The following is a 72089-nucleotide window of genomic DNA, read 5'->3' as shown; positions in this document are numbered from 1 at the left end:
TTGGTGGTGGCTTTAGTGCTGTGACACTCACTTCCCAGATGCATCAGTAGGTAGGCTGGCAGGCTGCTTTGTGCAGCACTTCCTGGGCAAGCTTTTCAGTCTTTGCTCTTTCTCGGGTACCCTCTTTCTTTGCTTGGAGCTTTGTTTCTGAGGTGCCTTTTCCCTCGCTCCTGTAACAGTGACTCCCTGAGCAAGAGCTTCTTCCTGTGCACACATCTCTTAGATTTTATTCTATCTGTTGTGCCTCATTTAATTTCTGTGATAATTACTAGAAAATTTCCTCTATCCTGTTGTCTAATTTACCAATTCTACCATTTATTCTACTTGCAGAGTTTTACTGTTTCTCATTATCTTTTAACTTCCTAAATATCACTACATTTTTTCATTTCTAGCATTTACATGATGTTTTATCATTGATTTTTGAAATATTCATTTATTTTCTAAACAGTGTTTCTTTGTGAATTTTCTTAAAATCTATATCAAATTAGAAATATAACAGATACATTATTAATACCTAAAAACTAAGCATCTTGCCCCTCTGTTACTGTTAGAGCCTCCATCATCACCGTTTTAAGGTAGAAAGGCCTCTGTGTTAGAATGTCTTATGTTTATTACGAATGATAAAAGTTCTAAAGGAATATCCATAAATACATGTTAAATACTGTGCTCTTCAACCCTACCATCCAGAAATAGTTGTATCACTGACTCCCAGCGAACATTCCCATGTAGGTTTCCTCACACATACACCGAAGGGAAAGTAAATTAAAGTTCTTAAGGGAGAAAGAATGGCAGCATTCTGTAAAACTTCACTTTTAAAGGTTGATTTAAAAAATGTCAGGCTCAATATCATGTGGAGACACTAGAATGGAATGTTCCAAGGTCTCTCAATGTTATGTATATTGTCTGGCTGTGGGTCTCTGTGTTTGTTCCCATCTGCTGCGGGAGGAAGCTTCTCTGATGGTGGCTGAGCTTAAGGCAGGATCTGAGTACAGCAGAACATCATTAGGAGTCATTTCGTTGCTACATTCCTTTAGCAGAATAGTAGCATTTGCTTTCCACAAGGTCCCTGGCCTATGTAGCCTCAGGTTTTTGACCATCTAAGTAACACTGAGTATGGGTCCATCTCATGGAGTAGGCCTTGACTCAAGTAAGCTCTGCACCAGAATATCTTGCAGACTGGTCACTCTGACAGATTGAAGGGTTTGTGGCTGGGTTGGTGTTTCCATTTCCACTTTTGTGGTCTGCAGAGTGCAAATACTATTCCATAGGGGCGAAGGCTCTAGGTAGGCACCAGCTCAACTTCTCTGCCCTCAGCCGTTGTGTAGCTGTTGTGTTCAGTGATCAGACCTTGCTGTGAACTTGTGGAGAGCCTGAGATGTACAGAACAGGCTGCAGGGCTATTGCTTTAGCAATGGCTGCATATACAGGACTGATTGCTGGCCATCCCCTGGTGTCTGGCCTTAGTGTGTGGGTATCTCTGGAGGGTGCTTTCATCCCTCTGTCAGTCTGGCTGATCCAGTCAGGTGTGCTTAAGACTCTGAAATGGAAATCATGATTACTGGCTTTGTTGGTCTTGGGACAAAAGAGTCTCCCACAATTCTTAGGGCAGGAAAGATAAAGTGAAGGAGAAGGCAGAAAAGAGGGGGCCTCCATCAAATCCTTCCCTCAGGGAACTCTGGGGAAAAGGAGGCAGAAAGTGTAGGAGCCAGAGAGGATGGCGGACACCAAGGACTCATGGCTGACACAACAGGGTTAGCACCCAGTCGCAGACACTGTGGCAGCATGCACAGATGCTGCCTAGATGGTGTCCTAGAACCGAGAGGAGAAATGGGCACACACACCTCTCCCTTACCCAGAATCTATCTGCAATTGACAGCCATTTGCAAATGAAAAATTAGTTTTCCCCAAGGAGTTTCACTGGGGAAACAACCACACTTAAGAGGTACACATTAGAGCTTCTAGTTTGGGTTTTTTATGGGATTCCTGTGTGTGTGAACATGTGTTTCTGCGTCTATAATGCATTCTTTGTCTTTTTTTCTTTGACTCTTTCCTTGTTTGGTTGTTTTATTATATTGTAATTTGTTTACTTTTGCTTTATTTTATTTTATTTTATTACTATTCCTTACATGCCTGCTGTTTTCTAATGAGTGACAGAAAGGGTGTGGATCCAGATGAGAGGGTGCTGGGGAGGAGATGGGAGAAGTAGAGGGAGGGGAATTGATATCAGGGTATACAGTATGAAAAAAAGTATTCTCAATAAAGGAAAAAAATAACAAACAACAAACAAACAAAGAAAACCCTAGAAAGGAGAGAAATCAAAGTGTAAACACATGAACTATTTGTGCACAAGAGCCATGTCAAGAAGGGCCCCTCTATAGTTAAAAGAAGTTAGTGATAAAAATATTAGTAGTAGTTTTTAATTTTTCTCTGACAAAAGCGACTTAAGAAGTCTGATTTTGACTCAGAGTTTGACTCATGGCAGTAGGAGCATGAGGTGGCTGTCACATGTCACCTCTTTCCACAGAGCTTCCCAGAGCACCTTCGAGAGGGCAGCCTGTCACCCTTTCTTCCTCCCATTGAAATGGTGACAGAAATGCTGTCTTGGGAAGGAAAGAACTGCTGGAGAACTGGGTTTCTTTGTGTGAACCCTTAACCCCGCCTTTGTTCTGAGGCAGAGTTGAGTGTACACAGCACGGTGGAACTCGTGAACTCATGTTGTTTAAAAGTGTTTATCAGAAAAGAGACTCAGAGCAATTCCTCTGTAGCTTCTCTCCCTTTAGATTCTCGAAAACTGTAAACATTATCCTTTTCTTCTGATTTATTAATATGACTTCTTGTGAGGAGAGGGAAAGGAAAGCAGGCTATGTGGTTAGTTGCCAAATTCTGCTACTTTGTTCTCAAATTGCATATTTCTTTGCTTACTTGTGGGACTCTGCAGTTCAGCGATGAAGTTGCTCTTTGTGTGAGTTTCTCTTGTTGTAAGAACACAGACAGTGAGATCTTCACAGATTCTACACTGAGTTTATTCCCTGAGCGTGCACACACACACACACACACACACACACACACACACACACACACACACAACCATGAGATTCACACACTGGCTCCTCTGGACACACTGAGCCACACTGCCCAGGGCTTTGAGCTGTTAATAGGATTGCACCGTAGGTCTTTAGAGCTTGTTCATTTTGTAAATTTCACACCAGCTCCTTGCCCCACCCCATTCCACCCCACAACACCAACAGCCGTCAGCCTACGTCCTGCTTCTTAACTTTGGGCATTCGGGGAACCTTACACATTGAAGTTACTCAGTATTTGTCTTTCTGAGATTGGCTGGTTTTGTTTAGTACAATGTCTTGGAGGTTCTTCTCTGCTTTATAGCAGGGCCTCTTTATTATAGATTTATTTATTTTTTGAATAAGAATCTTACTATGTTGCCAAGGCTACCCTCAAACTCCTGGGATGAAAAGCAGCTCCTCTCTCATCTATCCAGGAAAACAGGTGTGTCCCACCATGCCTGGCTCCCTTCTTTTTCATGGCTGACTCATATTCCATGATTATATATACATATACTCGGTGTTTTTATTGTTTAGGTTATGTCAAGACTGGAACGGAGAGATCTTGCAATGTATTCTCAGTACATTAACTTATGTGGAAAACCTGCCTATCAATGCAATGGGTAAAGGCACAATTGCCATCATTCATAGACAGAGGCCTTTGAATCCTTCTTCTCAGATAGATGCTATGACATTTTCTTGCAGGCATGTGTATGTCGATTCTTGTTTGGAATACACTACCTTCTGTCATTTGATTAATACCAGTGATGCCTGTATTTGGTGGAGTCACGAGGCTTCAGAGTCTTCTTCCTGCTGTGTGTTTCTGCTTTCTTTCCTGCTTTGGAGATTAGATATGAATATCTTTATATTTTGCCTGGCGTTTACAACTGTTGGGAACATGAAGGAAGATTTAATATGCAGTTTAAGTGTTCCTTGGACATCCTCAGACAGCTCCCTAGACACAAAGAAAGTCTGGGGATCCAAGACAACAGCCAAACAAAATCTGGCTAAAGCATGAGAGATGCCAGTTGACAAATTATATATTTTACTTCTTTATACCTAAGATACCCACAGAGAAAAGAAAAGTGGTTGAAATAAGGTTTGTGAGAAAGAGTACAATAATCTTCCTATCTTGAGCATGGCTATCAAATCCAGACCAGAACTGGAGGGTTTACAAGATGAACAAGTCAAAAGTGTTTCAGAGTAAAAGGGAAAGTTGCCGTGTAGCCTTGAGGGCATTAGTGTGATTCAGAGCACAGAGCATCTCAGGGCAATGGAATAGCCATCAACCAAACCATTCACATATTTGCCCAAAAGCCAGATGTTCTTCATGGAAATACTTGCTTACAGTAATTGGGCCTTTTGGATACATTCCTGCTATTTGTAGGGCTGAAATGGTACCTAAATGTGGTAAGTAAATGTCACACCACACCCATCTTTGCAAAAATAGTTCTGTGATTTTGGAACGAGGCTTTTAAAAGACATTCGCGAGCATCTCTCAGTTTTTAAAAGCTCACATGTATCTTATTATGGGTTTTAAACTTAAGCTTTGGTTTGTGCATTGCTTGAGAGCTAGGAATTTTCATAAGAAAATTAATGATTGATAAAAAAATTCTTCTCTGGCTTTACAGAGTAAAGAATGATGGATTTAGACTGGATGGTCAGACTCAGTAACATCGTGATTTAATCAGTTTAAAGGCTGTGAGTGTAGCGCAATGGTAAAGCACTTGCCAAGCTCCTAAGAGGCCCTGTCTGGGTTTGATCCCCACAAAAACACGTATAGCTTTATCTTGCAGGATGAACCTAGCCTTTGAGAGCAGGAGGTGATGGTCACTGACAGCTCAAAATAGTTCATTTGTGCGGAAACACCAGACTCTAGAGGGGATTGATGATATGCATAGGCATGGGTTAGTCAGGCTGAGGACTGTGGCAGGAAGCTGTGGTCTCTGCCCATATAAACTTTTGCTAGTGTGGCTCTTATAGGAATCTGGTTTGGTGCACATTAACGAACTTTCTGACGCTCAGGATAGAGTCTAGAGGCCTTGCTTGGACATGCCAACTCTGTATCCTATAATTTTAAAGTTTATTTATGTCTGAGACTTTCTTGGTTCAATGTTGATGGCTTGTTTTTGTTTCGTTTTGTTTTGTTTTTTCCTTGCAGTGTCTGACAGTCCACTCTTCCTTTCCTAAACTTGCTTGCCCTCAGTCTCCCAAGTCTTCTGTTTTTGATCGTGCTCCCTTGGGGTTTCTGTGGCTGGCCCTTTCAGACATTCTGCAATACAAGCCTCCTCCAGATTGCGTCTTTGGCTGTGTTCTCTTGTGCTTCCTACAGTTTGTCCTTGTTCCTAATGCCCTGACCGTCACTTTTCTGCAGGTGACTCGAAGATTAGCATTTCTTCTTCCAGCACTGTTTAGAGCCAACATGTTTCTGGGTGGCACCTTGCAAAACTATTTCTGGCCTCAGTGTCCTCATGGAGAAGTTCCTTCTTCTGTCCCCTGGCCACCAACAGCTGGACCAGGAATCCTCGAACCTTCTCCAACTCTTCTTTTTTCTGTCAGATAGTTCTACTTCCTTAGTTTCATCTTGTATTTCTCTGTCTACATTTCTAATCTTTGTTCCTACCACAGTTCGGGTGATTGATATCACACCTGTTAGAATCACAGTATTCAGAGATTTTTCATTCCTTTCCTTTCAATTTTCATTACTGGTCCTTAAAATGCAACTGGAAACATGGTTTTCTATGGTTACAGTCCTATAGCAGTCCTTGTCCACAGAGGAAAACCATATTTCCACTTATTGTCTGTCATCAGCTCACAAATTCCAGTTTATTCCCCACATCTGACCTGTCCGGTAGCCTCTCATACCAGAAGTACATCCTTCCTATTTTCCTTTATTAATTCATGCATTTAAGATGAATACTTATTGTTATCATATCATTTCTTGCCAATTTAGGGAGTGCTATAATACAAAGCTTATTCTTTTTTGACTAATCAAATTTTCTTGGAACAAAACTCAGAACTTTGATAGTCACGGAGCGGGGAAAGCTTCCACAGGATGGGGAACACAGGTAAGAAGCCAGCTAATTAGCCTAACACATTAGGTGTTAAGTGGAGCACGGTATACTGGATGGGATGGTGGGTAAGGAACTAATCAAGACTGACATCCGAGTTACATGGCACCAATCATACCTAAATGCAACTGGAAGTTACAAATACAGGGAGACTTAGTGCTTGAGATGGAGAAGCAGCCCTGGGAACACAGAGGTGAGATGCAGGTCTCCCTACCAGAGACACAATGAGGATAGAAAGGGTGGATATCATCCCAGTAGGAGAGCTGTCTGCTCTATTAACTAAGCCGCAACTGTGTTGACATCCACTAGACACATAGTCCATTTCCCAAGAGTAGACAGGTAGTTCAGGGGTTGACAGAGAAGCTAAGTAATGGCACAAAACTCTACATTCCTATGCTCCAGCATCTGTCCTTATTGTAAGTGCCACTCTTCTTTACTTAGTCTCACTGCTTGGCAGTTTTCAACTTTTAAGTTCATGCTTCAGCTACCAGTAATATGGCGGTTCCAGTGTCTCTTAAAGAGGTTTGATTGCTCCACCAGGAGCAGCTTCATGTGCACACAGTAACCTCATAAGGGGAAGAAAGAGAGACAGAATAGGTAATCAAATTTTTATTAAGTTAGAATCCAGCTATGTTACCCAAGATGGCCTTGAACTCTTCAACCCCTACAGCCTTCTTCCTAGGTGTGATTTTGAGTGCAAAGCATCACACATTATAGACTAGTTGTTGTCCAAGTACCTCTCCCTCTTCTGGAGAGGCACTGAAAATTGCATGACAATATCTAGGGGTATGTGATCCCTCTATAGGGTGATTGTGAACAATTGTGTGCAATAGTATACTAAGCCACAGCTTTCAGGGTTGAAAAACCACTGTGCAAATTGCTTTTCACAGCTGGGATCAGAATTGGAAAGAGGATTATAATTTCTTTTCATAGTCTATATGTCAAGGAGAAATGCATGTTTGTCACGGATATTCTTATAGTTTGATACTATTTTCATTAGCCAATCAGGAGAGATTTCTCCAAAAAAGGGTGCTAGGAAACAATATAATTTTTATAGGTCAAATTTGCAAGATAAAAAATATAAACATTTCATCATCTCATAATAGTTATTGCCTGATTCCTTCTGAATTTATATGTACCAATTCCCAAAGCAGAGAAATCATTGCATTCTTCCAGAGCTTAGTCAGCTTTAGCAAGCCTTTTTCCTCACAGCCAATCAGTGTAGATGTGTCTGGAAAAAGCAACCCATTATGATGGTTTTTCAGTATGAGGTAACTCTGATATAGTGAGCACTGGCTGTTATAGGCTGAATATAAAATATCTGTGCCACAAAAGACCCATGTATTAAAGGCCTATTCCCTACCTGGTAGTACTTGGATGGTGAGGGATTTGACCTAATCAATGAATTAATCTCCTACTGGAGTTATGATTAAATGGCATTGTTGGGAGTAGGAAGTGGTTGAGGAAGTAGGGGTCTTAAGAGCATGCCTTGGAAAGATATCGCTTGTCTCATCCCTTTCTTATTCTCTTTGTGTTCCTGGGTACCACGAATTACCAGCTTTTCTATTCATGCTTCTTTCCAGGACAGTCCATTTTTCAACAAGCATAGAAACAATATAGCACTGAGACCATGAACAATTCATATTTAAGGCATTAACTTAGCCAGGAAAGCTTTTAATCAATGCATCAGGTGAAGGTGCAGTTTCCATGGTTTATAGACAGATACCTTCAGATCCCTATTCACAGATAGATAATATATTTTCTTACAAGCATGTATTTTGACTCTTTTTTGGAATATACTCCTTCCTGTTATTTGCTTAAGTAATAACAGTGATTTCTATATTTGTAGGAGTTCTGAGGCTTCTGCTTTCTCTCCTACTTTGGAGACTAGATACAAATATCTTTATATTCTACCTGTCATTCCCAACTATTGGGAACACAAAGGAGGACTTGATATGCAATTCATATGTCCCTTTGATATCCAAAGCCCACTCCCTAGACACAAAGTCTAGAGACCTAAGACAATAGACATGTCTGAAAACACAAGGCAAAATGAACCTACACTTCTGTTAAGACTTCAATTTTAATTTAAAAAATATGCATATGTGTGTCCATGCTCTGTGTGTGTGTGTGTGTGTGTGTGTGTGTGTGTGTGTGTGTGTGTGTATGCCTGTGGAAGCCAGAAAAGGGTGTTAATCCTTTGGGCTGGAGCTACAGGTGGTTGTGAGCTCCTCTGATTTGGGTGTCTAGGTCCAATGGAAGAACAAAGCCTCTTAACTGCTTAGCTATCAATCCAGCCAACCTCTTTGGGGTATCTATTACAGACACACACCTTGACTTGTGAGTTTGTTGTGTGAATGCATGCGAGTAACACAAGCCACACACCATCCATTTACATTGAGCACATTTTTGCCCACTCATCTGTGACATAGAACAAACAGAACAGAAAAATGTGCTTTAAAATAAATCGAGTAAAATAATGGCTTGTACCGAAATCCTGTTTGTTCTAACTACTTCATCTTGCTCAATATTCATGATTAAATGGCAAAATCAATTTCAGTTCTATTCCTTCAGGTTTCTAGACTATTTAACATGACCTCGAGTGTGCTCTGCTACTTTTAAAGTATTTGATTCAGAATAGTTAAAAATTTCTTCCAGGAATGAATGCCAAGAGTTTCAGGCAAAGCATTATTAGTAATATTTTTTAAAAGATTGTTGTGAAGTATTTCCAAGTGGGGAAGATTTGAACACTCGTAACCAAACCCAGGTGCGTGCTTACACAACCAATTTTATTTTTATTATAAGGAAGGGAAATAAGAATCATTGAAATTCATACTTGACCACGAAATCCCTAATTTTAGTCTTTAATTATCTTGCCTTCCAATACTTTGCAAGAAATGCTTCAAACTAGTGCACCAGAATTAAATAGACTTTATTTCTTTTTTAAAAACATGTCTTTGGTAAAGTGCACCATGGGTTCATAGTCTGATGAAATGAGCAACTTTGCAAGTGTGGAGAGTCTTCCAGGTTATTCAATTGCTCCGTGGTACTAAAGGGTTTGTCTGTGAGGTTGTCATTGATTTGTTTAGGAAAATTTGGTTTAGCTGGGGCCCTAAACTACACACAATCTATCTCAACGCTGGCCCCAGCCTTTGAACACTAGATGGTAAGAATCCATGCGGAGTCATTTCTGACATTCTACCCTTTGGGCACCGCTCTTCTGTGTGATCAGCAATATATGACTCTTCACAGCTAATAGGCTTGACAATATCCACACAAAAACGATGCAAGCAAGAGCCAGAGCTATAGCTCAAAGCCAAGCATGCATGTGCTTAACCTGTGTAAGGCACCGGGTTTAATGCCCAGCACTTAACTTAAACCCAAGACAAAACTAACAATGAAACAATAGTAGTCAGAATCACATGTTTGTTGTAATGTCTAAATGTGTTGAGGATGACAAGGGAACTTGGTCCCAGTCATGTTTTTACATGCTTTCTATGACAAACTTAAAGAAAACACTAAAGTATAGCTGTGTTTTGATAATTGGCAAAGTGAGACACTTGAACAATCAGTGCTATGTGCTTAGAATAGTTAGACCTTTTGGCAATTTTATGCAAATGTAACACATTGGTTATTTTCCTATTGTGCTAAAATACCATACCCAAAACAACTCACAGAAGATAATTTGGCTTATAATTCTAAAGGGTCTGAGCCCATTATGGTAGGGAGCCCTAGAAGGGAGTAGAAGTATGGGTAGGATCAGGAAGCTGAGTGATTGCTTTCTTAACCTCAAGCACAAAACAGGAAGAGGGAGATAGAGATAGGTAAGGCCATGTCATCTCAGAGTACACCCCCAGTGATACACTTTCTCCAGCAAAGCTGCATCATAGAAATTTCTCTAAATAGTACCATCAAATGAGGACCAAATGTTCAACTAATAAAGCATATGAAATAAATTTCTCATATAAAACAGCAGTATTTGTCAATATGAAAACTGCCATGTTACCCCTGTCCCTCTCTCTCTCTTTCTGATTGTTTCTGATGATGAATATGCATTGAGACTTTTTAAAGTATAGCGAAGGCTTACAGGGCAATTGTATTTATTGGGTCCCTTTGGTAAAGAAAATCCATGAATTCTGAAGGCTAAGGGCTCTGTGAAGTTCTTAATTTCCATTTCCATATTTCATATTATGTAGATTTGCATTTATAAATAAAAACATGGAGTAGCCATTTCTTGCATGCATTTGATACAAAGCCAAAGGTCTTCCCACAAAATTTGTCAAGGGCTCCCTTAAGCACACTGGACTCATGGGTGACTTGAGTCTAGATTTCTAATGAATTAAAAGGAAAATTAAGCACAGGAATTTGAAGTGTCTTAGTATTACATGAAAAGCATCCCAAGAGTCTGGAAGAGGAAAGTTTTTGTACACATCTGACTTGACAAAAAATTTGTCCCTTCCAAATTCATAGGATTAAGGCATCAGCATACCCTCTGAGGACATCTGGTCAACCTGCTAATTCTGATCTGGTAGCTGTAGGAGCTGAGGATTCCAGAACAGGTTTCAGTGGAAGATAATTAGTCATTATAACCTAGTTTGTTTCATGCAGTTTAAAATAATCTAACATATTTTGTGTAATAGTGATACTTTAAAGAATTTCTTTAAAATTAATTGTGTGATTCTAGTTGTCCTTATTTCAAAATGGTGGGGAGAACTGGGAAGTTTTAAAATTAAATATTTATTTAAATCAGAGCCTAAGATTTTTATTTCAAAGTATTTTAAGATAATGTAGCTTACTATAGTTATTCAGTTTTGTGAAGGTAAATGCAAAGGGTAAGAGGAAACTGGATTTTTGTTTGTTTGATTTAAAAAACAAGTGAGGTTACTAGGCAAGAAAAACTAAGCTCACCGACTTCTAAAATTAAAACCAAGTGAAAAATAAGAGACACACAGGTGTCTGTTAAGTGGTCAGATGTTACCGAAGGAGCAGAACGAATTGGACTGGAGCCAGATGGACTTGATCAAGAATGCACCCAATGTGGAAACAAAAAAACTATACAAAGAATCAACAAAACCAGGAGCTAGTTCTTTGATAAAATCAATAAGATAGATAAACCCTTAGTCAGATTAACCAGAGGGCAGAGAGAGAGAGAGAGAGAGAGAGAGAGAGAGAGAGAGAATTCAAATAAACAAAATCAGAAATGAAAAGGGAGACATAACAACAGAATCTGAGGAAATTCAAAGAATCATCAGATCCTACTACAAAAGCATATATTCAACAAAACTGGAAAATCAGGATGAAATGGACAATTTTCTAGACAAATACCAGGAACTAAAGTTACATCAGGATCAGATAAACTATCTAAACAGTCCCATAACTCCTAAAGAAGTAGAAGCAGTTATTAAAAGTCTCCCAACCAAATAAGTAAATAAATAAAGACATAAATACATAAATAAATATATAAAAAGTCCAGGACTAGATGGATTTAGTGCAGAAATCTATCAGACATTCATAGAAGACCTAATACCAATAGTGTCCAAACTATTCCACAAAATAGAAACAGAAGGAGCAGTACCCAATTCCTTCTATGAAGCCACAATTACACTTATATCTAAACCACACAAAGACCCAACAAAGAAAGTGAACTTCAGACCAATTTCCCTTATGAATATCGATGCAAAAATACTCTATAAAATTCTTGCAAACCAAATCTTAGAACTCATCAAAACAATCATCCATCATATTCAAGTAGGCTTCATCCCAGGGATGCAGGGATGGTTCAATATATGGAAATCCATAAATGTAATCCACTATATAAACAAACTCAAAGGAAAAAAAAAACTACATGATCATTCCATTAGATGCTGAGAAAGCATTTGACAAAATTCAACATCCCTTCATGATAAAAGTCTTGGAAAGATCATGAATTCAAGGCCCATACCTAAACATAGTTAAAGCCATATACAGCAAACCAGTAGCTAACATCAAAGTAAATGGAGAGAAACTTGAAGCAATCCCACTAAAATCAGGGACTAGACAAGGTTGCCCACTCTCCCCTTACTTATTCAATATAGTACTCAAAGTCCTAGCCAGAGCAATCAGACAACAAAAGGAAGTCAAAGGAATACAATTTGGAAAAGAAGTCAAAATATCACTATTTGCAGATGATATGATAGTATATTTAAGTGACCCCAAAAGCTCCACCAGAGAACTACTAAAGCTGATAAACACCTTCAGCAAAGTGGCTGAGTATAAAATTAACTCAAATAAATCAGTAGCTTTCCTCTACTCAAAGAATAAACAGGCTGAGAAAGAAATTAGGGAAATGACACCCTTCACAATAGTCACAAATAACATAAAATGTCTCAGTGTGCCTTTAACCAAGTAAGTAAAAGATCAGTATGACAAGAACTTTAAGTCTCTGAAGAAAGAAATTGAAGATCTCAGAATATGGAAAGATCTCCCATGCTCATGGATTGGCAGGATTAATACTATAAAAATGGGCATTTTGCCAAAAGCAATCTACAGATTCAATGCAATCCCCATCAAAATCCCAACTCAATTCTTCATAGAGTTAGAAAGAGAAATTTACAAATTCATTTTGAATAACAAAAAATCCAGGATAGTGAAAACTATCCTCAATAATAAAAGAACTTTTGGAGGAATCACCCTCCCTGACCTTGAGTTGTATTGCAGAGCAATAGTGATTAAAAAAAAGACTGTATGATATTGGCACAGAGACAGGCATATAGATCAATGGAATAGAATTGAAGACCCAGAAATGAACCCACACACCTATGGTCACTTGATCTTCGACAAAGGAGCTAAAACCAACCAAATGAAAAAAGATAGCATTTTTAACAAATGGTGCTGGTTCAATTGGTGATCAGCATGTAGAAGAATGCAAATCGATCCATTCTTATTGCCCAGTACAAAGTTCAAGTCCAACTGGACAAGGACCGCCATATCAAACCAGATACACTCAAACTAATAGAAGAAAAAGTGGGTATGAGCCTCAAAAACATAGGCATTGGGGAAAATTTCCTAAACAGAACACCAATGGCTTATGCTGTAAGATCAAGAATCAACAAATGGGACCTCATAAAACTGCAAAGCTTCTATAAGGCAAAGGACACTGTCATTAGGACAAAACAGCAACTAACAGATTGGGAAAAGACCTTTACCAATCTTACAACTGATAGAGGGCTTATATCCAAAATATACAAAGAACTCAAGAAGTTAGACTCCAGAAAATCAAATAACCCTGTCAAATAATGGAGTACAGAGCTAAACAAGAATTCTCAGCAGAGGAATTTTTAATGACTGAGAAGCACCTAAAGAAATGTTCAACATCCTTAGTCATCAGGGAAATGCAAGTCAAAACAACCCTGAGATTTCACCTCACACCAGTGAGAATGGCTAAGATCAAAAACTCAGGTGACAACAGATGCTGGCAAGGATGTGGAGAAAGAGGAGCACTCCTCCACTGTTGGTGGGATTGCAAGCTGGTACAACAACTCTGGAAATCAGTCTGGAGGTTCCTCAGACAATTGTACTATCTGAGGACCCAGCTATAACTCTCCTAGCCATGTACCTGAAAGATGCTCTAACATACAACAAAGACACATGCTCCACTATGTTAATAGCAGCCTTATCTATAATAGCCAGAAGCTGGAAAGACCTTCAATAGAGGAATGGATACAGAAAATGTAGATACAGAAAATTTATACAATGGACTACTACTCAGCTATCAAAACAATGACTTCATGAAATTCATAGTCAAATGGATGGAACTAGAAGATACCATCCTGAGTGAGGTAACCCAATCGTTAAAAAAAGAAAAAAAGGAAAACAAAACAAAACAACAACAACAAAACCACATGGTTTGCACTCACTGATAAATGGATATTAGTCCAAAGGCTTGAATTACCCAAGATACAATCCACAGAACACATGAAGCTCAAGATGAAGGGTGACTAAAGTGTGGATGCTTCAGTTCTTCTTAAAAGGGGGAACAAAAATATTCATAGGAGAAGATATAGAGACAAAGTTTTGAACAGAGACTGAAGGAATGGCCATTCAGAGCCTGCCCCACCTGGAGATCCATCCCATGCACATACAGCCACCAAACCCAGACAATATTGCGGATGCCAAGAAATGCATGCTGAGAGAAGCCTGATATAACTGTCTCCTGAGAGGCTCTGCCAGAGCATGACAAATACAGAGGCGAATGCTTGCAGCCAACCATTGAACTGAGAATGGGGTCCCCATTGGAGGAGTTAGAGAAAGGATTGAAGGAGCTAAAGGGGCTTGCAACCCCATAAGAACAACAATACCAAGCAACCAGAGCTCCCAGGGACTCAACCACCATCCAAAGAGTACACATGGACAGACCCATGGCTCCAGTTGCATGTGTAGCACAAGATGGCCTTGTTGGGCACCAATGGGAGAAGTCCTTGGTCCTGCCAAGGCTGGACCCCCAGTGTAGGGGAATGTCAGGGCAGGGAGGCAGGAAGGGGTGGGTGTTTGTGTGTGGGAATAACCTCATAGAAGGGGGAGAGGGATTCGAAAAGGGGTTTATGGCTGGGAAACCCAGAAAGGGATTAACATTTGAAATGTAAATTTAAAAAAAATCCAATAAATGGAAAAACAAAACAAAACAAAACAAAAAGTCATGAGGAGCAAGCCATGGAGAGCAAGCCAGTTTAAAAAAAAACAAACAAACAAACAAAAAAAAAAAAACGCACCCAATGACTCACAGCACATCTGTCTGGAGCCTTGGCTAACCATGTGACCTTGTCTATCCTTGTCTATACAAAGAAAGGTCTGAATATTCAGAGCTATGCTGAGAAGAGCTTATTCAGTCCTTTCCCTTCAAATGTTCTCATCTGCTAACTCAGTGTCCTTCTCAAGGGGGAGAGTATGTGTAGCTAAATCACCAGCATCTTAGATATCCTGGTGCTAGTCCCACCCCCTGGTATTAGAGAGACTTCCAAGGACAAGAAACAGACATCAGTGAAGCACTGTGCCCACCCAAGGCAAGCCAAGAGCTAACCAAGCCCAGGGAAACTTAAGGCTGTTTCCTATTCTTAGCCACATGAAAATCTGACCTAACCTTACAGGTGCTATCTTAGTTAGGATAGAGGAAAAGTGTGGTAATTCTTTAATGTTTTGAAGCTGTGATAATTTGTTGGTTAGAGTTGGGAGGTAAATATTCCTGTGGAGTATTTTACAGGTGAAGGAGTAGAATCCAGTAAGGATGTCAGAAGACACTGTGTATATATTGTTCAAACCAAGGTAGGTGAGATTGCCTACAGGGTTGAGACAGTACTTAAGACATGTTAAGACTATATTCCCAGGCAAATAATTTTTTGAGGATATTTATAGCCTTGGGCCACACAGGCTCTGAAACTTGGCTCTGGATGTCTAAAACTTGGGAGGGGTTTGTTCAGCAGTGATTTCAATAGTCTGCCCTTGTCATTTTGGGGACTTGGGGGATAATCTTGTGGTGGTTCAAATAAGAATGGATTCCATAGCTCATATATTGAATGCATAGTCATCAGGGAGTGGCACTACTTGAGAGGGATTAGGGGGTATGGCCTTGTTGGTATGAATGTGTCACTGTGGGTGGGCTTTGAGGTTTCAAATGTCCAACCCAGGCCCAGTGTTACTTTCTTTTCCTTCTGCCTGTGGATCTGGATAAAGACCTCTCTGTTACTTCTCCAACACCATGGCTGCCTGCCAATTTAAATGGTTTCTAATATAAGAGTTGCAGTGGTCATAGTGTCTCTTTACAGCAACAGAACAGTGATCAATATTCCTTCCGAAAAGGGCAGTGTGAAAATGGGACAATATTGCTTTTATGTGGCAACAGTTTATCTAAATAATAGCAAGACTGCCCTCACCTTGATGTCTCCCTTTGAGGCCTTTACATCTGGCCACAAGTAAATCACTAGTGACTGTCTGTTCCAAGTTGCCAAAGAGAATGGATTACTGTTTGTTATGGAGTTGAGAATTGCCCATTGAAATCTACTGCCACCTCTGAGGAGAGGAAAAGTCTTTTCAGGGATCTTTTCTGCTGGCTGAGAACATTTGATAGTCTTCCAGTTAGAGACTGAGACACATTAGGAAGGCCAGTGTATTTGAAAGCAGTCTAGATGCAAATGACAGTGTGGTCTTGTCTGTGAAACTTCTCGTGGTCAGGAAGATGCCATACTCGTATGAAGACTTACATGTCTGGGATTACATTGTAGGGATGAAGACCATGCTCCAAGTTCAATACTATAGGAGACACTCTAAGGAAGACTTCTCAGTCAAATGCTGTTTCCTGCCTTGGCAATCCCTGATAGCTGAGGGTTAGAGGTCTGCCCATACCAATGATGGTTAACACCTCTGTGTTAAGCATGTCCTCCTACTTGCATGCTTTGGGTAATGCTTCCTCATTGACTCTGGAGGACTGTTCTTTCCAGAGCTAGCCAAATCCTAGGGGCAGTGAGGGCCTACAAGTGAATATATCTAAGTTAACTAGGCCAGAGGTCATTCCCTAGAGATTTTCTTTCTCCTTTAACTCCAGGACTCGAGCCACTCACCTGAGTTACCTCAGGACCAGGTACACATATCTAGAATGAGTCTCTCCCTCTGTGCTCTGTAGGATTGCAAGAGCAGCTATTCCAAAGCTAATTATCCTGCCTCACTTATTTTTTCCCACAGAAAACACAATGCTCCCTCTCCTCTCACCCCATCTGCCTCATGAAGATGCCATGCTGACTCTGTCCTTTGGCCTAGGGGCATGCCCTCATCCTGGGGCCTGTACCACAGAAAAGCCATCCATATCCTGCTCTGTTGGTGGCACCACCATAACTCAACAACAATAAAATTTAATGACACAATAATAAATAATAAGACATCAGTAAAACTTCACTTCAAATACACCTTTCTCACCCGCACAGTGCACATCAATTTTTAAATGCATTTTTATCATTAGCAAGATTTCCAAAGCATTGAGTGTAAGGGTTTGGGTGGTTTAGAGTAGTATTTCCACATAAACTTGATATTTATTTGCCTCTGCTCGTCTCCTATAGATTTTCTTTCTAACTATATCCAGTAGTTTATAAAACATTAAGTTTACGCTATTGTAAAGAATGTGGAGTTTTAAGAAATAAAGCAATATCTCCCACATATCCTTCATCTGCTTTTTGCTATGGCAATATTGATGCACCCCACTGTTCAGTGTGATGAAGTGATATGTTGTGAACCACTGATTTTACTCAGATTTCACCAAAGCAGACAGGACATCCTGACAAGAGTCCTTGGACCCACCATTCTATAGGCAGAATTTACTCCTGCCCCAGCCCCAGCTGCTGCAAACTGCTAGCTTGTTAAATATTCCTGTTTTTTCTCATTTCAAATGCTATAAGGTGGAGTCCTCTAGTACTTGGCCTTTTGAGGTTATTTTTACCACTCAGCATCTTCCCTTAGATTTATCCAAGCAACTGTGTGAGTGGATGCATTATTCCTTTGAATTGTGGAGTTAACACTGTGATGGGATTACCTCAGTTCTGTCCCTAGAGAAGGACAAGGACATCAAAGTTTTTGCTCATTTAAAAAACCACATATTTAATCATCAAGTGTTCATATTTATTGACTCAAACTTGTCCATCATTAGTGTTTTATTCTTATTAGCAATGCTGACCATGTGTCATCTTGCTGCTCCTGTCAGCCCTGCTGGTCACTGGGAAGAAAGTCACCTTCTGCTGAAATAAGAGGACACGGTTCTCTTTAATCCCAGCAGTGACTCATCTTCTGATCTTCTTTCTGAATACAAGGAGCCATTTCTCCATGGCTCGTTTCCCCCTCTGCATTTTGGAGGTGACACTTTTATTTCTAATGTCGAAAGAGCCAGAGTGATCTCCTTTATTTTACACGGCTGGGAAGAACTGGGTTACAGGCGTCACTCAGTAACGCATGAGTGAGCCAACACCTTTGCCAACCAATCTTAAGCCCTGAGAGTCCCTTATGTGTCTTGGGGCTCAGGCTCCATCGAGAAAGGCCAGGCAGGCACTGTCCCCTGAAACCACAGCTCCTGGAATCCTACCTTTTTAGGGTTCTAGGACTTTGACTTTGTCAAGGAGCAAACCACTTCCGGTTGTTAGCTACACCAGATTATTCATTATCAGCCACTTAAGGAATGAGCTGGATCTGCACTGAGTTGGACTGACAGCCCAATTGAGAAGTTAATTTGAAATGTGCAGGCTGGCAAAGTTCAGGTAGAAGGCACATGTATTCTCTCTTCAATCTAAACTTAAAATTTCCCTTTTCTCTGGGGATGTAACTCATTGGTAGAGTTACTGCTTAGCATGCATGAGAACCTGGATTAGATCAACTGACAAAGAAAATTGCCTGTTTTGTGAACTGTGTGCCTACCTTCTCTCACTACTACTAATTTAAGCAGCAAAATGAATGTAGTGGTGCCTAGAAATCGAAAACAACCACGTTGGACTCAGAAGCTCAAGGCCACTGGAGTTTGGACCTGTGCATACTGTCATTATCTTAACAGCTACAGTTCCCTAGGGACTGAAGCCTTCTTGTTCCCTGAGCTTAGCCCATATTTCCTGGAACAATCTTTCCTGCTACTGAGGTTAGAACAGAAATCTTATTTCTGGTTTGATTTTGATGTCAGGTTTGAAGAAGAAGTTCATCCTAGGGGACTCTGCAGAATATCTCCTTCAAAGTCTGTCTGTTTCCTTGAAATATCCAGGATCAAGAAACTATGCAGTGATCAAGATTGACTTGCTCTGAGGAGCCTGCAGGGAAGCTAGAGCTAGGGGACACTGACTCCAGGGAAGCTGCTGGGCACTTGTGGACCAACAGTGGGTGCCTGACTTGAGTAGAACAAGTAAGAACCTCAGTGGTGAGACCCTCAATTGTTTTGTTCATTGGGTAGGTTCCGCTTTCTTCGGCAAATATATAGATCAAAAGAGTTTTCAGTCTGCTTGAGAAGCCATATAAGATCCGTCGTGACCTGAGGTAAGGCAGTTTAACTCTGGGACCTTGAGAAGCAGAGGGGGTTGTGAAAAATAGATGATCATTCCCAAGGAGGGGTCAACCAACTAGGGCTCAAAAATATTTGGGGGAGAAAACACATCAAACATATAAGATGTTTATTGCTTCTCAAATAAGACAGGATAATAATTGTATATGTACCCTAGAGAAACAACCTAAGGAAGGAGAGATTTCTGCTGGCTCAGTCTGAGGGTCCAGCACATTTGGCATAGATGGCACTGCAAGTGCATGAATTAGCTGATCACATGACACCCACAGTCAGGATACAGAGTGTTGTGGTTTGCCCTGAAGTTATCTGTATTTTGATGCTAATTCCACTACCCCAAAGACAGCAGCCTAGTCAAGGACTCAGAACTCAGGTGACTTCACCAGAACCACCTCCCCATTGAATTTGTAAAGTACAGGTGAGGGGCAGGTACAGGATAGAAGGAGGCCTGTCATTGGAGGAGAAGGAAGGTGGGGTGGAGAGAAGTTTGAAGGAAGAGGAGGAGACTAGGAGAGAGAAAGGAGAGGCGGGAGGGAGAGAGAGGCGGAGAAGCCGTGGCAGGACAAGATGGCAGGTGATGTCAAGATTCTACTCTGTGTATTTACAGGTTGTTATTAATGTTCTCAAGGGATGGATGGTACCGGGCTTTGTATGTTTAAGTGGGCAATTATATCTTATCAATTGGGTCAAAGATTATTGTGTTGTGTGTTCTTTTATGTGAGCTTTGAGTGTAGGAAAATGCGCGGCTGGGATGTGTTTCCGCCGAGATATCTAGCAGATATCTTGGGTCACCGCGGTACTGGACCTAATGGGGAAATAGACAACTCTTCTTTTAATTTTTATATTTTTACAACAACAGAGAGATTAATGCTGGTGTTTATTTCATTATCACCTTTTTTTCAATCTGGGACCTCAACTGAACAGGCGGTGAAACTCACAGCCAGGCAAGCAATCCACTCTTCAGTTGAACCTTCCTGGAAAAGCCAGCATGATAACATCTGTGATGGATATGGATCTATGATATATCCATGCTGATCCTAAACCTGTCAAGCTGGCCATAAAGATTAACCATCTCAGTCAGTGTAAGTCATTGAGAGATGACGCAAGCATTTGAAAGAATGGGCATAGTTTGTGTGCAAACAGGAGACTATTTTATGGCTTGGAATACCCATTGTATGAGTGTTGTCAGGAGGTCCTAGAATCCATCCATTCTGGACACGGAGGAATGGCTCAAATTACCCATGTTCAGTGAGTCGATGCATTGATGGCTGGAATTTGTCACCTTGGTGTCTTCAGTGGCATCTTTGCAGAGGGCAATTGTCAGGGAGGAGTTGTTCTCCACATAGCCTACTTTACATTTCCTGGTCTATGAGCTTCTTGACTCTAGACCAAGGGAGTATAGCCAGAGCAGGTTGTTTCTGACAGGCTTGGAGACAGACTTTTGTGTCAGTCTTTGCTGTGACAGGAGACACTTTTCTGTGGCATTGAACCACATGGGTAGCTTGATCTGCCATACAGTTCAACTCAGAGCCCTTGACCTGTACACGCTAAACATACAGCTCTGAACAGGTACATAAATGACAACCTGCTGGGCATAGAAGCATTACCTAGTGTCCAATAGTGCCTGACAAAAAGAAGCATTTACTAGTCCTAAGTATCTGATCAGACTCTCTTGTGTGGACCACTCAGAGTCAACAGCACTCTGAACCTTTGGTCTTAGAGTCCTACAATTGAAACTTGTGGGGATGGAGCAGCGCAGAGCAACCAAGGCCATCCTGAAGTAAATTTCAGCAAGAAACACAGCGTTTTATTTTTCACCAGAGTTCTTTGTCTCCATGTATGGGATATTTTTCTGTGGGAAAATGGATCCTTAGGATAGTACCACAGGGATATGTTCTGTGGGTTTTAATCACTATTCCCTCTTAAAAACCCACACCTTTCTTCTTTTCTTTTTCTTTTAAAAAAGATTTATTTATTTTCTTTATGTATATGAGAACACTATAGCTACCTTCAGACACATTAGAATGTGTCTGTGGAGTGTTTCTTTTGTAGTTTGCAAGGCCTGATGGATTTATCTGGAGATTGTAATGTGAGGACTCAATACATGTGTATGCTATGTAAAGGTCAGGTAAAATTATGCTTTTATCATTTCTTCATAGTGAGTACATTCAGGATCCTCTCTCCTAGCTGTTTTGAGATACACAATCATTACTGTTAACTGCTTCATGATGTGTGATTTTGATCACCAGAACCTGTGACTTTCATCTGTTGACCAACCTTTCATCTGTTGTCCCCCTTCCTTCCCTGGGAGCCAGCCCCTGGTGACTAGTATGCTGGTTTTGATTTTTGTTCTAGTCTATTCTGTGATATCAACCACATTAGCTCCCACAGGAGCTAATGTCCTGCTTGTTTATCTGAACAGAGTCTGTTTTAGTTAATGGACTGTCCTCCAATGACTTCCATTTGTCACAAGTACAAGTATTATGTCATTGTCGTGGTTGTTTTGGAATGGATAAAATTATATACATGCAAGCATTCTCTGATACTAGAGAACTAGCATTAGTATCAAACACAGTACTAGTTGGCGCCAGCTTGCAAACATGAAACTTGGGCTCTGTAGTCCTGTCTCAGTGAGTGTGTGATTCCAGAGCTGCTCTGCATCCCGCAGAAGCCAAGTCTGAACCTCGGGGAGTTTGGGGGGTGTGGGGGTGTGGGGGTGTGGACTAGGACAAGAAGCAGAGGAAGGGCTGAGAATGTAGCTCAGTGGAAGAGTGTTTGCCTACTGTACATGAAGCCTTGGGTTCAATCTCCAGTTCTGAAAAACATCAGCAGCAACAGCAGAGCAGCAGCAGCAGCTGCAGCAACAACAACAACAACAATCAGAATCAAGTGTTCTCTTTGGAATCAGCAGACTTTCCCTAGAAAACTGAGACTGAGAAACCCCTTGGTAGATGTTGCCTTCACTGGCTGTATGACAATGGCGTATGATGACTCTCCTGATGTTCCTTCAAGTACAAAGCAGGGCAGCCAGAAAACAAAACAAAAACATGTGTCATCACAGAAATCCAAGATAGCAAAGGCCCAAGCCTCAAAATAATGTAAATAAACTGGGGGGAGGGAACAATAAAAAAAAAAACCAAAAACCTGTCACCAAACGGAACAGATTGGGGTAAAATATCACTGAATTCCAGTGGTTCCCCATAAACTCTTGCTTCAAGGAAGAGAGGAGTTTCTTTGGAGGCAGGCGGAAGGGTGTACATGTATGAAAATTCCTCCAGAATAGTTACCACATGAGTGAGTTCCGTCAGGTTGAATTTAGGACCTCCCACTTGCTAGGGAGACCTTCCCCAGCCCTACAGCTAAACTTTAATCTAAAATGTCAGAACATTGGAGTGTAGGAGGAATGGCAGCGGCCACCTTTACATAAATGCTGCTGCAAAGGCATCTCCTGCAGGAGGACCTAATTGAAGACTTCCAGAGAGACCAAGGATTACTGACACAGACAATGCCAGCCAATCAGGAACTGCTTCTTAGAAGAGATGTTTCTTGGGACCAATGGGGTATTAAAGGAGCTTGCAGCACCTTTCAGAGGAGTTTGCTGGGTGTTTCTCACCTGCTCCGTGAGTCTCTGACCTTGACCCCACACCACCTCACCTCCAACCCCCAAGAGCAGATAGAGTCGGGCAGCGAGTAGTCCAGTGCACAGGCAGCAATGGCCAGCCTTTTCCTTACCACCTTTACTTTTCCTTGCTCCTGCCCCATTCTGTCTGTTTCCTTCCTTCTCTTGGACAGTGTGCTTCTACTTTTATTTAATAGATGCACACAGGATTTAAATAACTACACAAATTATGGAACACACACACACACACACACACACACACACACACACACACACACATATATATATATATATATATATATATATATATATATATATATATATGCCTTTCTGAGGCTGACCTAGTCTTCTTAACAGTACCTGCTCCTTTTCTACCCATTCTTCCTGCACAAAATGTCCATAACGTCTTTATTATTTTTCCTTTTTATTTTTTATGTGCACTGGTGTTTTGCTTGCATGTCTGTCTGTCTGAGGGCATCAGATCACCTGGGACTAGAATTACAGACAGCTGTGAGCTATAATGTGGGTGTTGGGAATTGAACCCCTGGTCCTTTGGTAGAGTAGCCAGTGCTCTTAACCTCTGAGCCATCTCTCCAGCCCCAACTTTTTTTCTTCTTTATGTCTGATAAAAGATCCATTGTATGTGTACCCAACCTGTTCCTTACCCAGTCCCTTGTTGCTGGATACCTAGATAGCAACTATGAGTTAACTATTATGGATCGTGCTGCAACCTTGATGGGCATATCCCTGTGATGTTCCAACTGAATCAACATTTGAGAGAGATCTCTGGGTTGTACGGTCGATTTTTGGAGAAAACTCCACATTGGTTTCTGAAAAGATTAGATGAGTTTATACTGCTGAGTGTGTACAAGGGTTCCCTTTTGTCCTCGGCCCATCTGGTGTTTGTTGTTGTGTGTTTTCTTAGTGACTGTCTTTCCAGCTGGAATGCACTTTTCCATTTGTATTTCTGACCGCTCGTGAGACTGAACATTTTTCATATGTCTATTGACCAATTGTACACCCCCTTTTGATCATTTAACTAGCCTGTATAGTGACTGACTGGGGGTGTTCTTGTTCTCTTTTTCTTTTCTGAACTTTTGAGTTCTTTGTTTATTTTAGAATTTATTCCTTTGTCATATGTACAGCTGTCAAAGATTTTCTCCCATTCTCCTGTTCTGTCTTTCTGGCATGATCAACTGTTGTCTTTGAGGCAGCCCTTCTTGCTTTTTGATCTCGCAGGGGAGTCTGCAAGGGAGGCCTTGGTGAAGTGACAGTGGCATGGAGCCGCACACCTGCTTTGGAAAGCTGTCATAGAAAGGGCTGACACTGTCCAGCTTTGAGAGTGGAAGGCGATCTCCACAGTTCCTTTCATTTTCAGATGAATTAGCTTAAAGTTCACTTATGAGACAGTGTTTTTGAATCAGGATTTACATGGAATTTCTTCTGCTTTTCCAACCCCTTCCATACCTTCGCTGAAAGACATTTGTGCTCTGAGAGTCTGAATAAGACCCTTATCAAAGAGGCTCAGCTTTACCCACTACTGCCCTGAAAGGCAGAAATAATCTCCATCTATTAATTGCCTCAAGCCCCTTTGGCATACGGTTTCATTTGGAGGATTTCGCAGGGACATTTTATATGGGATGAATGTTCCAAAGCCCAATCGTGCCTAATTTGAGGTTTAACTGTTGCCTTTGGTTTTGCATGTTGCTAAATTTGTAAATTCTTCCATCTATCCCAGAATTCCAGGATGTTTGACACACAGAAGGGACCTTTGATAAGTAAACATTCAAGTGGGTATCTCATTGCTAAGACAAGGCTTCAAAAGAATTCACTTCTCTCTCTCTCTCTCTCTCTCTCTCTCTCTCTCTCTCTCCTCCCTCCCCCTCTCTCTTCCTCTTTCCCTCTCCCTCCCTCTCTCACTTTCTTTCATTCTCTCTCCTATTCACCCCCCCCCCCATTTCTCTCTTTATTTCTCTCCCTTTCTTGATACTGAAGATAGAACCCAGAGTTTAGGGTAAATATTCTATGCTTCTATCACTGAGCTATAGAGAACTCCACATTTTATTAAATAGTAAATCAGAAACTTGTGTGGATGGGTAGATGGAAGGAAACAAAAAAGAAGGGAAGGGAATGTGGACCAAGAAACAGACCTTCCTTCTAGGCTTCTCTTTGTGTAAGAAGCCTAGATTGGGCCTGAGCCAGCCACCAAAGCTCTACAGTAACTTCCTTAATCCACATTTCTGTGTTCTGTGGTTGCAATTGCCTGTGGTTGACAGCAGCATGAAATGTTACATGAAAATTCCAGAGAAGCCTTCATATGACTTACTGCAGCATGCTGTTACCATTTTGTTTTATTATTAATTCTTGTACCTAACCTGTAAATTAAAATTCATCATGGCCGTATTGCAAAGAATACAGCATATGTGGGTTGGGACTTACTTATCCATAGTTTCATGGAACATATTCTCAAGAATAAAGAAGAGATGCTCATACTTAGACCAAGTTTAATAGGTATCAAGTAAAATTGCAGGAGCAATAGAATTTATGTCACATATCATAGTTATTGTGAGTGGAATCAACAGAAATAATGAACAGGAGATAAAAATATAGTAGCATGTAGATCTAACTACCCAGAACCTCATGAACATTTCCTAGAGAGAAAATGCAGTTCCATATTGCAAAGGACTATCTGAGAGGCAGAGTGGAAAGGGAGAAATAAAATCCTGGTGGGAACAAAAGAGTGAGAGGCACAGGCAAGACCAGAGGCACATGCAAGACCAGATGACCAGAACTTGGATGGGCATTCTAGGAGCCCCTAGCTTTGGTGTAAGGTTATGAGACATACACAGACACAAGTCTAAGTATTGTCCTGAAAGCCTGGGGTCTGCATTCAGGTATCTGATCTGGGCTTATATGCCTTAAAATAGTGGCCTTTCTGCTTCCCTGTTTAAGACAAACTGGACTGTACAACTTTGGTTCAAAGGTCCCTGGCAGTTGGGTAGATTCTTTAAAAATGCCATTCCCTTTGAAGATCCCTGACTGTTCCTGAGCCTCTGGTTTTGCCTCAGTTTCCCAAGTACAGTAATGACAGTCATGGCTGACCTGAACTATTTTGAATGGTGACTCATTTGGTTTACTTTGCCCAATGTCTCAGCCAGCTTTTTGTATGTGGCTATGTCCCTGTTACTGGAAGTACATAAAGATCACTGAATGTTTTCTCTAAAACATTTTACAATTTTGAGATGTTTCTCTCCAAGTCTCTGCACTGACAAAGTGAAGGTATTGATAACTTTACAGGGGGTGACACTGTTTTCATTCTGTGGCAATGCCGATTGTCCAAACATGGGATGGCTGGCTTTGGGAATATGATTTTCTTGTGGAGATATAAAACACTGAAGAATATTCATGGAACTTTGCTTTGTGGAAGTTTTGTGTGCCTCGCTTGAACTCTTCAGTTAGTTCACATCATGCCTCTCTCATCCCTTCCGCCTTCACTCTGTTCTTCCCTGCCCCTCACCTTCCATTATTCCCTCCATGTGTCACCCCTTGGCTCTTTACTTATGCCAGATGCTCTAACAGGTTCTGGGAGGATAAATAAAAGAGGGAAGATATTGTATCTGTCTCTAAAGAGCCATGAAAGCAGAAATAGGCATGACACATCGGAGAATGCTAGACATAGTAGAACCCATAGGATGAAGAAGGTCGAGGAGGGCTTCCTGGATGATGGAGCACCTGAGTGACTTGGAAGGGGACATTAATTCTATGATAGTAGTGAGGACACTTTTTCCACATGACTAACAAGAAGACATGAGATGTTCAGGTCGTGACTTTCTACTGCATTGTTTTACTTTTGGCTACTTGTCTGGTGCGCATCTATCTACTGTTTGGGACTTGGGTTTATGTAGTGACATACATCACTTAGGTAAGTGGTACTTAGGTAGGGTGACCTGCCGTGTACCATGACCACCTTCAATCTGTAGAATCCCTTGGGCAGCAATCACCTTATTTTTCTATCTTGGAATCATCCTGGGGTAGAGGACCCCAGCCACCTGGGTTATAGCATCTAAATTGGACCAACTGGTGCTACTGGGGTCAAAGAGATCTGAACATCAGAAAATCATTGTTTTAGAGTGATGTGGTATTCATATATACATTAGAGCATCACTGTTATATTCTACATATAAATTTAGAATTTTATCTATACGATTTTACTCATTTTTGTCTATCTTTTTGAGCCACTATTTACTCCTTGATGATTAGTTCATGAGAATTGTAAAGAAAGGAAAATTTCTTTTTCATTCTTTGGCAACTCTCCTCATACTCTCATAATCTTTATCTGTGTGCTTCTTAATCAATAGATTAGTGGTGTTCTCTCCTGAAATTCTGACCCAGCAGGAGTCAGGAAGAACAGGCTTGTGCATACCTTTGTGTTTTTAAGAATGTGGTCCAGAAAATTCTTATTGGCATGCTAGTTTATTTAACATAACATGGTCCCTTTTGTCCTGAACCATATATTAGATACTTAAACAAATATCCCCATCTATGTCCCATAGGTATATATGATTGTTATACTGATAATACATATTTTTTTGTAGTTTAAAAAGCTACATTGCTAAGAGAAACCTGGCAGCGAATCATTAGTAAGGAAATGATCTGTACTCAAATCAGAGTCTTCTGGATCTCTTCATATAGATCAAATGATAGATATTGAAAGCTTAAGGTGTAATCGTGGTCCACGTTAGGGATTTGGAAGTGAATGTTTTTAATTGGACCTTTTTTAAGGTTGGGTTAGGTTGTGTAGCTTCAGACATCCATAGACTTTGATTCTTACTTACTTACTTGTTATCTGTTTATTTGTTTGCAGTGCTGATGATAGGATGCAGGCTCTTTGGCAGTCCAGTATTATCACCAAGCTGCATCTTGAGTTGAGACAGTCACAGTCCTTAGTGGAGTGCTGATGGGGAAAAACCATGCTGTTTAGAGCAACCAAGCTCAGCTGAATTTGGAGAATTTGAACTTATTACAAAGAAATTTCACTCAGTTAAAATAGCCTTCTCTTTAAAGAAGGTTCTCTTTTGCTTAAATGGTTGAAAGCACTAAAGTCTGTAAGTATGTTTGTCTCTTTTCGGAATAGAATGCTAAGTATATAAAATGAAGCTCAGGAAAGCCCAGCAGAGACTTACTCCTCTCGTTCAAGTTAGTTGCTGCTGCTTTCTATAAGCCCCATTCTGCTACTTCCCGAGCAATGCTCAACAGTTAACTCACTCCCTGGTGGTTTATAAAACCTTTATCAAAGTCAGATCAAATCTTATCTTTGACTTAGTTACTGCAAACAGATTTGTTGGGACATCTGCTAAGATAATGGACTAGAAGCTGCTCATGGGAAATGGTGAGTGAGGTCTATCAGAATGGGGAAGAATAGCTGGATTCCAGAGAGAGAGAGAGTAGGGGAGCATCATAAACCTCGCAGGAATGCTGGGATAGCTGAGAGTGTAGGGAGAGGAGGTAGATGACTCAGAGGGAAAAGTGGTTTATATTCTTGTCCCTGAGTGCTCGGGATGTAATCTCCAAATATAGGCTCATCAGTAAGATCTCTAAATAAAACTGGAGGAGAGGTTTAAACTAATACATATGCAAATTGCAACACAGGGGGAAAATACATGACAAAGCAAGGCCACTTGATCTCCGCACAATCCTAACCTCTTAATCACCTAATCCTCAAATTCGGGAAAAGAGTAAACTGTTGAATAAAGAATTTAAAAGTTTACTTGTAAAAGTGATCAGAGTCTTCAAAAGAGGATGCAAACAAGGGTGAATGAAGCAAAGAAACAGTTCCCGGTCCTGGAGGAGAAAGGCAGCCACATCCATAGATGAGAAAGTCAGGAACAGAACCAAGATGTTCAAGAATGCAAACTAGAAATGTTAACAATGAAATGCTCGGTGGGGGACGGGGGAGAAGCCCCTTTGCCTTATGGACCAAGCAGCAGAAACATGGCAGGGATTGAGGACAAGGGTGGGAATTACTATATTCAGACAGAATTAAAGACAAAACAGTATAAAGGAGTTTAGCCACATCTTCCACAGAACCCTGGACAAGAGACCTTGCTCAAGAGTCCATGGGGTATATAGAGGAGTTGAAATGAAAATTAATGGCAGAGAAATTCTATTTATTGAAATTAAAGCCCCTAGCCCTCAAATCTGTGGAACAAAACCAACATCCAGACATGAGAAACATGGGGATCCTCAAATAGACGTAGAAAAGTACTCCCCCACAGCATATTATGGTCAAGCTGCCTGAACTCTAAGCTGTAAGAGAAAGTGTCAACTGAGCCACAGAGATAGGAAAGAAGGACTATGGGGGAAACCACACCTGTCTCAGAATCACACGGCGAGGCTGGCCATTACAAATCACAAACAGGGGAAAACTGCAAGCATTTCCTCTAAAATCAGGAATGAAGCACCTTACCCCAGTCTTTTCACATTCCTCAATAGAGTGCGCAGACTCTTGGCAAAAGCAACACAGCAAGACACAGAAATAAAATGGACACAAGCAGAAAAGGAAGAAGTTAAATTATCTTGATTTATGCATGATGGCAGCCTCAGAGGATCTAAAGATTCTAAAGGAGGAGAAGTACATCTGTGAAACACTTTCAGCAAAGTGGCCGAACACAAATCAACATAAAATCCAGTTAATGCTCTTGGATAGTATGAGTACACTTGATAGGGAAGATATCAGGGCATTCTTTTATATATGGATGTGCATATATTTTAGGGGGCTTCTACAGTAGCAGCTGTCCACAAGGCTTTCAAAATGGTCTCTAGAATTAATTATCTCTCTCAATATTCTCTCCTCTACCCTGCCTTCCTATCTCCCATTTAACCCTTACTGCTTATTATTCCCTTCCACCTGGTTGTATAACCTACATTATATCCTCTACTCTTAAAAGCCCTGCCCTGAATACTTACTGGTTTCTCTGGGTACTCCATTTTGCATCTTAAGGTTCAAAACTAACATCCACAAATGACCAAGAACACCCAACATTCCTCTCTGTGGGTCTGGGTTACTTTATTTAGAATGATTATTTCCAGCTTCATCCATTTACCTATGAATTTCAAGTTTTCATTTTTCTTAAGAGCTAACCCTGAATAAATATACCACATTTTTTATTATCCACTCATCAACTGATTGACATCTAGCCTGATTTCATTGTGAATAGAGCAGCCATGAACATAATAGAGGAGCAGATCTCTGTAGTAGGTTACAGAGTCTGTTGGACGTGCCAAGAATGATATAGCTGGCTCATGGGTAGATCTCTTTCTAGCCCTTTGGGGCACCTCACACTAATTTCCACAGTGACTGTGCCCAGCACACTCCAACTAACAGTGTTTCCCCTTCCTCACACCCATGTCAGCATTTTAAAAAAATAATTGTTTTATTGATCTTATTTATTCTGATTGGGTATGATGAAACCTTAAAGGTTTAATTTGCATGTCCTTGATGGCTAATGATATTGGACATGTATATTTTTTCTTCTTTTTTTCTTTTTCTCTCATACACTACATCCTGATTGGTTTCCTCTCCTTCTTATCCTCCCATCACCCTCCTCCACTTCCTTCTCCTCCAGACCTAGTCTTCTGTTTCCCTTCAGAAAAGAGCAGGCCTCCCAGGAGTATCAACCAAACATGGCATAACAAATTACAACAAGATCAGGCACATATATGCATATCAATGCTGGAAGAGGCAACCCAGTAGGAGGAAAAGGGTCCTAAGAGCAGACAAAAGAGTCAGAGATAGCCCCTGCTCCCATTGTTAAAAACTCCACAAGAAGACCAACCTACACAACCATAATGCATATTCAGAGGACCTAGCTCAGGCACATACAAGCTCTCCGACTGTCAATTCAGTCTTTATGAGTTTCTGAGAACCCTGGCGACTTGTCAGAGTTTCTATTCCTGTACAAACATCATGACCAAGAAGCAAGTTGGGGAGGAAAAGGTTTGCTCAGCTTACACTTTCATGTTGCTGTTCATCATCAAAGGAAGTCAGGACTAGAACTTAAGAAGGTCAGGAAGCAGGAGCTGATGCAGAGGCCATGGAGGGATGTTACTTACTGGCTTTCCCTGGCTTGCTCAGCTTGCTTTCTTATAGAAACCAGGACAACCAGCCCAGGGATGACACCCCACACAATAGGCTGGGTCCTCCCACCTTGATGCCTAGTTGAGAAAAATGCCTTACATCTGGGTCTCATGGAGCCATTTGCTCAACTGAGGCTCCTTCTCTGTGATAACTCCAGCTTGTGTCAAGTTGACACACAAAACCAGCCAGTACAATCGATCCCTTGTCAAGTTGACACACAAACACATCACTATTAAGCCCCACCCCTTACTTTCATATTCATCCCCAAGATCTAAATAACTTTAAGAGTTCCAGTCTTTACATATTAAAAGTTCAATTCCTTTAAAAGATATCCAATATCTTTTATATATATTTATATTTTATTTATATATTAGTGGGACTCCACTAATATACTTTCTTACTTCAAGAGGGAAAAATATCAGGGCACAGTCACAATCAAAAGCAAAATCAAACTCAAACCATTAAATGTCTGGGATCCACTCACAACCTTCTAGGCTCCTCCAAGGGTTTGGGTCACTTCTCCAGCTCTGTCCTTTGTAGCGCACACCTTGTCTTCTAGGCTCCAGATGCCTGTACTCCACCACTGCTGCTGCTCTTGGTGGTCATCTCATGGTACTGGCATCTCCAAAACGCTGCTGTCTTCTGCTACAACTAGGCTTCACTAGCAGCCTCTCACAGGTTCTCTTCATGGTGCCAAGCCTCAAATCCTTTGCAAGACCCCTTCAGTCCTGGGCCATCAATTGCAACTGAGGCTGCACCTTCACCAATGGCCTTCCATGGCCTCTCACAGTGCCCAGCCTCAGTTGCTCTTCATGACTCCTCATGCCTTCAAAACCAATACCACCTGGGTGACTCTTATACACTACTAAGTCCAGCCACAGCACCAGGCACAACCTTGACTTTCTCTGGAACACAGCCTCTTTGTGCTCTCAGAAAACATTTCAAAGAAGATTTCACATCAATGATGCTAGTCTTTTCTTAATCACCACTAATTTCTTCCAGCTGACCAGCATCAATAGTCCCAGTAATGCAAAGGTCTCACTTTAATAGTTCTGGTATCTTGTTAATCACAGCTGACTCTTAGCCCCAGCTAACCAAAACCACAGAATCTTCACAATCAGAACAGCAACAGTCCTGATAAGAGTCTTTAATCTTCCCTCTGAAATTTCACAAGCCAGGCCTCCATCTTCTACCCTGTTCTCCACATGATCTTCCAAGCTCCTATAGAACATCTCACAGAGCTCTGAACTTTCCAATGGCTCTTCTAGATAAAAGTTCCAAAGTCGTTCCAAAGTCCTTCCACAGTCCACCCCAAAACATGTTCAGGTTGTCACAGGAATACTACATTTCTGGTACCAATTTGTCTTAGTCAGGGTTTCTATTCCTGCACAAACATCATGACCCAAGAAGCAAGTTGGGGAGGAAAGGGTTTATTTAGCTTACACTTTCATATAGCTGTTCATCACCAAAGGAAGTCAGGACTAGAACTTAAGCAGGTCAGGAAACAGGAGCTGATGCAGAGGCCATGGAGGGATGTTACTTACTGGCTTGCTTTCCCTGGCTTGCTCAGTTTGCTTTGTTACAGAACCCAAGACCACCAGCCTAGTGATGGTACCACCCACAGTGGGTTGGGTCCTCCCACCTATGACTAGGTGAGAAAATGCCTTACAGCTGGGTCTCATGGAGGCATTTGCTCAACCGAGGCTCCTTTCTCTGTGATAACTCCAGTTTGTGTCAAGTTGACACACAAAACCAGCCAGTACACCTAGTTAGTTGATTCTGTGGACCGTCTTCTTGTGGTATCCTTGACTCCTCTGACTTTTACAGTCCTTCCTCAACATCTTCCTCAGGATTCCTCAAGATCTACCTAACATTTAGCTGTGGGTCTTTGCATCCTGCTCTGATCAGTCACTTGATGCAGCCTATCTGATGACAGTTCTGTTTGGCTCTAGTCTATGAGAACAATAGAATATTACTAGGTATCATTTCATTGACTTTTTTCCCAATCATGTTTGATTTTGTCCTAGGTCTCTGAGCTACCCAATCTCTGGTTCCTGGTCCTCCAGGCAGTATTGGGAGTGTGTGGGTGGGGTTCCTTCTCTGTGGCATGGGTTTCAAGTTGGGCCAGTCATTGGTTGGCCAGTCCCACATGTTCTGTGCCACTTTTATCCTAGCCAATCTTGTAAGCAGGACAAATTGTACATTGAAGGTTTTGTGGCTGGGTTGGTGTCCCAATCCCTCCACTGGAAGTCTTGCCTGGTTATAGGAGATGACTGGTTCAGGCTCCATGTCTGCCCATGATGATGAGTGTCAGCTAGGGTCACTCTTGTAAATTGCAGGGAGTTTCCATTGCACTAGGTTTCTAACTCATCCCTGAAATGCCTCCCAATTATATTCATCTCTTCAGTACTCTCTCCCACCATCCCCTCAATCCTCCCTGTTCCCATTTCCATTGGTGAAGTCTATTCCATTTCCCGTTTAGGGAGATCCCTATAAACCCCTCCCATGACTTGTTATTTCACCTCTTTGGGCCTGTGGATTGTAGCATTGTTCATCCTTTCTTTTACTCCTTCTTAGTCATTTGTATTTCTTCTTTGGAGAATTCTCTAGTTCCATGTCTCATATCATAATTGGGCTGTTGTGGGTTTTTTTTTTTTTGAGTTTGGTTATTTTTAGTTCTTTGTATTTTCAAGACACCAAGCCTCTGACAGATGTATAGCTGGAAAATATTTTCCCCGCTCTGTGGGCTGCCTCTTTCAGAAGAATGAAAGTAGGCCATTACCTCTCACCCTGTAAAACATCAATTAAGAATGGATCAAAGACTTTAACATGAGATCTGACGTTCAGAAACTGCTAGAGGAAAACCTGTCAACATAGAAGCATAGCCCAGTAACTCCTGAAAAATGAGTCCAGTTATTCCTAAAGTAGTTCAAGGATTCACAAATATGACTGCATATAGCAACCTGTACAGCAAAGGACACAATGACCAGAATGAGAGACACCTGCAAGAAGGGAGAAGCTCTTTGTTACCTAGACAACTTTCTGTTCCTTAGACATAAAGCTGGGGTTAATAAATGAAATCGGTAAAGGATTCAAAAATTAAAGCCCCCAAACCAAATCATCTGAAAAGATGGTTCTCAAAAGAAGAAATACAAATCATGAGTAAATGTGAAGAATGTGCCTCTGCTGCCATCAGGGAAATGCAAATCAAAATGATATTGAGCTTCTCTCTCACCATAGTCAGAGCAGCCATCCTCAGGAAAACAAAGCACAAGAAATGCTGGCAGAGATACGGGAGAGAGGAGTGCTTATGTGTTGCTACAGGGAATGGAAACTTGTATGCTTCTATGGCAACCACTAGGGAAGTTTTGGGAACACTAAAATGTACCACTATATAATATAGCTATATAACCTTTGTGAATAGCTCAGAAGGTGTGTCAGTCAGCACGACATAGCGATATGTTTATTGCACTGTAATTCACTATAGTGGAGATATGCCACCAGCCTAGGTGCCTTCTCAGTGATGAAGAAAATGGGCTTATGTGTACAATGGAGCTACATTCGACCACATGGAAGAATGAACTCATATCATTGCAGTAAAATGAATGGGACTGTAGAACACCATGTTAAGTGAAAGAAACCAGACTCATAGAGGCAAATGTCATATGATACCTGTCCTGAAATATAAAAATCTAGCTTAAAAATATGTACATGACATTAGGTAAATGGGAGGACTATGATAGTTGGAGTATGGGACCTAAAGAGAGAGTGACACGAGAGCTCCAGAGAGAAAAATAATACATGTTTTCTTTCAAATATAGAATCTAGGCATGATGTTGTACATCAACGTAGACAGATAGACATCTCCTTTTGAAAGCATACTCCTCTGGGGATGGCAAGATGGCGCAGCAAGTAGAGGTGTTTGCTGCCAGGGCTGATGATCTGAGTTCATTCCTCAGAATCCACGTGGCCAGAGGAGCCTAACTCCTGCATATTGTCCTCTGACTTCCATACATTCCCCATGGTGAGTGAGTATGTGCACATGTGTGCCCCCCCAATTATGTCTATATTGATATTCATATCAATATAGACAGTAAATAAACAAATGTAACGGAATTCACATTGTTTGGTGTCTGTGTTTAACAGGGAGCTTGGCCTGTTATTTCTTGCATGTGTGGGTCTTTATCTGGTGTTGTTGAGAACACTACCTAATTTGTAACTTGGGTTTGAAAGAGTCCCTTCTTTTTATATTTTATGGACTAATTTGGGAAGAACTGGTGTTAACTTTTTAGAGGTCTGGTAGAATTCTGCTGTGAATCCATTTAGGCCTGAACTATTCTAAATTATGACTTTAGTACTGTTGTTTGCCACACATGTGTTTAAATTATTCATCTCATGTTGTTTTAACTTTGATATGGTCACATGCATCTGAAAACCATCCTTTTAGTTGAGAGTTTTTAATTTAGTGGAGTATGAGTTTTTAGGAAATGTCCTCACTGAGGACAAATGGATATGCCAAAGTGGATGGAGAAAAAGTCCATGAGGCCTCAATCCTACTCAAAAGCTATAGACAACTGAAGAGAGCTGGAAGCAGGAAAAATAGTCTTTCTCAGGAAAGAGAATACCAATTACTTGTCCACTCTCAAACAGTGAGGCTTTAAAGCATACATACAAATCCCTTAAGAACAAATAATGTTCAGTGAACAGTGTGCAGATACCATGATAGATCTTATATAAATAGTACACACATATATATGTGTATGTTATTTCATATATATAATATATATATATGCTACAGGTATTTCATAGATCTATCTATCTATCTATCTATCTATCTATACATGTTATTTCATTGTATATGAAATAACAATTAGTAAAAAAGAAGCCATGTATTATTTGAAGTAGAGCAGGGAGGTATCAGTGGGGAGGTTAGGAAAAAAGGAAAGGAAAGGAAGAAATGTAATTATATTATCATCTCAAAAATATTTTTGAATTTCATTGTTATCAGTTGTAATGTCTCCTTCATCTCTAGTTTATGGGGTTTTCTTTTCTTTTCTTTTCTTTTTTTTTTTTGAGACAGGATCTCACTCTATAGCCTTGGTTTGCTTGAAACTTAGTGTGTAGACCATGTTGGCTTTGACCTCTTAGAGTTTTGTCTTCCTCTGCCTCTTGAGTGCTGAGATTAAAGGCATGCACCACCAGGCACACACATGGTGCACAGACATACATTCATGTAAAACACATAAAAAAGTTTTAAAAAGATTAAAAATATAATGCTGGTGGTCCCATCATATTAGACTTCAGATTGCACCGTAGAACAATAGTAATAAACTAACATGGTACTGGCACAAAAAACAGAATAAAAGACTTAGATATAAGCTCATACATATATAGACATCTGATATTTTTAATGATTAAGTGTTTTATTTGGATATTTTCATGCCTATGTTTCTGGAGCTCAGTAGAGCTTACATACAACAAAATTGTTAATCACAGCTTTACACTTCATATATTTATTTGCTTAAAAAATCTGACATCTAATAAGGCCAGGGAGATGTCTCAGTAGGTAACGGCACTTGCCTCACAAGCCTAGTAATCTCGGTTCCACTGTTCGAACTCACGTAAAAACGGAAGAAAAGTGACCTCATAAAGTTACCTACTGACTGCCACATGCATGCTGTGTCATGTCTGACCCCCCCCCCACACACACATCATACACACACTTACATGATAAATGAAAATAAAAAGCTTCTATCCTACCATTCATATAAAATCTATTATGGTGTTCACACACTGTTCACTGAACGTTATTTGGTCTATAGGACAGCCACACCTATATTGAAGTTGATCAATGAGCATGGATAATGGGAATGACAATGTACACTGCGATACCTTTAGCATACAAACATGAGGGGCTCAAACTCCAAGTGATGCAGTCCAGAGGCATGGAGTTTACACAGGTGATAGCAGGCAGAAATCTTCTGAAGGAAACAGGTTATAGGGAGCCATTGGATGTTCGAGAGAGATGCTGAAAAATACTCATGGCAGAGAAGTCACCAACAAACAGCAGTGGAAAAGCAGCATGGCTGTGTGAAGACAAATAAAACTAGGTTGTCTTTCATCATGCACAGCAGCACTCCAAAAGGGTCGATATTTTTAGTATTCACTTAATTTCATTTTACACACACACACACACACACACACACACACACACACACACAGAGAGAGAGAGAGAGAGAGAGAGAGAGAGAGAGAGAGAGAGAGAGAGAGAGAGAGATATGCTTGGGTATCCACAGAGGCCAGAGAGTGGCATTTACTGGATCTCACTCCGATCTCTTGGTGCTAGAGTTAGGTCGCAAACCACTGCTCAGCTGAAATCAGCTTCCTGTTCAATCAGCACACGGTCTTAGCTGCCGCTGTTTTTCTAGCCCTTGCTAAAAAATCTTAAGACCTGAAATTTTATAACTTCTAGAGGAAAAAAAAAGACATCAGGGAAACTCTTCAAGATAGGTACATATAAGGATTCTCTGAATAGGGCATCCATTGCTCAGAATATAAGGCCTACACTCAACAAATTAGACCACTTGAAGTTAAAAAGTTGTAAAAAGCTAGCCTACTAAGTGGGAAATGTTTACCATATACATACTGGCAGAGAATTAATATCCAGAACATACAAAGAACTCAAAGTCTAAACCATTTCATAAATGATTGAGAACTACACAGAGATTTTTTTTAAAGAAGAAACAGAAATGGCCAATACATTGAACTGTGTTCAAAATTCTTACCTATCAAGGGAATGTGAAGGAAAAGTACTTTGAGATTCCATCCTACCTTAGAAAGAACAGCTATCATAAAGAAAACCAAGGCCTACAAACACTGGGGAGCATGTGAAGACAGAGGAGCCCTTATTCACTGTTGGTGGTAGTGCAAACTGGTATAGCCCCTGTGGAAATCAGTGTCCCAGTTTCTCAGGAAAAGAGAAAATGGAAGTGGACATGGTCTAAATATACCACTCCTGGGTATATCCTCAAGGGACAGAGATATCTGTACATCTCTGTTCATCAGTGCTTTGCTCATTGCGGCAAACATAAACAAACAAAAAATGGACACAGAGCAGGTGTTCATCAACTGATGGATGAATAATAAAAATGTGGTACTATACACAATGAAATTTTAGTCAACCATAAAGAAAAATAAGATATGAACTTTTCCAGAAAATGGAAGGAACTATAAATTATTATCCTAAATGACATAGCTCAGGCTCAGAATAGCAAACATGGTGTGGTCTATCTCATGGGTAGATATTAGCCTCTATCTTTATATATGTGCATTTATGTCAGAATGAATACATATCCCAGACTATACATACCCCAGACAATACATAGCCCCAGACTATGAAATGGAACCCATGAGGGGCGGGGAGAGATTCTTTAGTATGAGGAAGTGTGGTAGAGCCACGAGATACAGAAGGGGAAGGGGTATACTGGCAGTGGGAACATATAAGCGCCAGGGAGGCAGTAAGAGGAGGGAGTGGGGAAAAGTCAGCTTAGATGATGTGTGATTAGCTGACTAATGATGTGTGATAACCATAAGAAAATATGATATTTAATAAGCTAATCAAAAGCAAAATTAAAGTGAAAGAGCTCGAATAGAAGTACCTGTGTGGATGAATAAAGCTGCTCTAAGAAATCAGAAGTTATTAAATGAAAAATCCCAGCCCCAATGGTGGGCTACACCCCTATGAGTTGTGGCTACAGAGGGTTAACAAGCAATACTTGTTCTTGGCTGACCACCAGAATGGTTGGTAAGATTGTGTTGTTGAAAATACCACCTATTTTAGTTATGGGGCACAGAAATCAAGCTGGCACTGGAATGGAATCTTCCTTCTTGTTGGCTAGCTGTCATAGTGCCAGAAAATGATATATAGGCTGCCGTAGGGGTGGGCTATTGTAATCAACAGCTCCACTAAGTGTGGCCCTGATATGAAACAATATTGATGGAACAGACAACAATGATCCACAGTGTAACAGAGGCAAGTTTGCTATGAGGGTAACCAACTTCCTTCTGGTTGGATATGATGCCCACTTCTCAGAAGTAAATTTATATCTGGTACTGCAAACCCAGCTCCAGTGCCTGTTACTGAGGAGGTCGCAAGCCTTAGTGAGGAAGCTACTGCTGTTGGCTTGCTTAATGGGCATGATGTGGCAGTCAAATTGCCTTCTAAATAACTATCTGCATGCCCATAGAATAGTGCTGTTGCCAGCGATGGTCAGAAAACTTTTCTGTAATAGACAGTAAAGAATCACAACTGGCCCAAGTACAGAGAATCAATAATAACTACTGAATGCTTAGCAGGGAAGGTGATGTCTAAAACCCTCTTCAAGGCTCAACAAACAACACAGAAGCAAAGATGTACAGACTCTAAGAGCTGGCTAGATGGAAATGGTGATATAGAAATGTTGATTTCCAGACTTGACATGGCTGCTACATTCTTAAACTCACAACAGTTGTAATTACCTGCACAAGACGGTTTGTGTAAGCAATCTGGAGACTAATGTATACAAGAGGGTGTGAAGAGGTCATGTCCAGATACTGTGCCATAAGAGACTTGAGCACCTGTGGATTTAGTTATTTTAGGGTCCTGCCACCAGCTACCCCAAGGATACCAGCAGTGACCATGGTTCTCGATTTTCCCACATACACTAATTTTACTTTATAGTAGAAGAGGTCGCTACTTCTGTAGGCAGTATGCATCAGACACGTGTGATGCACTTTTGTGTTTTCTAGATTAATGAGGAGAAGATGCTACTCTAGCATTCACAGTAGTGGCTGCGTCTACGGATGACGATGAAGCATCTTATTTATTCAAGGAGTGCTTATTCCTTAGGCTCTGTGTCAGGTTCTTGGAGTTGAGGCCATAGCCGGGACCCCAAGCTATCATCCACCACAATAGAACTTCAGTGATTCTATACCAGGATGCTCTAGGTCGGAGAGAAAATAACTACTTGCGTGTGGAAGTGCTGCGGACAGCTTTCAGGAGGAAGATGCCTTAAAGACACACTATATCATCCAGGTCAGAAGGTGGAGCTTGGGAGGTGGGTGTCTGGCTTGGAAAAACTTAAACCTTCCATGCAAATCTAATAGCTATAGAACATCAGTGTACCTTACAGTTGTAGAGTATACATTATTATCACATAATCTAAATTCTATTTTCCCATAGGGAAGCTTTCCTTTGTATTATGGTAGAATATTGGTTTTATGATACTTAAAAAGCCCCGGGATTTGTGTTGGCAAAAGTCTAAATACATTTTCTAATTAATTACTGGTGAGAGGTTCTCCTACTAATTGGAGATTACCTCCAAACTTTCAAGCTCAGAGGTCTAATTTTCTTTATATAAAATATAGCCCAACTTGGTAATTCGTGGCAGTTTACTTCAGCATTGTCCTAATTGAGTTTAGAACACAGATTTATTCAACAGCAGAGAATTCCAAAGGACTCAATTTTAGTCAATTGGGTCTACTACACTTATTGATTTCTCCACTTAGAATAGACATGTTCTAATCTTTCTTCTCAGTTACTTCCTGAGGTATGTGAGCCTCCTCTTTAATTTAATAAGTCCCATACATCTGGGAATACAGCCCCACTTCTTGGAATTTTTGTAGAATGCAGCCTGTTATGCTTCAGAACTTGGTCTGCTGGGTATCCTGCATGGTATAGAATGGACATTGCCTGCCCACAGCTTTACAAGCAAGGGATTGGTTTCTATTCACAAACACATGTTGGATCATAGACTAAGCACCTACACTCTTTTTTTTCCCTGACATTGACCTTTAAAGCATGCAGAAAAGCTCCAAGGAAGCCAATTCCACTCCAGTTCCCTGGCTGTTTAGTCTATCTTGGGTTAAGTTTGGGCTCCTTTACTCCTTTGATTGCCAACAACACATGCACAGAGTGCCTCTCATCGTCAGGTCCCAGCCTTCCAGGCTTATGCTCTGAAGCCTTTTTAGCATTACTTGGACTAAACGTCAATGGGAGCAGCACCAAACAGGAACCAGGCTCCTCCCCTTGCATGCTTGTGACAGAAGGACACACAGGTCTCAGGGACTCACCTGACTATTGTCAAACCAGAAAACAGTTTAATGCTGTTTATCTTCCTTGAGGTGAATTGTCTGATTAAAAACTACAAATCAAACAGCTGTGAAAGTGGACCTGCTACAGAACCATGGAGCCTATCACACTGAAGTCCCAGGAAAGAAAACCAAGGCCTTCAGAAAATGAAACTTAATGGGAAAAGCCAAAGATTATCTTCAAAAAATAGTAGAGGGTTTTAGAGTTGTAGATGCGCAAGGTCCTGGGTTCATTCTTTTGAGCCATTGAGAGAAGTGAGGGAGAGAGGGAGGGAAGGGAAGGGGGAGGGGAAGGAAGGGGGAGAGTAAGAAAGAGGTGGGGAGAAGGAGAGAGACGGGGAGAGGGAGAGGGAGAGGGGGAGAGGGAGAGGGGGAGGGAGAGGGAGAGGGAGAGAGAGAGGGAGAGAGGCTTTTAAAATGGACTTTGAAAACTATAAACTACTTTTGTTTGCAACACAGTATAGACATCATCATGGCACTGAAGAGAATTCAATTAAACATCAGCATATCAACACAAGCAATCAATCCAAATAGATAAATCGATGCCTCTCCAAGAAGGCTGCACACAGGTAAACGTGCTCAGCATTGCAATGAAAGCATGGCTCAATGGATAAAGTACATGCTATGTGAACAGGGAGCCAGGACTCCATATCCCCACCACCACCATTAATTTTGAAGCCTCTCAGATGCTGGGTATCTCTAATGCCAGCACTGAGGGGGCAGAGATGAAGTTCCCTGGGACAAGCTGGCTGGTTGATATCGCTGAGCTTTGGTGTCAGTGAGAGACTCTGTCTAACAAAATGGCGACCCACTGAGGAAGACACTTGATGTAAACTTCAGGCCTCTCTACATGCAGGGCAGACAGGCAGACAGGCAGACAGGCAGACAGGCAGACAGGCAGGCAGACAGGCAGACAGACACAGATACAGTAATATTCAGCCACGAACAAATTACAGCCTTAATGCATGCTGTGATCTAGATGGGCCTGGGAAAATTATGCTTAGTGAAAGTCACAGAAGGCTGCATACCATATGAGGCCAGGTAGATGAACTTTCCAAAACAAGCAGATCCATGGATCAAAAATCAGGTGGGTAGCTGCTGAGAGAGAATAGAGGAGGAGAAATTGGTGGAGCTGTTAGTAGGCACAGGGTTTGTTGTGCATGGACAAAGATTCTCCTGTGGTTCGAAATGCTGCATGACTTTAAGAATAGCCTAAAATCCTGTGAAATCTCTTATAAGAGTAATTTTACAATATGTCTCAGTTTAAATGGCCTACCCAAAGATGAAAAAAATCTTAAAAGGCACATCTGTTATCCAAAATGTATCAAGAACTCTTAAATTTAATAAAAGGGAAATAGCCTTATTGAAAGAAATGGGTCAGCACATTGAATAGACATATAATTGAGGGTGGCCAATGGATCTCTAAATGGACCTAAGACCTGCTCAACAAAAGGAAAGCCTGTCTAGTTCTAGAAACCTAGCCAACTATCTAAGGGCAGTGAAGTCATGAATCTCAGAGAAGAACCCATAATACCACTGTATTAAACCAGTAAATCCTAACCACATTCTAAACCTTTGTCCTGATGCCCACAGCTAAGTGTAGGCCTCTCCTCTCATCAAGGAAACTTCTCCTTGCAACAGACAAAGACAACTACAGAAAAAAAAAACCCACAATTATTCAAAATGCAAAGCTGTGAGGCCCAGTCCCAAGGGATGCATCTACAAAGGACACCTACACCTAAGGACTAGGGAACAGTGAGGAAGAGGAGAAGGAAAGGATCAGGGAGCTTGCTGTGTCTCCTAGGAATGTCAGAAGCAACACTCATGATGTTTCACCAACAAGGCTGCCTGAACATGATCTGAACAAGTATGATATATAGACATGCCAACATGGACAGGGGACTAAGAAATGCTGAGAGCAAGAAAATAGGGAAGGCCACCATAATTGATTATCCAATTCCAAATGGCCAGCTCTGAAAACAAGCATGCAAGTAACATTATGCAAACTAAGCAGGTCATATTGAAGTATTTCGAAATATATACAATACATATATGAGAACAATTAATGAAAAAAAAAGCCATGAGGTTGAATGTAAGGAAGGGTAAATGAGAGAGATTAGAGGGAGGAGATGAAAGAGAGAAACGATATAACTATATTGTAATCTCAACAGAATACAGGAAATAATTTAAAAGACAGAGAGCAAATGAACACAAGAAATGATGGTCAACTGCATGTCACTAAGAAACTAGAAACTGAAACAGCAGAGTGAGTGCTCGCAGCAGGCCAAGATGCCTTCACTCACGTGTATTGCTTGAGTTTCCACAACAGAACAGCAGGAGCAGGATGGTTCCAACAATCTAAATTTCCGTTCCTTCTTACCCTTCTGGAAGCTGCAGCTCCATGATCCAGGTGCTTAGAGTTGCTACCTTTACTGAGACCTTCTTGGCTTGCAGTGGCTTCTTGCTTGCTGTGTCCCTGCGTGACACAGGGGCCCAGGGAGAACTGGGCAAATCCCTGGCACTTCTTCCTCTTCATACAGAACTGCAGCCTTCCTGATGTTTTTACAACTTCATCTAATCTTAATTACTTTAAGTACCACTTCTAACACAATCACATTTGGGGCTAAAGCTTCAGCCTAGGAAGCCTTGGAGAGGTGCTTAACTAAGTCCATAATAACATATGATCCAGCAATTATGCTCTTTGGTACTCAGATGAGTTGGACAGGATGCCCAACAGAAGCCTGCACATGGGTGTTGACAGCATTTCTATTCATAATTACCAGTTCTTGAAAGCAACCAAAATGTCCTCCCCAGTAGCTGAGAAGGTTGCACAGGTAGTGAGTTTCTGCAGAACACAGTGGTTTGAACATTTCTCGCCTTAGCCAGATGTCTAATTAGAGCCTGATATATGATATCACCGTCTTTATTTAAAATTTGCAGACTAGGAAACGACATAAACTTTTTTGTATCCAGTTTATATAAATATTTTTAAAAAGAATATTTTTTTAAAAATGATGGGCCTAACCACTAGCTTCCTAATAATGATAGGATTAACCTTCTTAATGATATGTGCCTGTTTCCAAATTTGCAGATGCAAATCTACACATATAGGGAACCATCTCTAAAGCACAGATATAATCCAGTCATGAGAAGCAGCGTGCCTATGACTCTCAACTTCCGCCCTAGGTTCCTAGGGGATAGGCTGATTTTTACACTCTCGATCCTTTTGCTTTGCTGATTGGGAATAGATTATTTTCTTTATCATCTATGTTACTGATGGATGCTACTGTGCATCCCTGTAAGAGAGCCAGAACATCTCTGCATGTGTGTTCACATCTGGAATGTATGGCTAAAAGACAAGCACGGATCTGATGAGAGAAAAGTAGGAAGCGCCTTCCCAGATATTTTATGGGCATGGCACACAGACTACTACTCCCCTGGCTTGGACACGCACGTGTATAATAGTAAGACACTGACTTAAGTAAGACAATTGGCCAGGCTCCTCATGGAACCATCTAATAAGAATGAGGTGGTAGCCACTCTGTCTTCTGATCAAAGGAGGCTGGCATTTTGGTTAGTAAGCAGGCAGATTTTGCACAATCATCGAGTTTTCTTTGGCACCCACAGGCTTATTTATTAGAGTAATGTGGAGGTATGTGTGTCACGCTGGGGATTGAACCCAAGGTTCCACTGCATATGCTCAGCACATGCTGTGCTGCTCTCTGAGCTGGCCTTCCTTCCCCCACACCAAGCCCCACGCAGGTATTAAGCCTCCAGCAGAAGTAGTGTATCACATTTGATGGCCATTCCAAATGTACTTGCTAAACAGGGCTACTCTGAAGTAGGTACCCAAGGGAACAGAGAGCAGGAAAGTCCTTAAAGTTCAGAGGGCAGTGTCCTCGGGATGGAAAGTGATTTAATTCCCAGAGCTGATCAAATCTCTTTCCCCAGGCTCATTTTGATATTTTATTATAAAGACAGGATTTTACCTTAAGAATAACTACTCCTTTGCTCTTATATAGGGATCCTCATTGTACCGGGGACCTTGTGATGCTTTCTGGCTTTTCAGTGTTGACTGGGAGGAATAGAGGGTCAGTTTTTTTCCTGCTTGTATTTCAACATTACCCTAGCATTTGTCACGTGTCTGAGGACAGACAAAAAAGACTAAATGGTATGCTGCAGAAGGCTATGCCAGATTTTAAATGCTGTGCTATTTTCTAGCGTAGCAATTTTTTGTCATGGCTTCTTTCTAATTTGATTTTGAAGGCATTCTATTCTGATTGGCCGCAAGCCAAGACAGCCGCTCTTTAGGTGAGTCCAGACTAAGTTAGATCAGCCTGTGTTGTGCTATGCAGGGGAGAGATGCCAATAAAATTCTTGAAGACAAGTTACTACTCACGGGTGTCAGAGAAGTCAGGCATACAGACGGGTTCAAGTAGCTCAACTGGTAAAGCAAGGGTGGGAGGGGGACACCAAGGATTTATGGAACTACAGCTTTAATAATATCCATAGGCATCATCCATCATCCTTTAGCTTCCCAGAGAGAGTTGTGGGTTGACAAGTGGGAAGAGGGAACATATTTACATGAATCTGGTGTTGACAGGTTTTATTGTGATTAGTAGCTTGGATTCCACACGAACTGTAGCTATGTTCAGTTTGTGGTCAGTAGGGTGAGGAAGATGTGGGCTATATTTCAGCTCTATAGTGAGCTAACATTTTCATTAGGCCAATGTGACTGGGTTTCACATACCTCAGGCCTAACATGGATGCTGAGCCATCATGTTAAAATGCTAGTGGTATCTATTGTCCTCTGATTTAAAACTCTGCTTTGGTGAGTGATGTTTTTCAAAAGCACTCCTTGTTACCACAAAGAAAGTAGACTTAAGTGGATGCACATAACATTGGCTGACAGCCTATCAGGGTTCTGGGCTTTGGGACACAGGAAGCTGGTGAATCCATGTATCTAAGATGCTAAGACCATGCTAGCTCTAAGGCCATGCTAGCTCTAAGGCAATGCTAACTCCAAGGCAATGCTAGCTTCTGTTCTTTGCACTTAGGTATAGTCATTGACCCATACCTCATAAAGATGGCATCTCTTTACCCCTGTGTTACAGATTTAGATGTGGTTGTAGGCTAAGTTGTGTTTCCCTCTAATTTCTTTTATTTTACCTTTATTCTCCAGAACTTCAGAAAATGAATATACTTGAGGATAGACCCTTATAGAGAGAATTCATTAGGAGTGATGATGTTAAAAGGATGTGTCTGCTCCACTGTGACTGGTGTCTGTATAGGAAGAGAGAAGGAAACACAAAAGGCACTATTGTGCATACGTGTGCAGGAAGACCAAGTGAGGACCCAGAGAGAAGGTGCCATCTACAAGCCAAGTACAGAGACATTAGGAAAATCCAGCCCTGCCCAGGCTTGACCTGGGGTTACCAGACTTCAAAACTGAGAATGATTTCTAATATTTAAAGCAGCAAGCCTGGCATTTTGTTAAGACCATCCTAGAAGACTAATTACATGCAGATTTTCACAGTTAGCAAAAATAGCATGTAGTTTTTCCCATAGCACCTTTACATTTTGACTCTGTAGCTCTAGTCAAAAACCATGCTGACTACCAGTTGACTCTGTGGGCTGCTCTAACCAATAGAATCTGCCAAAAATGATTCGTGTGCCAATTCCAGTCTGGGCTATAAGAATGTTTATTTGCTCCCTTGGAGACCACCCATGTGGACAGGACAGGATAACTCACCCACTTCCTACCTAAGTGTGAACTTGACCCAGACCCTCAGCACAGCACAGCTCCATCCAGCCCAAATTGCTAACCAAATGTTTGTTGGAAGCTACAAACCTTTCATAACTTGTTCTTGTTCTGTGGTAAAACCAGCCAGTGCCCTGTGGATCTGATTTACTCAGCGGAGCAGGCAGGAGCCAAGTAGTGGCTGACCAACCAGTTTGCACAGTTTGAGTTTGTGTTAACTGTGGCTATTGAAAGCTCAGCCCCTCTGGCATACTGGATACTGGGATAGTTAAGATAAAACATTTTTAAAATGATGTACTTATTTTTACTTTTTATGAGTATGGATAAGTGTGGCTTGCTTGATTTTGAACCCCTTTTTCATGATTTGACCAATATGTACAGAAGATGGTTTGCTTCTTCCCCACACCTCTCCAAGCAGATGTTTCCTGCGACATCACCAGCCCTCTGGCAGGGCTGTGTTACAACTGCTTGTTCTGCCCACCTTGATCTTTCTGTGGCTGCAATGAAGAGCTAACATAGAGGAGAACAATGGTTATTCAGGTGACCCTCTGAACTCTTGTTTAGGAGGCTTGGGAGACTTCAGCCCACTAAAAAAGCAAGAGCTTGTGTCTTGGGCTCTGTGCTTTTTGAAGATCATATGTTGGCTCCCTCTGTCATAGAACATGTGCTTTTTTTTTTTTTTTTTTTTTTTTTTTTTTTTTTTTTTTTTTTTACATCAAGACCAAACCACATCCCTTTCTGGGAAGAATTTACAAACAGACTCAGTAGAGGTTCTGATCCACTAGAATTCGGCCAGAGTCCATTCCTTAACTGGGTTCTGTGTTGTTTTCTTGAGACTTCTGAAAGCCTTGAGACCTCCAAGGCTTCTGCTCTCTTCTCTGGGATCCTGGAGAGGACTTCTAATGGGTGCTCTGTGATGGGTAGAAAGCCAAGCTGTGGGGAGGCCCTCTGTGGCAAAGGAGGCTTGCCAGCTCACGGCACAATCGCGGTCTCTCTGCTGTACAGCTGTCATCCGTATGGCATCTTGGACATTTTCAGAGATAGCCGTAAAGGAATCCGCCTCAGATTATTAAAGTCCTGTGTGTGGATGATCTGTGAGGGAAGGGGCTGCCACAGAGGATGTTTGACATGACTCTTGCCAGACACAGATACCCCAGAAAAGCTCAGGGTACTGAATTGCTTTCAACAGTTTCCAATAATCTATGTATTGCCTGCTTGCCTCTATCCACTCGTCTATCCATCTATTCTTATTTATATCTGTCATCTACTTAAAACTAAACAGTAAACATGCATGAGCACTCACACACACACACACACACACACACACACACACACTTGTGCACACATATGCACAAACATGCACACAATATAAACCATCTAACCACTCCTCCACTGTGCACCTCTTGTCTCAATAAAGAGATATCAAGTTTTTGTGGTCCAGTTTCTTACTTTCTGTGAGCATTCCCTGGCATCATTTAGTGAGGAGAGCATTGCTGTACGACATGCAAATGTCGCTGGCTTGAAAATGATAGGAAGTGAGACGAGCGGCCCTACTTTGAAGACAGATGCTCATTTTCCTTCTAAAATACAGTGTTCCAATGCAGAACAGAACTTTTCTTCCTCCTTTGTATTCAAGCCTGCATACTGTTCCATTTTTTTGGTTAGGAACAAAATTTTTCTCTTCTAGTGGAGATGATTTAATCTCAAAATGTCAAGTAACCTCAAATGTTCCTACTCAGATGTAAAGTGTGAATCATTTTTAAAACAGCTAGGAGACATCTGGCAAGATTGTGTCTCTGGGTTAGTAAATGCCCATTCGCCAGGAGATGCACTGAGTACACAAGAGCACATACTCACCCCTGTCAGCTGTTCTCTCGTCCAGTGATGAGGATGGGCTTCTACAGGATATGCTGTCTTCTGCTTACATCATCTCCCACTAGGCCACATCACAGCTCACCAGTGATTGGCAGCAGCTGTGAGCATTGCTCCGCCAATGGCTTCTCTTAGCATCACACCCTGACCTATTATCTTGTTTGTATCAGCCTCATTCCTACTGGGTTTGATTTCCCCTATGCCTAACTTACAGCATGGGTTAGTTTGATTGAAAATGGCACATATAAGCTCATAGAGAGTGGCATTATTTGAAAGAATTAGGATGCTTGGCCTTTTTGGAGTAGGTGTGACATTTTTATAGGAAGTGTGGCACTGGGGTGGGCTTTGGGGTTTCAGAAGCTCAAGCCAGACCCAGCAGCTCTCAACACACACACACACACTCTCTCTCTCTCTCTCTCTCTCTCTCTCTCTCTCTCTCTCTGATGATCTGGATGCAGAACCCTCAGCTTCATCTCCAGCAACCATGTCTACCTATGTGCCACCATGCTTTCCTGCCACGATGATAATGAACTAAATCTCTGAACTGTAAGTCAGCCTCAGCTAAATGTTTTCCTTTATAAGAGTTGCTGCAGTCATGGTGTCTTGTCTCAGCGATAAAACTCTAGGACACAGCTTCACAAAATTCTTCCTTGGTTATTATTAGAGTGTCCCTGCCAGGACACATCAGAAGGTCTTAAAAAACCCAAGGATGACCTGCGGATCCCGGCCCGCAGCAGCTCTCTGCTCCCAAACCCCGTGAGAGAGAGACCTCACCGCCTGATCAGGTGGGCACTCCTGAGGCTGCAGAGCGGAGGAGACCACCAACACTGCCCACCCCTGCCCACATCCCTGGCCCAAGAGGCAACTGCATAAGGCCTCCGGGTTCCCGTAGGGGAGGGCCCAGGAGCGGCAGGACCCCTGAGCCTGAGACACCGCCGGAACCTGAAGGAAACAGACCAGATAAACAGTTCTCTGCACCCAAATCCCGTGGGAGGGAGAGCTAAACCTTCAGAGAGGCAGACACGCCTGGGAAACCAGAAGAGACTGCACTCTGCGCACATCCAGACGCCAGAGGAAAACACCAAACGTCATCTGGAACCCTGGTGCACGGAGGCTCCCGGAAAGAGCGGCGCAGATCTTCTCGGTTGCTGCCGCCGAGGAGAGGACTTAGGCAGTACCCCACGAGCACACTTGAGCCTCGAAACCTCAGGTAGGACCAACTTTTCCCCTGCAAGAAACCTGCCTGGTGAACTCAAGACACAGGCCCACAGGAACAGCTGAAGACCTGTAGAGAGGAAAAACTACATGCCCGAAAGCAGAACACTCTGTCCCCATAACTGGCTGAAAGAAAACAGGAAAACAGGTCTACAGCACTCCTGACACACAGGCTTATAGGACAGTCTAGCCACGGTCAGAAATAGCAGAACAAAGTAACACTAGAGATAATCTGATGGCGAGAGGCAAGCACAGGAACCCAAGCAACAGAAACCAAGACTACATGGCATCATCGGAGCCCAATTCTCCCACCAAAATAAACATGGAATATCCAAACACACCAGAAAAGCAAGATCTAGTTTCAAAATCGTATTTGATCATGATGCTGGAGGACTTCAAGGAAGACGTGGAGAACTCCCTTGGAGAACAAGTAGAAGCCTACAGAGAGGAATTGCAAAAATGCCTGAAAGAATTCCAGGAAAACATAAATAAACAAGTAGAAACCCATAGAGAGGAGACACAAAAATCCCTGAAAGAATTCCAGGAAAACACAATCAAACAGTTGAAGGAATTAAAAATGGAAATAGAAGCAATCAAGAAAGAACACATGGAAACAACCCTGGGCATAGAAAATCAAAAGAAAAGACAAGGAGCTGTAGATACAAGCTTCACCAACAGAATACAAGAGATGGAAGAGAGAATCTCGGGAGCAGAAGATTCCATAGAAATCATTGACTCAACTGTCATAGATAATGTAAAGCAGAAAAAGCTACTGGTCCAAAACATACAGGAAATCCAGGACTCAATGAGAAGACCAAACCTAAGGATAATAGGTATAGAAGAGAGTGAAGACTCCCAGCTCAAAGGACCAGTAAATATCTTCAACAAAATCATAGAAGAAAACTTCCCTAACCTAAAAAAAGAGATACCCATAGGCATACAAGAAGCCTACAGAACTCCAAATAGATTGGACCAGAAAAGAAACACCTCCCGTCACATAATAGTCAAAACACCAAACGCACAAAATAAAGAAAGAATATTAAAAGCAGTAAGGGAAAAAGGTCAAGTAACATATAAAGGCAGACCTATCAGAATCACACCAGACTTTTCGCCAGAAACTATGAAGGCCAGAAGATCCTGGACAGATGTCATACAGACCCTAAGAGAACACAAATGCCAGTCCAGGTTACTGTATCCTGCAAAACTCTCAATTAACATAGATGGAGAAACCAAGATATTCCATGACAAAACCAAATTTACACAATATCTTTCTACAAATCCAGCACCACAAAGGATAATAAAGGGTAAAGCCCAACATAAGGAGGCAAGCTATACCCTAGAAGAAGCAAGAAACTAATCATCTTGGCAACAAAACAAAGAGAAGAAAAGCACACAAACATAACCTCACATCCAAATATGAATATAACAGGAAGCAATAATCACTATTCCTTAATATCTCTCAACATCAATGGCCTCAACTCCCCAATAAAAAGACATAGATTAACAAACTGGATACGCAATGAGGACCCTGCGTTCTGCTGCCTACAGGAAACACACCTCAGAGACAAAGACAGACATTACCTCAGAGTGAAAGGCTGGAAAACAACTTTCCAAGCAAATGGTCAGAAGAAGCAAGCTAATATCAAATAAAATCAATTTTCAATTAAAAGTCATCAAAAAAGATAAGGAAGGACACTTCATATTCATCAAAGGAAAAATCCACCAAGATGAACTCTCAATCCTCATCTTCGGTTCGTTTATATACAAGTGTGCAATTTCTAGGCTTGAAAGTAAAATGATGCTATCTGGTGCTGGATAGAGGAGCCTTATTTTTTATTATGGCAGCTTGCTATTTTTGTAACATGGTGATTTGGTTGAACACAATAAAGTACAGTAGTAACTGATCTCCCCTTCTTCCTGGATGAGTGAGGAGATGATTAAATGTTGATGTCAGCATCCTTGAGCATATTCAGATGAGCTTCTGCTTCTGTTGAAAAGGATGCTGTGTTTGATTGTGGGAATCTTTGAAGCACTACTTGGCATCTCCTTCCTTGGAGGTCTCACTGTTTAAACGTAACAGATTTGATAGCTTGTTGGTAAGGTGAGGTCCAGCTTGTCTCCACTAGGTCATCTTCATGTGAATCCGGTGGTTATACGGTTTTGTTTTAGGGATATTTCATTTTTTTTAATAACGGTTTTAGCTGACATTCATGGAGAGAATGAATCCTTAGAACTGTGCCACTAGTGAAAGGAAATCCTGTCTAGAGTATGTTTCTTTACAAAGCTGTGTCACATCATCCTTTGGGCCCTCTGCTGGAAAAGTAGAATCAAGTCTCAAATAATGCCTTTTAAATTGTATCCTCTAGTATTATAGATGTAGGACAGTACTGTATCATACCTCTGTGGATGTAAAATAGCTTGTACCTGCTTTATGATACGTAGTAGTGACCGTGCTTTATCAGAGCTGTTTTTAATGATGTTGCTCAGAATGTTTTCTTTCCAGATGATGATTGAGAAGCTAATTTTAAAAAAAAATGGTGCCAGGTACCACAAGAGTAACAGACCTGTGCTGTTTTCTCGGGTTTTGTTTTTTTTACTTTTTTTTTTGAATGGAGTGTGCTGGATGTCTCTACAGTTTTGTTCAGATGACTGCAGAACCTGGAAAAGCTGTTGCTGCTGTTGATGCATAACACACTGCTATTATTGGTCTTTTTATATAAATATAAATATATATACAGATATATAATTTGAATTTTTTGAAACTTTAGCTGTGCTGTCAACTTTGGAAAAAAGTATCCCCATTTACTGTGTTGAGTTGGCACTGTACAGAAATTAACAGCCATATTGGTCTAGAAATGTTGAACTTAAGTTTTTTCCATTTGTACAGGGGTAACACACTGTATTAAATATGTAAGGTCTTATCTACGTGGGTTTGATTACAAAAACTAATAAAGTATTCTCTAAATTCAAAAAAAAAAAAAAAAACCCAAGGATTTCACATGGACCTACCGTTTTGGAATTCTCTGCAGCCTTTGCTCTCAATGGCAATAGTTGAAATGTTCCTTGGTCCTCCTACCTGATTCCATGGTTCCCAGGGATCCAGGCCATAGAGATTTCCCTACCTTCCCTACTTAGCAAGTTGGCCTTCATTTTCTTATGTTTCTGCCCCTCTCCTACTCTTTAATATCATCTTCTCTAGAGCTTTGGAAGCAACAGAGTAGGGTTGGAAAGAATTTACAGGCCAAGTCTGTGCAACAAAAACACAGCACATATACCTGGTAGATTAACTTCCATCTCCAGATGAGGAAAGTCAGCCAGAAAGTGAGCAAGGCAACATAGAGATTAGTTACAAGTGTGGGCACAGATGAAGTCTTTAAAATTCAACTCGCCAGATAGCTACAAGTAGAAAAGGACCCTGGGGTTCAGAATCAGAGAGCCTTGAAGAGCTTTGTAAAGCATAAGTGTGCTTTACACATCAATCCACTGTTGTTTTCGATGTAGACCCCAGGCCATGAAGTGTGCTGCTGATGCCAGGAGCAGGCAAGTTTTCTCCCTTCGTGGCACCTTGCTTCTGGGTAGTACCAGACAGCAAAGCCTCCCGAATGATTCTGATAACACATGACAGGCTTCAGTCACAGCCTTGCTCCTTGGATAACAGATGTCTACCCAAGATTTCATTAGAAAACAGAAAGTATCTTAGTGTTACTGTTCAGGGACAACAGAAGGACCAAGGTACATTTGGCTTTCCAGAATTACGAGCTGTATTTCAGAGGCAAAAGTCTTGGGACCGAGAGCTGGAAGCTTGCTCATCTTCTGGAAAGGAAATTGAGCTGTAGCATTTTGTCTCTCATATTAAACAAAAGTTAACTCAAAATTCAGCAACGGCATGATTGCGAATTTCCACAAGTGAAAAATGCTCTTAGGAGTGTTATAGAAAAGACACAATTGCAAAAGCCGTTGGACACCTGCCCAGGGCATTCTGTGTTCTCACAAATGTGACTGCACAGTCAGGCTCATTGCAGCATTGCACCATTGCATCACTGCTGGGATTTCGTGGTGGTGTTGGGGAAATTAAAACATACCAATTGTGTTCACAAAGCCTAACCACAAAATTCAATATGCTCTGGAGTCACATGATGCAGACTGTGCCATGTACATGTGAGAACAGCAGCTCAACAGATTCTTCCACACTCACTGCCTAGCCCCACCTATCATTCATTCATTCATTCATTCATTCATTCATCATCCATCCATCAGTACTCTCAACTATCTATCTTCTCCATCCTTCTATTGTCTGTCCTTACATTTGACATCTCATCTACCCACATGTTGCGTGACACTTTTCTGGAGGACACATGAATAAACACCTATTCACCCCCATAGGAAACCAATGGCAGACCAGAGTAATGATGCTACCCATTGAACTTTTTGAATCAATAAGTTTATTGGGAGTTTTCTTAGGATTATGGGTGAGGAGTTACTTATAGGAGTTGTGGGCCATTGAAAGGCAACTGCATCACTCAAACCCACCCCAGTACAAGTGACAACTTAGGTAAACTTGCACCCTGGGAGCTCTCTATAGAACTGAGAGGCAACTTGAAAGGCCTCATAGTCTCTTCTTAGTAATTCATACTTATCCAACTCAAGGGAGGGAGAGGCCTTGTACATCTGGTAACGTTTTAGGACCTTCCTATAATTTGTGAGTTGTTTACTTCATGTATCTTAATGAGTCTCCTTTTAGAACCTTCTGAATCTTAACAAACCTTTGTTTAGGACTTCTTGGGTTTTAATAAGATTCTCCAAGTATGGAATATTTCAACTCAGAGAAAATTGCTGCATAGTATCAATATATCTGCCTATTGATCCATCCATTTACTTACTCATTTAAACATTAATTCACTTACCCATTAACTCCTTTATCCATCCACCCATACATCGGTTAATCTATCCATTCATCTGTCTATTGGTAATTAAGCCATCCTTCTGTCTATCCACCCTCTTGTCCTTACATCCATTCACATTACTCATCTATACATCTACATACTCACCATCCATCCATCCATCCATCCATCCATCCATCCATCCATCCATCTATCCATCCATCCTCCCTCACTCACACATTGATAACTAAGACAGTCAGAAAGTCCAGCTGAGTGAAACTCAAGTCCCACCTGTGAACAAAGCCTTGCAACATGGAGGAGTGACAGCAATGAAAACATGTAACTAATACAAGGAGAAGGGAAGACAGCTTCCTAAACTGATGCTATCTGGAACAACATGAGCAGAATTCTGAAAAAAATAAACAGATATAACTAGAGGATAAGTTCCAAGAAACATGGCCAGTTCTGTAATGCAGAGTCAAGCACGCTTTAGTGCAGCCTTTGGGATATTTGACCTCACAAGAACCTGAGAGTCATCCTTTAGGTATAGAAAAACCATTGAGAGTCATTGGCCCAAGTGACTTCCTCACAACCCCAATGTTCTCTCTTTCAAGAGGATCCCCTAGGACTGCATACTCATTTTATGTGACCTTCTGTTCTGCCTTTGGCCTCAGTAGGGAAAACACATGTCAGTTGTTGGTCCCATGTGAATCTACATCAACCTAATTCTCTCAGGTCTTCCTACCTCCCTCAGAGTCTTCACAGCCTCCATAGCTCCTCTTCATTCATATTCCAAGGGTGTCTTTTTGAGTGGTGAGGGCAGATCTTGTTTAGTAAAGCCCTGGGTGAAGGCAACACACAGGCTCACCATGCTAACTTCATGGCAGAAAGCCTTGTGGCTCTGTGGCCTCTGAGGCCTCACAGTCTTGGATACCATGCCAGAGATCATCTGATGAGAGAGAATGAGGAACAGAGTCCCTTCAGATAACAGGAAGAGGATACATACAAGGAACCCACCAATTTATGGCCCTATTAGTTTGGGAGTCTGGAACCAGCTTCTGAGACCGCAGCTATGCACATGTGTGAAATCCTCAAAGAATTAATAAAAATATTTTATTAAAATTATTTCAAGGTAAAATGCCAAAGACCTTTTACTTTTCTTGCTATTTTTGCTAGAATCCTCTCCAACTCAATTTCCCCTTTTCCTACCCTCCTTAATGAGCCTTCAGGATTAACTTGCTTGTTTCTAGAAATCAAGACGTTTAGGCTTTCACTAGGTTACCTGCTCAGGCCAAACCTGAGGTGTGACTTCACCAAAGGCAAGCCATGTGGCAGCATCCCAACAAAGAAACAAGTAGCTAACACCTAAATGCCTTACCTAATAAGGGACTCAGTGTTGCTGGAGCAACTGGTCCTAAGTGGTCAATGAGCTCATTTGAGACAGTTTACTGGTTGGCTTGCCTATGAGGGGAAGGGATATTTTTAGGAGGCTGGACTTTGCTTTATCTGTGTGTGTGTGTGTGTGTGTGTGTGTGTGTGTGTGTGAGTGTGTGTGTGTGTGTGAGTGTGTGTGTGTATGTGTGTATGTGTGTGTACTTGTGTATATATATGTGTGTGTGTATGTGTATGTATGTGTGTGTATGTGTGTATGTGTGTATATACGTGTGTATGCATATGTGTATACATGTGTGTATGCATGTGTGTATGCATGTGTGTATGTGTATGTGTATGTGTGTGTATGTGTGTATATATGTGTGTGTATGTGTGTGTGTGGGTTCACCCAGGGGTCTGGTGCACATTAGGCAGTTAGTGCTCACTGATTCATATCTGTCTTTACGTTTGAGGCAGGGTCTCTCCGAGCTTTCCAAACTGTTTTTGAACTCATTCAATATCTCAAATAGTTTTGAACTTTCCACCTTCCCACTCACTCCAGCCTCCCTAGTAGTTGTGATCACAGACCTGCACCACCAGACCTGGCTGTGGGCTGTTGTAGTTTCAGTTCCAGAACTGCATGTGGACCCTGAATCACCATTTATGGTCTTGTTTGGCTCTGCCATGAAAGTACCTGACAGGCTTGCTGGATATGGGTCCCCTTGACTACTGGTGACAGGTTTCTCACTTGAATGACTCCTACCTCCTCCTGTTCTATAAGCACATGCTGTGGGAAGGGCGTTAAATTCCAGCCTTGCTGTTTACGTGTTCCTGTTCTAACTCACTTGGTTTTGATGAGCACATTTCAGACAAAGCGGTTCACTAGGCACTCACTGGGCAATGATCAAGATACTGGAGATGTAGGTTTATGTGGAAAGGCCTAGGAGTTTGAAGGTCTGACAGCCGTGAAGTCAGAGGCCATAAATCAGTGATATTAGTTCAAACTAATAGAGTCATATAAAGGTAAACTGGAGGGGTGTCCCACCACCAGATGCCATTTGCAGTTCTGGAGGAAAAGCCTACAGGACAAGTGGATCTGGGAGCCGGAAAGCACCTTAGACAAGAACCTGCATGCAGTCTTCTCCTAGATTCATACAGTTAGAGAGTTGGATTGTATAGCTGTGCTGGGTGAGCCAACACTCCCTTGGATATCATAAGGGGAAGTGTAGCCCAGAAGCATGGGTAGTTTTCCAGAGGTACCCACCCTTAGGAGTTTCTAAAAGGTATGATGGCTGTTTCTATGCTTTTGGACAGTGTTTTCATATTTAGTTTATGGTTTCCAAGGACTAATCTCAGGTGGGACTTCTCATATTGACTGTACGTCGAGTACTCCCATTTCCTACTTCCCTTATCTTACTCCAATAAGACAGTAGATAGCAGCCCCTATGGGGACTCACACCTCTACTCAGAGAAAGTGGTGATAGCATTGAAGGGGCCCATCCTATCAGCTCCTGTTTCAACACTGGCATTTGGAAGGACAAACACTGATATAAACAGTTAATTTAAGATAAAGGTTAAACTGGTTCGCAACCCTGATGGTGAACCAAGGCAGATCAAGCCCATTGTTAGGTAAGTTTACCATTTAAAAAAAAGCATGAGAAAGAACAACAAAGTGACGTTAAAGATAAAGAAAGGTGTGGGATTTTTTTGTAATGTATCCTTTCATTTTATTACATATTTTTCAATCAAAAGTGGAGATAGGTTTTTTTTTTTTTTTTTTTTTTGGCTTGTTCATGTGACTGTCACTTCAGCTGCCAGGTGAGTCAAGTCTTGGAGACAAATGCAGAGCTACAGAGATGGGACTGCAGAGGCCACCATGGTCAGCACAACCATCTACTGTATCCAGATCCACAGGGACTGGTACCTGACTCCAACATCTGAGCATGTGCAAGTCTCTTGCATAAGACTTTATTGCACATGACCTACCCGCATCCACCTATAGCTTTATGTCTTACTGCAAACGCATGGTGTAGTGTAAACTCTAGCTAACAGTTGCTGGTCTGTATTATTAGGGACTGGGGTTAGTGTCGGTAACAGTTTCTCCCTATACACACCAAATATTTTTTGCTCCACAGTTGTCTGAATCCTCAGACACAGAGAATTGACAGCACCTGAAAAGTGGCTTCTTGAAATTATTTTCTTTTTTCTCCTACCCTAAATTGTCCATTTAAAAAATGACACAAAACACAAAAAAATGGCTCCATCACACCCCGAATGGAAGTAAAGGGTGAGTTTATGGTTATGTGGATATGGCAAATAAAGTGAGTTCCCTGAAATAAAGTGGGTTTAGGTAAGTGTATGAGGAAGAAGGGAGGGAGGAAAACAGAGGTCATGGGAAACATCAATAATTTAGACTCAGATTTAGATTCTTCTGAGATTTCTTACATTGAGAATATGGATAACCTGTCACTTCATAGCTGCAAATTAGCCTGTGAACTACGAATTTAAGAACATTTAAGAAAAGCAAGCAGGCATGTAGTAACTTCTGAAGAGACCTGTGTCACAGAGATCAAAACTGGTTCCTTTTCCAATTGACTGTGACTCCAAAATACGTAGCTTATAGTTAGAAAAGTAGTAAGTTGAAGGTCAGTTCGTGTTGGATACTTATATTCCTGGTGACAAAATTGGTTCAAGTTTTACATCACAGCTGTGTTGGTATCACTCTGGCTAGAGTGAAGGCCGAGCTGTTAGCAGACAGCTAAAGCCAGGCACCTTCTATTGACCAGACTCACAGACTTGGGAGTGACTGTAGCTGCTACAGGGAACCGTGTAATAGTAGAGGTCTGGCTGATGTATACACATAGAGACAGACAGACAGACAGACAGGCAGGCAGGCAGACAGACAGACAGACAGACAGACAGACACACATATTTTACCCTCCCTCCCCCCAGGGGCACACAAATCATCTTCAAGAAGACTGTCAGTTCCAAAGCTGGTTTTAATCTCTGTGACACAGGTCTTTTCAGAAGTTACTACATGCCTGCTTGCTTTTCTGAAATTAAGATGTTTAGCCCTGATTACTTGTTTTAGGGACTTTGAACTAATCTTAGATTTTTAAGATGAATTTTATGATTAATGAAATGAAATGAAAATGATTTTTTAATAAAAAGGAGAAAAATTAAAACTATGAATCTACTCTTAAAGGCAGATTATTTGGTTCACTGGAATCACATCTGCTTCAATATCTAATGACATCAGCCCAACTTGTTCTGAACCCTGAAATCATAGACTCACGTTGGCTGTGACTTCAAAGACCACTTGGGCCGATGTTGACTTAGTTGGAGCTCTTCATTCAGCAGTGCACTGTGCTGCCAGTGTCCTGACCTGGCCTGGAACTCCTGGATGATTTTCACTTTCCTGAAACTCCTTTCCTCCAGCACACTTAGGCAATCTGACAGTCTGTGGATGAATTAAGACTTCAAGGGTTGGCTCCCTTACCTCTAAATATCCTCTCCCCTGCTCAGGCTAGAAGAGCACAGTATATCCATCTGTATCCAGCATGGCATGGTTGTGAGACTCTCCTGTGTGCCCCACACAAGAGACTTTCAAATAGGACTCATGAAAAGTAGAGAAGTTGCCTTCCTGTGCCTTCTGATAACAGTCCTCTCTCTGAGTACAAGCTCAGAAACCCTTACATAGAGCCGGGACAAAAGAGAAAAACAGACATGAGTTAACAACCCTCTTTCCAGCATTGAGTATGGTAGTGAGAATTCTGGAAATTTAGCTTCTTTAAAAATTTTATGAATCATGATGAAATATTATGATTATGTTTTCATTTTAATCCCAGGTCTAGGGATGTGGGGCTACTTGGACTGTCTACAGCAGCTGACCATGATTTGCCTTGTGCTCTGCTAGAGGCATGGTTTTACCAGCGGCAGATCGTTTCTGCAATTGTGTGACATTTGGAATTTTGGGAATTTTTCAGAGGTTATATAAATGCTTAGGTCCTGAATCGGTGTTTGTTGGTCATTCAGGGGGTTGGTAGTTTGTTAGTAGTTATCATCAAAGAAGAAACAAGAAGAAAGAAATTAGACTCATGGATCTCTGGTTCTCTCCATTCTATCCTTCTTTCTCTCTTCTCTAGTGATGGGGATGAAATCTGGGGGATAAAGGGTGGAGAAAAGAAAATCCCACAAATTAGCAAAGACCTGCTACAGTGTAGTTATTTCTCCTCTCTCCCACTTTATCCCATCTTTAGCCTGAGTCAAAGTTGCACCTACAGGAGATTTATTTGAGGCTGATTTTAGATTCTAATCCATGGAAACAGAAACTCAAAAACAGCTTGGAAACCTCTTCAGAGGTTTTATAAATGGCAGCTGTATTTATAGGCCAAAACTGCAAGGTTATAAACACATCACGTGTTAGAAATCCTGATTGGTGCTGGAATTGGTTAAACTTACTTGTAAAAAAGGAATTGGATGTGGTCACAGGCTCTGTGGATAGTTTAGAACAGTGCTTCTCAACTTGTGGGTCCTGACCCCCTTGGGGGTTGACTAACCTTTCACAGGAGTCACCTAAGACCATCTGCATACCAGATATTTACAGCGTAGAAACAAAAATAATTCTATCGTTGGGTTACTACAACATGAGGAACTATATTAAAGGGTCACAGCATTAGGAAGATTGAGAACAACTGGTTTTGAGAAAGAGTTACTTTATGTATCTTTTTTAATCTCTCAAGTACAGTTGGTGATGTCCTTATAAACTTGCATGTCCATCTTTCTACTAGATTATGGTCATCCAACCAGAGGTCACACCCATAAGGAAAATGGACCCTCCTTTTCCTAGCTATCAGTTGCCAAATACCGTTAGCTAGGGATTAGACTTTATGCCCACCCTTCCCCTCATGCTGGGATTTTGTCCAGTTTGAGCTTGCATGGATTTGATGGGCACCAACTCAACTGTCATGACCTCCTTTGTGTCAGTGCCTCGTTGCTTCCTGTGAGCATTATTCTCTTATTGTCAATTGTCATCCAATGCCTTTGGTTCTTAGAAACTTTCTACCCCCTCTTCTGAAATGATTCCTGGGTCTTGGATTGAAGGAATGTGATATAGAAGGCAAGAATCGCCATGCTACTGAACCAGGCTCCTTGAACCAAAATGAAGTTTCCAAAGGGCTAATTCCCACAATGTAGGTGAAATGCTAGCATGATGAGGGGTTAGGAAAAATGCAGTGACATTTCAGCTCTTCATCCACCCAAGGCTTCTGCTATGCTAAGAAGCATGGTGCTAAGCAAACTGGATAAGGTTGCTCCGCATCTCCTGCACATGTGTTTCCTGTTGGCTGTTCACTTCCTTGACGTTGCCTTCTGGAAATAAATTTTAAATTTTGATTAGATCCAACTGCACAATTTTTTTATGCTTCAGAATATAATTTATCGATCACAAGCAAACACAAGGCAGATTTAAAAAATATATAGAAATGGTATGTCCTTTTTTAACCCCTTGTGCAGAACTAGGAATGGAACCCAGGGTCTCTGCATGCTAAGCCATCACTTAGCCACTGAGTGCTAGCTCAATAATACATTTTAAAAACTGTGATATTGAACACGCAATGCTAAAGTTTTAAGCATAGAATAAACAGAACCTGTGTTGCATATGGATACAAAGTGATAGCTCCTTTCTCACTGAGCATTAGACACTCTAGTGAAGAGATTTTCTACGACAATACATGCTTGCATTAGAGTATTTTTGTTCAATTATTGCATAGAAAAAAAGTGACTTTGGGACACATTCTTAGCGAGATCAACAGTTTCTTAGTATTAATTTCATTCTGTGCCCAATAGTGCTGAGAGAGCAAGTTTGGGGGTCTGACAATAGTGAGAAACTTCTTTTTAGATTATTGAAAGGCTGGTGCATTAGGAGTTCCCAGATTGGCTGGTCAGGCTTTGCACACCCAGAACTCTATGGGGCTGAGCTGCATCTGTGCTGCTGAGTGTGGCTTTAGGTCATAACGTAGCAGGGATCAGGCCAGGCCCAAGTTCTGGTCCCATTAACATCTGACACTACAGTCTGGATGGAGTTGGGTACTGAAACTAAAGAGCAATAGGAGCAAATGGAAATGTGGGATCCCCGAGTGAAGCCTCTGTGCTACTGCCTGTCAAGGTCTGCACTTACTGCCTGCCTACTCTGGGCAAGCCGGTTCTCAGAATGGGACTGAATTTGTGAAGGGTGTTACAAGCAGTAAGGTTAAAACGAGGTCAGTAGGCTGTCTTTAGACCACATGAATGATGTGGGCATAACCATAGGAAATGAAGATAGACATGGGGAGAGATTCTGCTATGATTTGTAGAGTGAGCATCCTCCTAGATCCATATGCTCTGGCCTCAGTCTCCATGGTGATCTTGTTAGCATTAGGAGGTGGGGCCTGTAGTAGGATACTTAAACCATTACAGGTGTGCCCGAAGGGGTATTATGGAACCCCAGCATTCTTCCTTCTCTCTTTGCCAATGGGGAGTAGCTTTTATGTCTCTCTACGAAGCCAACTGGTCCTAGATCAGAATGTTAAAAACCACGAGAAGAAAGCCTTTCTTCTTTTGAGCCAATGGCCTCAGATGTTTTGCAGCGGTGCAGAACCTTAAGATGCTATGTGAGGACCCAAGGAGAAGGCACCATGGGTAAGCCTGGGAGAGAAGCCTCAGGAGGAAGAAGCCTCGCCCATGCTTTCTCCTTGAACTTCAGCCTTTAGAATTACAAGAAGATAAACTGTTGTTGTATATGCTGCCTGGGCTCTAGTGTTTTGTGTGCCAGCCCAAGGAGACAGATGCATCATATATTTTTATCCTCTTGTGTGAAAAGAACAAGCGCACGTGCACACACACACACACACACACACACACACACACACACACACACACACACACTTTCACCTAGCAATAAGACTCTCTAAAGAAAATGGAAGCATGACTGGTTTAATTGGGTTCACTTACTCCTGACTGCTTTAAACAACAGTGTTTATCTCTCTAGCTTAAATTGCTTTCATATCTATCTTCCCAGTTTGTCACCACAATGAGCCAGTGAAGTTGTTATTATTAGCTACAGTTTATACAGGACAACACCAATCAACTTCCCAAAGAAATTCACTCAGCAAGTAGCAGATAAAGGGTTTGGATCCTGGGCTCTGGCTTTGAACTCCCTCCCCCCTTGGGTCAAAGTGTGTTCCTGGAAGCTGTCATAGGTGTGCTTCTGGGAAAGGTACTTCAAGGTGAAATGATGTAAGCTTAATCTAATATATTAATGGAAAAAATTATAATGGTGCTTGTAGTATGGACCGAGTGCTTGATTTCCAAATTGTTATACCAAGAACCAAAATACCATATGTGATCAAGTTCACATTATGCACCTGTATAGCAAGTGGTGAAAATTGGCAATATAATACCTGCTGTTATAAATTTCATTTCATTTTTAATACAATCTGCAGGAGAACCTCTAGGGATAAAGGTATAAAGGTTTTGTAGAAACAGCTGGAAGTTTTCTGGTTTCCAGAGGTTTTGCCAGAAGCTGAGGATAAAGTGACCTAGGCAAAGGATATTTCTGGGGAGGAGGAAAACTGAAATCTTGGCAGTGAACACTGTCACTGGAATCCTTACACTGGGTCACTGCCACTGGAATCCTTACACTGCGACACTGCCACTGGAATCCTTACACTGGGACACTGCCACTGGAATCCTTACACTGAGTCACTGCCACTAGAATCCTCACAGCAGGACACTGCCACTGGAATCCTCCCGGGGGACACTGTCACTGGAATCCTTACACTGGGTCACTGACACTGGAATCCTTACACTGGGTCACTGACACTGGAATCCTTATAGCAGGACATGGACACTGCCACTGGGATCCTCACAGGGAAACACTGCCACTGGATTCCTGACAGTGGACACTGCCACTAGAATCTTGACAGTGTTTGCCACTAGAATCCTGACAGTGGACACTGCCACTGAAATCCTGACAGTGGGACACTATCATTGGATATTGAATTTTCTCCAGGGTCTGTGGAGGACAGTATGGCCTGCCTCTGGGCTTGTCCCCTTTAGCATTGTAGGTAACCTGGAACAGGAAGAATGTTCGATTAAAGTCGAGTATGGGGAAGCCTCGGGTTACCTTAGTTTGCAAGATAACCCTAGGTTTCAGACTGGGGTTGCTTTGATAGAAGGGGCTTCTACAGAAAGCCAGCGGCCAACTGCTTAGCAAACACAGAAGGGTGAAATAACCAACAGCAAGCTGGGGTGCAGGGAGGTCTTCAGAGTGAGGCCAAAGGTCCAGCTCCACCCAGATCTTTGCCCCAGACCTTGCTTCTGTTTGTGGCAGGACAGAGAAGTGGACTCAATCAGCCAATCAGCGAGCTGCCTTCCAGTAGCCACTTCGCCACTGTGGTTTCTCTTCTGCAGGCCTGCTTGGTCAGACTGAAAGAAACACAGTGTCTGCGTGGGGAGTCCCCAGCCATCTGTGTCTAGTGTTAGTGAGACAGGAAGACGTGCTTTTTCTTTTCTTTCTTTAAAGTCTCAGTCTTGAGCCTGCAGCTGGAAGGAAGACAGGCATGGCGCTGTTATTTCTGGACCTCCAATGAGAGTGTGATGAGAGTGTGGGTGGACGGTTGACCTGGCCCAGCCGGAGGCCCCCTTCCCACAGTGGAGAGTGAGTGTTCCAAGGAGATCTACATTGCCTCTGGGCTCTGCTGAGGACTATGGCCTTGAAGCCCGCTGAGGAAATATCTGGTAGAACACTGAGATGCTGTGCTGCCTTCCCTGTCCTGCTGAGAAATCTTCTAGTGGCCAAGCTGGGGGAGAGTTGCCAGCTTTGTGACAAGAGTTTAGTCAGCCATAGTACTGTGAAGAGTTTACAGTGTTATTATTCTATTTATATTGTATTTTCTATATTACATTTTATTTTAAATAAATAATATAATAAACACGTATAATAGACAAAAATAATAAGATACAATTATAAACCAACAAATGGAAATTGTCAGGAAACAACATAGACTATAGTTGTTTATTTTTTTTTTCATTTCTTCCTCCCTTCTCCTTTCTATGTATCAGCAGTCTGTCTGTCTATCTTACACCTGTCTACATAAAATCAGGAAAACAAAACAAGACAAGACAGGAAAGCCCCAATGTCTCTTACCACACAGGCTCTGTGGGGACACTTTTCTTCTCGCTGTAACAATATTGTTCCACTGACCTTTGGACTTCTCCCTGGGCCTTGGATTCACTTGTATCCTATTTTCTATAGCCCTGGGAGAAAAACAAGGACAATTCTAAACAGGGAGAGTAATGAGTTGTGTGATTTTTTTTTTTTTACTTCAGTTCCAGCTTCGTATAGAAATGAAGACAACCTCTCTCGATAGAAATTGATTTGGTCAGAAACGGTGATCCCCTTCAGTGGGGACCTAATGCCTGTTTTCTGGGGTTGAGATTTAGCACACCTGTGTTTGCTGGGGTTTGGTGTCAGACTGACCTGAGCTCTCATCACTGGGCACACAGAGGATGCCATCTGAAAAGTGTGAAAGCGAATGCCCAGGGTTTGGATATTTCAGATTGGCGGTTTTCAGATCTGAGATGTTTAGCCTGTGCTACCTGAACACAATGTAACCCATTTCCCACACTTTCCTGTGTAGTAGAAAATGAATACTTGCCCTGCCTGGGAGGGTAGGGAAAGGTAGTGGTGGGCGTCTTTGCTTTGGATAGGTGATTTCCAGTTCAGCTGTATTCCCCTGTCATTTATTCCCAGCTGATATCCAACCATCAAAAAACGCTAAATAGGCCTGCCGTCTGAGTCTGCATTCTCATGAGAAAAGACAGGAGAAGAAACAGGAAACTGAACCCCAGGAGGCTGTTCTCATGACATGGCTTCTGTGCAAACAATGGGGTGGGCCCATTCTTTTCCAATTTTCAACTGATGCTCTTCTTTGATGAGCTTTCTTCTTCCTGACCCCTCCACTCACCCTGGTCCTCTCCCAGTGGTGGGAAGCAGGATATTTTCATGAAGTCCTTGTTCCTGGGAAGAACCAAGCTTCTTCTCCAGCCAGCCTTCCCATTCCTGTGACTCAGGTGCCAGTGACTTCCCCTAGGACTGTCTCTGTGTATCAAAAGACTTTAATCAAAATGGCGGGGAACACCACTCACTTTTATATGTACCCTTAAATTTTATATTAAAAACCCAAGACACAAATTTTTTTCCTTTTTTTATTTTTTATTTTTTTTTTATTAACTAGAGTATTTCTTATTTACATTTAGAATGTTATTCCCTTTCCCGGTTTCCGGGGCAAACATCCCTCTAATCCCTCCCCCTCCCCTTCTTTATGGGTGTTCTCCTCCCCACCCTCCCCCCATTGCCGCCCTCCCCCCAACAATCACGTTCACTGGGGATTCAGTCTTAGCAGGACCAAGGGCTTCCCCTTCCACTGGTGATCTTACTAGGATATTCAATGCTACCTATGAGGTCAGAGTCTAGGGTCAGTCCATGTATAGTCCTTAGGTAGTGGCTTAGTCCCTGGAAGCTCTAGTTGCTTGGCATTGTTGTTCATAAGGGGTCTTGAGCCCCTTCAAGCTCTTCCAGTTCTTTCTCTGATTCCTTCAATGGGGGTCCTATTCTCAGTTCAGTGGTTGGCTGCTGGCATTCGCCTCTGTATTTGCTGTATTCTGGCTGTGTCTCTCAGGAGAGATCTACATCCGGCTCCTGTCTGCCTGCACTTCTTTGCTTCATCCATCTTGTCTAATTGGGTGGCTGTATATGTATGGGCCACATGTGGGGCAGGCTCTGAATGGGTGTTCCTTCTGTCTCTGTTTTAATCTTTGCCTCTCTATTCCCTGCCAAGGGTATTCTTGTTCCCCTTATAAAGAAGGAGTGAAGCATTCACATTTTGATCATCCGTCTTGAGTTTCATGTGTTCTGTGCATCTAGGGCAATTCAAGCATTTGGGCTAATAGCCACTTATCAATGAGTGCATACCATGTGTGTTCTTCTGTGATTGGGTTACCTCACTCAGGATGATATTTTCCAGATCCATCCATTTGCCTATGAATTTTATAAAGTCATTGTTTTTGATAGCTGAGTAATATTCCATTGTGTAGATGTACCACATTTTCTGTATCCATTCCTCTGTTGAAGGGCATCTGGGTTCTTTCCAGCTTCTGGCTATTATAAATAAGGCTGCGATGAACATAGTGGAGCACGTGTCTTTTTTATATGTTGGAGCATCTTTTGGGTATATGCCCAAGAGAGGTATAGCTGGATCCTCAGGCAGTTCAATGTCCAATTTTCTGAGGATCCTCCAGACTGATTTCCAGAATGGTTGTACCAGTTTGCAATCCCACCAACAATGGAGGAGTGTTCCTCTTTCTCCACATCCTCGCCAGCATTTGTTGTCACCTGAGTTTTTGATCTTAGCCATTCTCACTGGTGTGAGGTGAAATCTCAGGGTTGTTTTGATTTGCATTTCCCTTGTGACTAAAGATGTTGAACATTTCTTTAGGTGTTTCTCAGCCATTCGGCATTCCTCAGCTGTGAATTCTTTGTTTAGCTCTGAACCCCATTTTTTAATAGGGTTATTTGTCTCCCTGCGGTCTAACTTCTTGAGTTCTTTGTATATTTTGGATATCAGGCCTCTGTCTGTTGTAGGATTGGTAAAGATCTTTTCCCAGTCTGTTGGTTGCTGTTTAAGACACAAAATTTTTAATGAATTGCCTTTTAAATGAGAGAGATGAGCTCATGCTTACTGTTCTAGGAAGGCAATGTGATGATCCCAAAGATGCAGTGTAATGGTGGCCCATGAAAGCAAACTTCCCTACCCTAGGTGAGATCTCCCTGCTCAAAGCCTTATGCTCCATTGACCATTTGGAAGGAGCCCTGTGAAAACCAGTGTACTTCTTAACCCCGCCTGCTAAGCCAAGCTCAGATCTAATCGTAGGGAAGAATGTGCTTGCTTGCGTTTGTTTCCAGGTACTGTTGAACTGTATGTTCAAGGCAAAGTTTGTTCAGGTTAGATAAGCTGCTTGACTGTAGAATATGATGTGTGCCTTGTTTCAGGTTTGTAAATGAGTTTATAACTTTTATTATTGCCGTATGACTCCCACTAATGGTTATGAGCAGCTTTATTGCCTGTGGCCTATTATTGCTGGAATCGAAGTACAGAGAGAATCGAACTGCTAGTCCCAGACAGGAGATAAGTCAAAAGGACGGGATCCACTGAATGTTCTCTAAGGTTCCTTCTCAGCTTCTTCAGGAGTGCTGTTCCATAGCTCAGGAAAGGGAAGAAAGGTGATCCTCCCTAATCACACCCACTGTGCAAGCATTCAGGTGCTTCACCTTCCAACAGGGAGGACGTACAAAACCAGGAAGCTTTAAGAAATGGGAATTTTAAGAAAAAACAAAACAACAAACAAACTATTGCCTTCAATATCTTCCCAAGCGCAGGAGGTAATTCAAAAACTATTCATCACATTCTCCAGTGAGAATATTTTTGATTGTCAAAATGGACTCGATTGCTGACCCATATCTGTGTTGCTCAGACTGGGTATCAGGTATGTGGCAGCTGGAGGAATCAATGGTGGGAAAAAGTCACACCGTAGACATGTTTAGGAGAGTGTTATTTCTTAGGTGCCCACAACAGCTCTGAGCTTCAGGAAACACACCATTGAAATGATTTTTTTTAATGATAACATGATGAGGTGGGGATGGGAAATAAGGGTAAACACCAAGTTAAGGCTCAGAGGCCATGAGTTCTGATCCCAGTGTGGAGAACAGTGTCCTGGTCCTGAGTGTAAGAGTATTGCAGTGACCATTATCTGTGGTCCCTTCCAGATGCGTTTACAGGAAAGGTAAGCCCATGTAGCCAAGTTTTTTGGATGTTGGCTAGAGCATATTTGAAAATTATATCTACTTATTCTTATAACTGCTCTAAAAGTATGAAGTTAGTTAAATTCTCTGGAAACTTTATGTAGAAAATTAACCTCCATTTGGCTGAGGTTAATTTGGCTGGAGGCATGGGAAAGAATAAGATTGAGGATGTTGGCCCGGAAGCCTCAGCTCAATGAATGACGAAGTTCAGGAGGTCTTGCAAAAGCAAGAGGTATGTCCTAGTAGGGGATGGGAACCAGCTCCACTCCTCCTGCCCCACCTCTGTCTCTCACAAGAATACCATAGATCACGGACTGTAATCTGGACTTAACATGCTTCACCCAAATCTTCGTGATGTAACTTTGAGTGACCACATGATATTAAACACAGACAGACGCTCAGGCTGCAGACTCTTAAAATAGTATCTGATGCTAAGGAGACCAGCTAGATGTTTAGTTTCCCCAGGATTGAGGGGTTCCTGGAGATGAGGCACATCCTGTGATGAGACAAGGCCAGTCTCAGGGGAATTAGTGTGAGTTGACTCACTGCAAGATCACTGTCTCTGTGTACGGCAAACATTTTACATAGTAAAAAGAAGGCCTTCGATTAAATTATCATAATGAGCTCAAAGCAGGCAAGAATGTGGGAACAGCACCGACAGAATGCAATCTTGTCTGCTAGCTTTAAGTAAATACACTTTCTTTCTATGCTATCCATCTGCCTATCCATCCTCTATTCATAATTCTTGCTCCATTCATACTCCACCTACCCAATTCACCCCTTACCTGCTCATTACAACAATGGCCATCCTACTTCTATGATGGCCTAGGTGTTTTGCTGGATCCAGAAGGAAAGGCAGCCATGAGAAGGGCTGACTCACCCCAAGTTCTAGACAGCCATGCTTGAACCCTAAGGAAGGAGTCTTGAGCTTTGTCTTGTTCGTTTTTGCAATGCATCCCTGACTGGCATAGAAGTTGCTATGTAAACCAGGCTATCCTCAAACTCACAGAGATCTGCTCGACACTTCCTCCAGGATACTGGGACTCTTTTTTTCTTTTAAAGAAAAGTTTAAAATGCCTTTTGTTAACTTGTTGTACTATTTGTGTTTGGGAAGGCAAAGATTTATTTTGCTGGATTATTGGTCCCTACCAAAAATGAAACAGTGTCAGAGACATGGGTTCTGGATGCTTCAGGGACATGAGGTCTCTTCTCTGAACACTTCATCCTCTAGACAATGTAGGGAAAGGGATCCATGACATTTTTCTCCTGCCCAAAACAGGAGAGGATAAAGCAAGTGCATTCATGGGGCTAGAGATGCGGCTTGGTGATTAAATGTACATGCTGCTCTTCCCAACCTGATCAATTCCCAGCACCCAAGCCAGGAAACTCACAACTGCCCCAAACTCCAGATTATGATGGAAAGTAGATCTCACCCTCAGGTCTGGACATCACCATCCCCCACACCCTTGGCATACACTTACAACACATGTTTACACACATGCACTTATGTTGTCTGTGCACATATAAGCCACAAAGACACCGAAGAATGTGTAAAATTTTTAAAATAAGATTTTCTTTTTTATATGTATAAGGTTTTAAATGAACCACATTAAATATATATCTGTCTGCAAAGGGGCAATTCACATCGTTCTATTTATTTTTAATACTTGACAGCTCTATTTTGGTTTCAAGTAATACCTGAGGTTTAACTTTTCTTTAATTAAAAACTCTGGAATACTTACTTTGGGAATCACAGAAATACAAAAGGAAAACAGTCTCATCACCAAATGTACCAGTGTGAAAGAATTTTCACCCTGTTTTAAATTCTGAGGGAGTCTGACCCACTGAAGAGAATGAGCACTCAGGGCATGGTGTACTCTATTCATACCTCCATCACCATTCTTCTCTGTGACCTTAGTCTGGGCTTTCAAGGGTAGAGCAGAGAGAACCAAGCTGACACAAATGGGGTAAATCCAGTAATATGTTGGGAATTAGATGAGGAACGAATGACATCTGGACTCCTGCAGGAGCCTGTCTCCTCGGGCCTTGTAGAGATTAATGGCAGTGGTGGGCATCAGGCAGGGCCTCTTACCAGCTTGAGAGTTCTGCTTGGGCTCCATTCATCTCTCCTTGTAATGAACATTTGTGGATGTGGTCTGCAAATTAGAAACAAGAAGAGAAAAACAAACACCTTGTGATGAGGTTGTCATCTTTCGCATGGTCTAAACAACTGCTACCCCAATTCCCAGAGAAGAGGCCCCTGAAGACCCTCTATTCCTAAGTCCTAGAGAGGAATTTAGTAAAAGAGTAGATTTGCTGAGGTAATTACATGTAGGGAGAAGCAGAGGCTCCCAGCAGCGCTGCTTTGAAGCCCCAAAGCCGCTGCCTCTGAAGAGAACCAAGTGGTGACTGTGTCCACCATGCATTGCTTGTCCTTTGAAAGTGTGGTGGGTTGGGGGCCAGGGAGGTGTAAGGACTCACTATGATTAATCTCTGAGATAATGAATCCATGAGGGGTCTATATCGGAGAGTAGGGGGGTCCATCCAGTGTGTGACATCAATTTGCCTCTCTGAAATTCTTTCAACGGACTCTCCTCAGTCTCTGAGATCCTCAGAGCGCTTGGTTGTGGATGACAATGATTAACCTCTACACTGCAGTGTGGGAAATCCCCTCTCTAGGAACGCAGGCATAATTGCAGGCATGGCTGTGTGCAGCCCCCTTCAGGTGAGATCTGCCTCTGTAATTTCAGTGGGAAAAATCATCAGCAGAGCCACGCCCACTCACTGCTCTGCTGGAGCAGATGGAATCTTCTTCCAGATCCACTACTGAATGTGACCTTTCACACATCAACCTCAATGCTGAGCTTTCCTTTCACCTGTAGTGACTTTTGTCCAATGGCTTTCTTTTTTTTTTTTTCCTTTCTTTCTTTTTTTTTTTTTTTTTTATTAACTTGAGTATTTCTTATATACATTTCGAGTGTTATTCCCTTTCCCGGTTTCCAGGCAAACATCCCCCTCCCCCCTCCC

This window comes from Rattus norvegicus, chromosome 17, assembly GCF_036323735.1.
Source record: "Rattus norvegicus strain BN/NHsdMcwi chromosome 17, GRCr8, whole genome shotgun sequence".
In the NCBI taxonomy this organism is placed as follows: domain Eukaryota; kingdom Metazoa; phylum Chordata; class Mammalia; order Rodentia; family Muridae; genus Rattus; species Rattus norvegicus.
The sequence above is the reverse complement of the archived record's forward strand: the minus strand, read 5'-3'. Positions refer to the sequence as shown.